Below are 72,089 nucleotides of genomic sequence, written 5' to 3' on the forward strand. Positions count from 1 at the left end.
GAACAAATACTGCACGATTCCTCTTATATGAGGCATCTAAAATAGTCAATAGTATAGAAGTAGACAATAAGATGGTGATTATCAAGTGGTGTGAGTAGGAGGATGTGGGATGTTTGTTCAGTGGCTGTAAAGTTACAGTTATACAAGATGAGTAAGTTCCAGAGATCTGCTGCATAACATAATGCCTATAGTTAACAATAAAGTATTATGTACTTAAAAAATTATTAAGAAAGCAGATCTCATGTTAAGTGTTCTTCCCACAAGACAAATAACAAAGAGACACAAGGAAACTTTTGGAGGTGATGGATATGTTTATTACCTGGATTGTGGTGATGGTAACAGGAGTGTATATATATATATGTCCAAGCTCACTGGTTGTATACATTAATTATAGGCAGATTTTGTATCCCAATTATATCTCAATAAAGCTGGAAAAAAATAAATTACTTATTCTTAGACTCTGAAAACCCACTGCATGCTTATCATGAAATATTGGATCAGAGGCTCTCAGATTTGTTATTTTACCCGATTTCTCAGAAATATGTTAATGTAGCTTATAATTAAGGTTTTTATAAGCAAAACAAGTCAATGGCAATCACCTGTTTAACCAGCATTTATTATTTTCTTTTCTTTTTTTTTTAAAGATTTTATTTATTTATTTGAGAGAGAGAGAATGAGAGAGAGAGAGCACGAGAGGGAAGAGGGTCAGAGGGAGAAGCAGACTCCCTGCCGAGCAGGGAGCCCGATGCGGGACTCGATCCCGGGACTCCAGGATCATGACCTGAGCCGAAGGCAGTCGCCCAACCAACTGAGCCACCCAGGTGCCCAGCATTTATTATTTTCTATGGGCTGAGGTGTAGGCATGGATCTGATGCCCTGCAATATTATGCATTTTTTTTTAAAAAGGCAATTATCAGAGTAGTGGATTACTTCTCTGATGCTTCTTGAATTAACCTTTGATGAAATAATGTCTCTACCTGGTTTTGGACCACCTGAATTAATTCAAGCAAATTAATCTCTCATAGTAGAATGATACTTCTGTTATGTATGATTCTTCCTTGTGCATGACCCAATTTTGTCCTATGATTCTTATACTTTGACTTATGAGTATACTATAGCAAAGCTTAGGATTCCTTTGATGAGGTCTGATCTGAATGGTAAGTCCCATCATAACTTCTTCCCCATCATTTCCTTACCCCACCAGGACAGTGGAATTATCCTGGACTAAGACTCTGCTCCTATGCATAATGATCATTTTATATTCCTTTTCATAATGAGAAATAGCAAGATCTTAAGGTCAACAATAAGGCACGCACTATAATATTGACTGGCATAAGTGCCAGCAGCTAGTTCAGAGGGAGGCTTAGGGACAAGAAGTGGAAGTACACTTTATCTGATCTGAGTAAGCGTTCTTGGGGAGCACATCTATTTCATAGTCTAAGAAGTTGGTAGAAGTGTTTTTACCGAAAGGTAGGAAAAGAATAAATGATATTGATAGAACTCTTTGTTGAATTAGTAAAAACTATTCTTTTTTTTTACTATCCCTTTTGCTTACTTAATAAGCTTTTCAATCACTCAGGTTTCAGTAGACTGGCAATTTTCTGTCATTTTCATAACTATTACATTACTCTTTTTTTTTTAAAGCAAAAGTTAGCTGTTGGATAATAGTTTGAGAAGGAAAATCTGGACCCTAACCTTACCTCTACCACCCACATAAATGGAAAACATTTGGATATTTTCTCTATTTTATTTTTCCTTCAGTGCTTCTAATGTGGTTTCTTCATCTTTCACCTAAATTTTAAGTAATTTTTTAAAACAAAGTTACATTATGAGTACTGATTTTGGAAAAAGGAAAAGCCCAGTTGTTTCAGTAGCTATGGACTTCCAGATATTCTTTTATATGTAAAATCCTGAAATGTAGTGTCCTAGATACATACAAGAAACATTAACAATTACTCATTTAAAAATATTCAGCCAATATTTACAGAATATTTTTTATATGCCAAATGGGCAAAACCTAGGCTTTGTGGAACCTGAAGTACATGCTATTTGGGTTGCCTCTATAAGATAAAGGGTGCAAAAATATGACTGCAAAGTTAAATACAGAAGTGAATGTTTTATATAGAATAATGAATCATTGAACACTACATCAAAAACTAATGATGTACTATATAGTGGCTAACTGAACATAATAAAAAATACATTAAAAAAAGAATAAAATTATGTTAAAATAAATCCAAAAGCTTACAAATGCCATAAACACTCCAAAAATCCAGAAAAATAACATTTTTCATAATTAATTGAATAACTCTTCTATAATATTTTTCTTATACTTTTGACTGTATACACTTTGATAGCCTCTTTATATAACAATTATAATATTCTGAGTAGAGGAAAAAAATAATATAATTGTGTTTTTCCTCTAGCCTAGTGGATCAATTTTTAAAATATTACTATTGATAATTTCAAAAAGTTTATTTGGGCCTCATCATTTTTAATAATTTCATAGAAAATTTTATAATTGTTGTCAACTTTGGGAAATCTCAATCAAGTTTCTTTCATATATGTGCCACTAAATCCAGACTAAATACCTTTCCAACTCAAAGTCCTCTTAGAGGAGAATTTTAAAAATACTCAAGAGTTACTTCCTTGCCATATGGACCTTGTTGTGTGGTGGCTTATTTTATCAAAGCCAGCAAGGGGGAGAGTCAGTAGAGAGAGTTTTCTAGTGAAATGGAAGTTACAATTTTACATAATATAATCAGGGAAGTGACATCCTGTCACCTTTGTTATATCCTTTTGTTTAGAAGCAAGTCATGGTTCCTTCTCAACCTTAAGGGGAGGGAATGATACAGGGATATTAAAACCAGGAATGGGGATAATTGATTGGAACCATTTGGACTATTAGTAACCACTCTTGAAGATAAGGGGGATTATAGTCTAAAACTGCTGAAGCTTGAGTTGATTATCCTACCTTTGGGTTCACAGGGGCAGCATATGTTACCAAAGAAGTAAAAAAATTTTTCTGTGGAGAAAAAATGGTAGTTCCATCCCTAGAACTCTGTAACTCCAAAATTAGGTCTTATCTATTTTTTTCAAAACTAATTTTATTTATATCAATTTTCAAAAAAACATTTTAAATTCACAAAAGAACTTAATTATTTAAAGAACTTTGTCCTGACTCCAATTTATGAGTTTTTACAGTTGGAAAGGCATACCATTCATCTGTCCTGAAATGTTTGAATTGATCAAAATATGTTAGTTCTGACTATATAATTTGTATTAATTATAGAGAATGGCTGTCTCTAGACCAAGAGTTTGCAAAATGGATGGTCTTGACAATTACATCATCATAAAATAAATCTTTGTTTCTACTTAAACATGTTTTAATAACATTTGAGGATCTGTTATATTCTGTGATTTTGTGGTAGAGGCTTTCCTGTATAATATCTCTTTATTTCTTAAAATAATCCTAGTAAATAAATGGAATGGTTGCCATTTTATAAAGTACCATGAATCTATATTGGCCAGCAAAGATGACTTAGGAACTGTCAGAAATATAAGGAAGAAACCAAAATAGCATGATGTCCCAGAAGAAGTGACCAACTCTACAATATATAGTTTAAGAACTCTCATAATATGCAGACAAAAATGTAATAACAGCAATAGGCAGGTCACTGGTGACTTTAGCGACATGAAGTCAGGGAGTGATAGAGATAGAATTCAATAATGAATGTATTGAACTTGTTATGAGGAGCACTGGCTGTTGTATATAAGTGATGAACCACTGGATTCTACTCTTGAAACTAATATTGCACTGTATGTTAACTAGAATTTAAATAAAAATTTTGGGGAAAAAATGAGTGTATTGAGAAGTAAGTATGTGGTGAAGACTGGGTAGTGTGCATAGTTATTTCAGGAAGTTTGGCTGTAAAGGGAAAGAAGCATACAAGGGATAATAACTGGAGAAGGAGAATTTTGTTTTTTTCTCATTTTTTTTTTTTTTGATAAGTGTGTTTATTTTTTAGGTTCTAGAAGGTTGATCCACGTAAGTGCTGCTTGGAAGAATTAAGTAAGCAATGAGAGATAAAGATACAGGAAAGGAATTATCTCCAGTTCTGATAAGAGATTGGGATGTAATGCAGGGTACAAATGGAACAATTGGTCAGAAATAAAATTCTTAAGTTTCCAGGACAAGATATGCTCCAGGTTTTAATCAGAAAAGGGATAAATTCAGTTTGATAGAGTGATGCACATTTCCACTTTTCCCTTACTTTCCATAGATATGGCCATAATTTTTTTTTTTTCTGAGCTAGTTCACCTATTATTCCTCAGAGACTCTTGTAAATGAACCAAAAAGTGAAATGGAATGTGGATAAATAGAGGAAAAAAATGTGTGTTTGGTGAGTTAACAGTTCTGCTCAAGTAGAGACTTGATATTAAGGGAAGAGAAAGAAGTGATAATTACTTGAACAGTTCCAAGTCAGTCCTACTTATAACGTCCTTATTTTAGGCAAAAAATAATATAAACAGCAAGAAGTGGGAGACTAGTTAGAAGATCATAACAAGATTACCCTTAAAGCTTGGATTATTTAAACCAGTTCTGAATATCACTAAATTTCTCTATCAAAACATTGAATAGATGGTATTAGAAAGTGTTAACAAAAGAAGAGCTTCCATTTTTAGGGATGGTTTAATCAGTTATTCCCTCACAGGTATATATAGAACAGAAAAGTTCCCTGTTCTCTATTAGTACTTCACTGTTGTTTATATTGTTATTAAAGGACATAAATGACATTCTAACCACAATCAAACCACTTTTAGTACTGATATTTTTAAAGATGTATTTATTTATTTTGAAAGAGAGAGAGAGCCGGGGAGGGGGCGGGGCAGTCAGGGGCAGAGGGAGATGGAGAGAGAATCTTAAGCAGACTCCAAGATGAGCATGGAGACTGATGCGGGGCTTGATCCCATGACTCTGAGATCAGGACCTGAGCCGAAACCAAGAGTTGGACGCTCAACCAACCGCTACTCAGTTGTCCCTAGTATTGATTTGTGATACATATAACTAATTTTGTGATCTCAACAAGCCACACAATTGCTCTGAACTTGGGATTCTTCTCTATTAATATAAGAAATGTATGCAGTGATCTTAAAGGTTCCTTTGGCATTATAAAATTGCATATTTCTAAGTTAATAATGAAATCTTTCCATAGGAAAAATGACATATCTGTAAGACTCAATGAAGAAATCCTCCTCCCTAGGAAGGGTTTCTTATTGATAGTCAGGGGGCAATGGATGAGGAGATTGGACATTAGCTACACCAAAACCAACAGAAGGAATTTAATTCCCAGACAGACACTCCATGAATACCTTCAGAGTTCAGAAATGAACTAAGCCAAAGAGGGAGGATTAACAAACTGCCAAATTAGCCACCAAAAGCAGATTCAGAAAGCAAAGGCAGAAAAGGGTTCAAAGCAATATACAAGGACAGTGAGAGGTGAATAGACTCTGGGCAATTATCTGGAACAAAATTTTTGCTTTTGCCTATATTTTTTGTGTTTATTGAGGCATTGTGTTTGGAGGGATTCCAATGTTTAAAAGGTAGACCTTTGCAAAGTTCAGGTTCTAAAATACATATACCCTTATGGACTGTTCAAGAGTGTGATATTTAATAACTAAAAGGAAATGAAATGCTATCTGTATCAGTGCAGAATCTCTTTTAGAGGTAAATGGCAGAAAAAACAATTCAAACTGACTTTAAAAGTGAAATTATTGGTTTAATTAACTGAAAGCTCGGGATTAAGACTAGTTTTTGGTAAGTCATAAATTAGAGGCTTAAATAAATGTCATTGTGGATCTTTTGTAACACGAAGTCTCTTTATTAAAGTAAGAATTCAGACAGTTTGTTAAAGAAAACCTCTAAAAATTAAAATGTATTATATAGAAATACAGAATATAAAATAAGATTTTCTACGATGTTGAACTGAAGCATTGGTAATGGAAATCTCTGTCTCCTGATCATGAGGAGAGTTTTCAGTTGTCACCATTTAGTATTATGTTTTTTGAAGGTTTTTTTTGTTGTTGTTGTAGATACTTTTTATTTATAAAATATGCTTTATCATATTAATGATAAATTTTTGTAAGTGTTTCCTTTTTTGAACCTTGAACAGACGTTGACTTTTATCCAATGTAGGATGATTTTAGTTGTTGTTTTCCTTTTGTTAATCATTTAGGGTCTTTTTAGCTCTTATCACTTTCTCTAATCTGACAGTTGAGCAGGGAATGAGTAATCCCCCAAAGCAAATCAGTTTCCTGTCAATGAAAGAGGGGTGATGGAGGCCCAAGGGCAAAACAACCAATATTTTTTACGTGATGACAGGTGTCTGTGTCCACTCCCCTCCCATACCAGCTCAGGGTGCCTTAGCATGTCTCAGATCAGCCTCAATGCACAAAGAATTGCCTTCCTTCTTACTTCAGCTGATGTCCCATGGTTCCCTCTTGGCCCAGGAATAGAAAAGGAAATACATCCACAGAATGGCCAGATAGTTAAGAGGGCAGAGACTTGAAGCACTGGTAAAATGAGGCTTCTACACTCAGGATTTCAGGGCAATTGCTGGCCTACGCCATAAAGCATATGTAAGAGAGTATTTATTCTTGCCCAGGGGGCAGCCTGTCCAGGTGAATTACCTTACAGTCCCTAGAGTTGGAGTCCATTTTCTCTTCACTGCTCTCAAGGTGCTCATCTCTGTGGTTCTTTCTTCTGACCTTCTGGTTCCTGGACCTGGAACTTTTAGACCTAGGGTGTCATTTGTGGCAGTTCTCAAGGGTGGGCTCCACATTTCTGAACTTCAAAATTTATCATTCATCTCCATGCCTTTCTCTGAGTCTATCTCCATGGAAGCCTTCCTTTTTCAAACAGAAACTTCAAACCACAACTACTCTTATGCCACCAGAAAACCAAGAAAGAACTGATCTTGAAATCCTTTCCACCCAATGCTTTTTTTCAAAGGGAAGCTACCTTATTCTATCCAAATTAATGGATTCAAAACTAAATATAAATTTAATCTCAAGTAGGAATGCTGTTGCCTATGCCCAAATGAGAAGAATAAAATAAGTAAATTCTAGACTAATGATTTTTGGGGCCGACATGATGTTATGTAACATATGTATTCTCATTTTTAGCTAGCAGTGTCAACTCACTAGGGAAATGTCAGAGTAAAAACTTTGGCAATTAAGGCAGTTGACTTGGATGATAGGCATGAATTTGGAGATAATGGTGCCTCATAGAGTTGTTTTGTGTTTTTATTTACAAAGTGCTGGTTCTGTTTTGGGGACAAAGTAAATTGTTAAGTTATTATAACAATGATACATGTGATGTTGGTGAGGAAGTATTGCCAAAATAGACTAAGTTCCTTGACTAACCCATAAAAACAGTTGATCCATTAAGGAACTGATGGTACTATTGCAAAAGTACAAAGCAGAATTTAGGCCATCTCTGCTTCTCTTCCTTTGGAATTTTTAAAAATAAATTTCTCTACTGGAAACCTTTTTGCCTTATGGTGTAAATAGCTGATTTGGTAATTTCATGTTATCATGAAAGCACAAATGCCTAAAACACAGGGAAAGTAAGGCAGTGGAAGTGATTTCATTTGCTAAGTGGGAGACTTTAATTGTGGGTTCTTCTTCTGACCTTCTGATTCCTGGACCTGGAATTTTCAGACCTCCCTCTTTCCTTCTAAGTCTTCCTTTATTGAAATACACTTGCCCTGTACTCTTAAGTTTACAGTCTCCTAATTCCTTAGGGCTATAGGAAAGATCAGCTGGGAATAAAGAATTTGAGATATAGAAAAGGGAGAAATACTGTATCTAGAGAGGCTACATGTGACTTTCAGATTTGGGCAAGAGGAATGCGAAATTGTGTATGCCACTCCAAGGTCCAACACATCTGCCATCCTGAAAATAATCTTTTTCTAAGAATAAAGTATGAGGCTGAGGGAAATAATATTTTTTAAGTACTTACTATTTGTTAGGCACCAACCAGGATAATTTACATGCATTGTTTCATTTAATCCTCAGGTTAAATACTGTAACTTTATATCACCATTTAATTTTATAACAGCTTGCAGAGTGCTCCTGAAACATATTTTCACAGCAAGCTTATGAGGAAGGCACTATTCATACCCTTATTTTAATGATAAACTTAGGGTCAGTTTATTAAGTAGGTTAATTTAAGGATGACTGAGGATGACTATGCTAATCTAGTCTCAACTTCTTCATTTTACAGGGGGACCAACCTTTACAGGAACAATGAGTAACTTAAAGGGTGCAGGTGAAGCATTTATTGGCACAGTGGCTGCAATTAGTATGCACTCAAGAAAAGTGTACTGTGATTTTTCATTGAGGGTAATTTGTTTGCTCAATACCACAAAGCCAGAATGTGGTGGGATTTAAACTTAAAGCAATTCTTCCAATTCCAAACACTTTTTACTACATCCTGCCTCTTGAATGAAAAGATAAGCATCAATAAGAATTCCATCGCCCTACTCTTCCTGAGTATGCACACAGATGTATACCTGCCACTTCTCTCACGTGCCTTCATGCTTTCTTTCCTATTATTTTTATGCAATCATTTAGACACCTTTTGCAGTAGACAGTATAATAGCCTCCTAAAGACCTCTACATCCTAATCCTTGAAACTTATTGATATGTTACTTTACATGGTAAAAGGGACTTTGCAGATATGATTAGGATCTTTGAGATGGGAAGATTATCTTGTATTATCCAGGGGGTGCCCAGTGTCCTTAGAAGAGAGGGGCGGCACTATCAGACTCGGAGAAGCCGAGGTTGTAGTGATGGGACCAGGAGCTGTGGAGTGCAGGTAACCTCTAGACACTGGTAAAAGGCAAAGAAGAAGATTCTCCCCTAGAGTTTCCAGGAGGAACACAGCTTTGCTGACACCTTGAGTTTAATCCTGTAAAACTGATTTTGGACTTCTGATCTCCAGACCTGTAAAATAAGAAATTAAGTTTGTGGTAATTTGTTACAGCAGCAATAGGAAACTAATATATCTTCCTTCTTTTTATTCTTTTTTACCATACTCCTCTCTACTAATCCACTCAAATACTTTGGCATTAAGGACCAGGTAATTATTAATGTTTGAAGTAACAGCAAACATTTGCTTTTCATTTTTTTGCTTGTGTCACCCCATTGAATGTTTATGTGGCAGTGGCATAGATGTCGGCAGCCTGGGTGTCTCTAAAGTCTCTGACCTTCTGGAATTACCCTTTCTTTTAATATTTGAAATAAATTGGCTATGGAATACAATCCTGGTAATTTGAAAAATACAGACTTCTCTTCAATATTCTTGTGGGTTATCAGGGAATTTCATTTATTTAATTGTCTTTTGCATTAATGCTTGTTTGTTGCTGAATTATTTATTTCCTCTCTAAAATCTTGCTCCCTGAGTAGAATGGTGGTTGCCAGAGGTTAGGGGATGGGGGACATGGGAGATGTTGGTCAAAGGGTACAAACATTGTACTTCTAAGATGAATAAGTTCTGAGGATCTAATGTACAGCATGGTGACCGTAGTTAACAAAACTGTATTAGATACTTGAATTGCTGTAAGAGTAGATGTACAATGTTCTCACCACACACAAAAATGGTAAGTATGTGAGCGGATGGAGGTATTAACTAACCTTATTGTGGTAATCACTTTACAACATATACATGTATCAAATCATCTGGCTGTATATGTTAAACTTAAATAATTATATCTCAGTAACACTGGAGAAAATTTCACTCCCAGGGGCTACAATTCTTTTCTCTCTGGGCTATGTCAAAATAAATGTGAGACAAAGAACCCCCCACCTTGTCCCTAGTCACTATCTATTTAGTTTATCTGGAAAGTAACTTAGCAATAACGTGAAGTACTGTGCATGACAGAACTTTTCCAAAGGTTGGAGTAAACAGAGTGGTATGTATAAAATATTTAATATTAGTTTGCTGACTGGAAAATGTCTTTGCTTGTTTCCAACTTTGGGAATTTCTTAGTGGGTCTCTACTTGCACCCCTCATGTTAATGGACTCTGTGTTTCTTCCTAGATTCCCTTCTCTTTCATCTACTCTGCCACTGTCCATTAAACAATTATTTTTTTCTCATCTAGAATTTGTCAAAGCTCTCTTACAACCAGCTCCAAGGAAAGTAGTTTGCTTCTAAACTCCCAGAGCAAAGAGAGGATCCGTTTGAAGGACTATCTCAAAGGGTTTTTATAGGGCTTTGAGGGTTGAGGTATTAGTTACTGGATGGCATTAGGGCAGAAGTTAGGAAGAAAGATCTTATAAATGAGGGATTTTCTGGAATGGCCAGTGGTCTTATTTTTGGAACATGTGCATCCTTATAAGGTTACTCTTAAATCAGTTTGATTTTGGTTGTTCTTATACTGGAACATGGAGGTTTGAAGTAGCTGGTCTTAAATTTAAGCTTTTAACTCTCTACTGAAAACTATTTCATGGTCTATTTTGTACATCCAAAAAACTCTTTTGGGGACTTTCTAAAACAAAAAGCACTTCTTTGTTTTTCCACACTTTGTTGGCATAAAGCATTCCCAGAAGCATTAAAATTAAAGCTTTTTCTAAAATAAGTAAATTCTTAGAAACGGTGTCATTCTCTCAGGCACAAAAAATATGCCAGCCAATTGGAAGGCAGAATCAAGAGTAAGTTTCTTTTGTTTAAAAATCATGTATTTTCCTCCCTGTGATAGCATAAAGTGGGTTTTCTTGTCTTTTTTAGTCTTAGTTTTAAGGTAAGGAAACTGGTGTTTATAGATTTTAAGTAATTTGCTTAAGGTGTGATATAGAGATGTGATATCTCTATGCTATCAGAGCTATGATGTGTTGGGAACTTCCTATGAGAAAGCACACAACTTGTGAGACTCTTGCACACTGTTATTCCCTCACATTCTGGGCTTTAGAACTTTTTTTAGTAGACAAAATACTATGGATTTATGGATTTAGTTCATGTCTTTGTCAGAGCAAAAGAGCAGTTAATAATAATTCTGAAGTATAAAAGTTTTCAGTATAAAATGCTTCCTAGAATGAATTCTCCTTTTACTTTGGAGGAAAGCAGAAGTTACCTGTTTGCCAGATTTATAAGGGGCTCATGAGAAATCTTGAGAACTTTTCTCTATTTATCCATTCTCCTCATCCTCTGTCTCACTCAGGATCTGTCTGTGCTGCACCCCAGTGCTTGAGAAAGAAACATGTTTGGGAGCAATACTTTCTCTCTCTTTCTGCCAGACCAGCCCCTGTGTCTATAAAGTCAGCTGCAACATGACCAACTCCTTTATTGAATGTTTATATTATGATTGGCACTGTGCTGGAATGTGGTTTCTTAACATGTGTCCTTGCCCCATCTGAATGGGTGTGCAAGTAAATATAACACATTATCAAACAGAACACAACCATCTAGCTTATCAGGAATGCAAAGAATGTCTTAGAATTTTGTTATTCTTCCAATACGATTTCCTTCAGACCTACTTGGTGCTAAGACAAGTATCTAGATATCCATTGTGATGGAGGCGGGAGACTGACTTCCATATCTGATATAGGGAAATAATCTTACTTCTTTCTATTACAGGAGGAAAATGGGAGTCTTCTGTGTGGAGGGCCTCTTTCTTGCTAATATTGATCACCTCTCATACATCACAGCCAGATAGAAGTGAAGGGTACATAGCACAGGGATCCTGTTCTGCTATACTAATACAATCACATCTACTATTTATAAAACTCTACGAGATAGATATTTTTAAAAATCATCTTATAAATGAGGACCCTGTTCCAATTTGACAATTAATTTGTCAGAGGTAGTAGAACTTGAAATTAAATTTGGAGTTGTATCCAGTTAGGTTAAGTAAACTGTCCAAAGTTGGTATGCTTGGGTTGACTTTGGAATCAACTCAGTTCAGTGTAAATCCAAACACTAAGCTTATGTCCATTATACTCTGCTGCCCCTTCTATGTATTTTACGAGAAGTTACCACATGGTTGGTTTCTTTAATATTTACCACTGTGCTTATTGGAATCCAAGGGTTTTAGGGTTTCTCTTTTCTATAATGTTTAGTAATGACTTATATTAACCTAGTAACTATGTGAGAGTATGAGCATCAGAAGACCAAAATTAATGGAAATAAAATTTTTTCAGATAAATTCATATTTGTCTACTAATTTTTTTTTAGATCAAACTACTTTCTTACATGCTAATTTTCCTGGGTTGCAATGCCCTGTATTATCTGTTATCATACTTCCAATTTCTCTTGAAATTCACACATCCCCCTTTTTTTGGGGGGAATGTAATGAGAGTCATACAGTGGTCAGATTTATACACCACAGAGAAAGGGAAAAAGTGCTCTGGTTTCACTGATGACATGAATCAGTTCCTGGTCATAGCAGATAATCAAAGGCTTATTGAAACTTAAAATGAATCATTATTCAAATCAACATGTAAAATGAATCATTATTTTTTAAAAATCTGTTAATTTTCAAGATTGAAAGACTTTACTGTCTTTAGTCATGTTTAAAGGTGGCTTTTCTTGTTTGAAAACTCAGGAAGGTAATATTGTTTCTGAAGTTAAAATTTAGTTACTCATGAAGTGGAATTTACCATGTAAATTATGTAGGTCATGTAAACATTGTTTCTGGCTTTCAGAAAATATTGAGGACTTCACCATTTCCAATTGGAAAATAAAGCCAAGTAAATGGCAGTCAGGAGAGAGGATTATAAAAAACACAGTGTTCCCTTCAGCTGGCTTCTCTCTGTGTCTACTCATTATAGCCATTATATTTACAGAACAATTAAAGCAAGGAAAATTGTCATCAGGAAACCTCCTAGACATTCTCATAACTGCTCATTGAATCCAGGAGATGTGATTATTAACTTCATTACCTAAGAGACAAGACAACCTGAAGTTTACATATGTTTACAAAAAGATGGTTTACTTTATTTAATAAATAAGGAATTAATATTTTCTAGTAGTAAATACATACGGGTCACTAGCAAGTTAACTAGTGTTTTCCGCCTGCCTGCATTAAAACAATCCGTGCAATAGCCCATACCCCGGTTTCCTCAGTCCCATGTTTCTTCATTCTAGTGGAGTAATGTATTAAAGCAGAGAGGATAGGACCCTCTCCCTGGAGAATCTGATTCAGTAAATCTGAGTTTATATACTTTTCTACATGATATTTTATTTTATAAAAATAAAAAACCAAAAGCTCACCTAGAGGGTAATCAGATACAAGAGAATTTAGTATACTCTTCACTAAGCCAGTGGTTGGCCACCTTTTAAGAGAGGTGTGTTATGGTTTTAGCCTGAGGATGGTTTATTTGTGTATTCACCGACTTGAGGAAGAAGAGGCAACCTTTACTTTCTTGACAGAAAGTAAAGAATATGTGACCATCAGTACTCCTAATGACAGGAGCTGTCACAAGAAATATAAAGGGAACTGTGTAGGTGGTACCATATATTACCCCCTCCACCATCACTATGCTGTCTTTGGCATGTACATCATAGGGCCTTGATTACTGCATTGAAACCTAAAATATAAGTGGAACTGTGGGAGATTGTATGTTGAAAAGTTTACAGGGCACCATGGTTTCAATTTAATGTCTTTTTTTAAAAAGAAAATGACATGCTACATAACCGTGATGAAAAGTTTAATGGGGTATGGGATTAGTTTTGAAAACCTAGCTCTTGATAACTTTTACTTGGAATGCCCTTCCAGGCCTGTCGAGGTATAGTAACACTGGCACAAAAGTTGGATAGTTTATTTTCATTTAAATTCAAAGAAGGTCATTGTCATGACATGCATGTCCTAATGATATTTGAATCTTTCCACAAAGTGTATTCACAGTAACCTGTCATTTGATAAATTAATAAATGTAAGAATGAATGAATAAATTAAATGTACTGTATTTCTTTCTTTCTCTTTGATTTGCTTTCTCTATAATTTTCTCTATATTATTCCTATAGTGTGCATATGGCTAAATCAAGCACTGATTTAAAAACAGACCATGTCATTTTGAGCAACACTTCCTGCAAAATAATAACTGAGATTTTAGTTTTAATATAAATAAATAAACCATCCTCAGGTTACACCCATGACACACCTCTCTTAAAAGGTTGCCAACCACTGGTTAGTGAATAGTGTTCTAAATTCTCTCGTTCTGATTACCCTCTAGGTGAGCTTTTTTTATTTCTTGTTATGAAGTAAAATACACATGTGGAAAAGTGTACATGTTAGGAATGTACAGCTCAATGAATTCAGTAAGCAGTTTTAAGACCTATATGAATTCTATTGTAGCTACTAAATTTATACTTACCTTCTTGAAAGATCTGCAGATTGCCATGTTCTTTTGCATATATTACAATAAACCATTAACATATATTATTGTTATTACATAATAATATTATTATATTTCTATAGATGAGGAAACAAAATCAGAGAGTTAAATTATATGTCCAAATTCCCACAGCTAGCAGGTGGAGGAAATGGTACTCAAATCCAAGTTTTCTGGTTCAAAGTCACATGGCTATTTTTCCTTAATGCTATCTTCGTGAGGTGGATGACATAGTGCACTGCTCAGATCCGTCTCTTCCCCCTCTTAGAATGAAACCACTCATTTCCCCAGCTGCTGGGAGGATTGGTGGGTGACAGCTCTCAAATGAGTCAGCAAGTTATCTTTGGGAATTGCTCTAACCCAAGAAGAGCACTGCCTAGCCCATGACCACACTCTTTGGGAAGATGTCAATTCACATCCAATTACTAGTTGATGCAAGGGTATAAAAAGTCTGTCACTCTTCATAGTTCTGAACAACTCATAAAAACCATTCTAGTTCGAGAGCTTTTCTGGTATGATTCCTGATGCCTTTGTTGGAAATGCATCACACAAAGAAGGTTGGATAGTTTATTTTCATTTAAATTCAAAGAACCTTCCTTCACTGCCCAGTCCAGGTGTTGATCCCGAAAACACCAGCCCATGAACTAACCATGTGCAAATCGCTGTCTTAGAGTCTGCCTCCCCAGAAACACAAGTGAACTTCCTTTGTAGTGTGGTTTTCTTTTTTTTTTCCACTTTATAGAATTTTTTAATCCTTTGCTTTTTTAACCTTAAAAAATTGTGAAATATAACACACATGCAGAAAAGATCTTTTTAAAGGTACTTTATGCCTCCTTAGAACTGTATGCATTCATTCAGTCAGCAAAGACTGAGTGCCCATTTATCAGTCAGAAATGGATTGTGAAAAACAGAAACCACTTTATTTTCAGCAAAAATGGATTTTATATAAGGAATTGGGTTTTTCCAAACCATTCAAATGGCTGGGACTCCATAACTGACTGGTATATCTGCCACAATCAGAAAGATGGTAATCAAGTCATCATGTTGTACACCTTAAGTATATACAATTTTTATTTTTTTAAAAAAAGTTTTCCAAGAGAGGAGATGGAGAATCAGAAAGATTTGTTTAGTTGGTGAGTGTAGATCTTAGCACTTTAGCTGCCATTCCAAGATCAGAGAGCAGCTTCTAGAACCCTAGTTTCCAAAGCCTCATCAGACCTGATAGATTTGCACTGGCAAAATGGATACCTTGTATAAGCTCTGCTTCTTCCCACGTTTAACATAATTCCACATGTGAATAGATGCGTGTATATGATTCAAGAATACAAGTCACTTCTGGAAACTTACCTGGAATCTGTTCAGGAAAAGGTTATTTTTTAGCTTTCTGGCCTTTGCAGTACAGGAAGTCTCCCCAGAAGAAAGTTGGGACAGATGAAGCATGAGCCAGTCCTTGCCTTCACCAGGCTTACATTTTAGAGAAAACATAAGACAAAAAATAAACAAATGGCAGACAGTAACACTCCTAAATGCTGTTATTAGAAGATCAACAAACTTTAATAATGAAAAATGCTTAGGTTTGGAAACAGTCAACACAATTTGTTCCCTACAGGAATTTTTTTCTGAGAAAAAGGATGTTTTATTATCTTGACTTGACTATAAATTATAATTATTATTTATAAAAGTTATATAAGTGATCATCTTTAAAGTATCAAAAAGCCAAATACAAATAAAGCACAGAAAATTATTGAATCAAAAAAGTTCTGACGTAATTCTTCCACGTTATAGGTAATCATAGGAAGAATCATTGCAATAATTACCCAAAGTAATATTAAAGTTAACAAAAAGATGTTTGATCTTAAATGTAAATTCAGATGTATAGTATATCTACAATAATAGATCAGTGTGAAAGTATATCTACATTTTCTAACAGTAAAAGTAGGTAAGTTGGCAAATGCTGTATTCCTCAATGAAATAAGAAAGCAGATCAAGGATAATATATTGAATAGTCTTATCAACCAGACCACCTTTCAGGATAAAATTTCAGGGTAGTGTTCTACACATGTAGCTGAATTTATTATTCTAGAGCCAGTATTTTTATTTACTGAGTTTGCAAATAAAAATGTAACAAATAATTATATGTCAGGACTGGTAGGAATACCAAGTGTTATTTCACAACTGCCACTATGTATTTCTTCTTTTCTGACACCATCTACACAGATCCAGGCTTTCTGTGTTTGAGATGATTCACTTCCTTTCATTGAAAAGTTTCTTTCATGATATGCTGTTCCTGGATCTGGCTGTAGATAGATTTTGATAGATATTGATGACAAGCAATGCATTTTATATGAGGATGATGTTGAAATTTCTCCTTCAATTTCTGGTTATAATCTTTGGCTGCTTTTTCTCGTGATGTAAGTATACCCAATTTTTCGGAAGCATTAGCTCTCCATGACCCAATGTTCATTTCATCAGATCCACACATAATATATTTGCTGTTAGAAGTCCATTTTTCCCAGATAACATGTTGCATTCTTTTTGTGTGATAGACTTCCCTGCTTCTATTTTTGTCCACAGGAAAAATTCAAATAGCTTTATAAAAACTAAGAGACACAAACTCTTTCCTAGTGGGAAAGTGATCCACATCAAGCACCACAGATCACATGTACAGTTACAAGAGTGTGCAGTGCATGTGTATCAAAAGTATGTAAGTTGTAACTTCATTTGCTGCAGTAAAAATGAAAGCTTCTATAAAGTTCCAACAAATTGTATTTGTTCTCATCTCTAAGATGACCTTTTTTAGAGGAGTAGCTTGCCTCATATCATGAAGCACTATATTCCTGTCAGAAGCACAACTTCCCAAGAAAAATGTCTCAATTGGGTTAAATTTAACACTATTTATACTGTTGAATCCCCAGGTCATACAACATATAGGATTGGTTCTTTGTTCATCCCAAATGTCTACTTGATGTTCACATGTGGCAAAAACAGCTTCTTTCCAGTGATGATCAATTCCTGTATATACTCCCTTTCCTAATATTGTATGCGATGGTTGGTTCCTCCTCTTCTCCATCCATTTTCCACTACTTCACAGTTTTGTCATCACCAATGGTAAAAAAAAAAAAAAAAATGTCCCACATGAATGAGTACATATTCTTTGTATAAAACCCTCATGTGTTTGTACTGTACAGATAATTTTCATTTGTCAAGTTCCAAATTCTAACCTCTCCATCATATGCTCCAGAAAGGACCATAACCAGGCTCTTTGGATGCATTGCCAAGCATTGACATCATCTCGGTGACCATCCAGGGAAGCAAGGAATGGTTTTGCAAATACCCGTTCCAGTTTGGTAGCATTTAAAGCTCTTATAGATTTCATGGGACCTTAAAAGAATGTAAGGTAGGATCATAGTTTCTTGGAACTGGTGATGTAGATCCAAATCTTTCTTTCCTGAAAGTTCTGAATCCTCAAGCTGCCTTTTCTGGTTCCTGTATTTTTCCATTAGTCTTTACTGTTGGCATGGAAGTACTAAAAAGAACCTCAGAAAATCTCCTGGGTTCCAAACATAGTCCTCCTTGCTTGTACCATACCAGCAACCAATTTCCCTTGGTAATTGGGATCCCTCAGTCTGTTCCTTACAGGAATTTATATAATAGTGCCAATGTGATATAGTTATTGAAATACACCATTTGGCAGTCATTGCGTGAATTGATTTGGGATCCTGAAAGACAGTGTGCGAGTTTGGCTGTGTGCTACCACTTTTGAAGGAATTCTATTGGACTCAGTAAAACTGATCCGTTAAGTTTGGAATATTCATGTTATGAAAATCAAACTTGATTAGGGCTTGACCTAACTCACACTCTCCAGATTTTAGATGCGACTAGGTTTACACTGAAGGGTACAAAATATGGATTATTCTATTAAGAGATTCAAAGGAAAGCAGTTCTTTTGGTTGAGTGACCCTGAACAAATAATACAAAATTGAGTATAGAACACTGATGCTTAAACTGTTCTTAGTGATAGACCCTTTGAGAATCTAGTAAAAGCTATAAACACATATTCCAGACATGCTGAAATATACACATATATGCATATACAAATACTTTACAAATATCAGCTGGTTCGTAGACCCTTTCAACTTCTGAGATCTCTTAAAGTCTTTGAGTCTTGGCTTAAGAAGTTATAGTCTACAATCACATGCTTTCTTAAATTTCTGAGGATTTTGAGTTTTCAGTTCTCAAAAAGTGGTAATATATGTACATGCATGATACACATATAGCATATATATACATATATTATGTGTGTGCATATATAATACATAATACATGTATATACATATATAATACATATATAAATGAAATATATCCTACTAAATATCATGCTAGCAAAGGAGTGTAGCCTACCTAAGTCAGTTGTCTCAAAAATTGTTACTATGCACCCCCATCAGTAACACATTTTTGAGAATATTCTACTACCCAGTTTTCCAGAGGCTAGAAAATTACTCCATTTCTTTCTCTATTTACCTCTGTCACACAGTAATGAAATATAAGCAGATTACTTAATACCAAATGAGTAGTGGTGTGATCTTGAGCAAGTCATGGATCTTTCCTAGTCATGTTTTCATCTATAAATTTGTTTTATAATTTGATTAATCTTGTTCAGTGCTAAGATTTTGTAATTCTTTCAGTTGATGCTAGAATATGGGATTGTATTTATTGAATTATTTTTGACAAAGACAATATATGTCTTATATGAGCAGGTCCTGTTATATACATTATGCCTCAACAATATGAAATAGTAAACTGAAATAAAAGGGAAATTTCTTATGCCCTAACTCCAGTATGAATGAATGAATACGCTTCTCTTTAGGAACACATATTACCTCTTTAACCCATGATAATGAAGCTGTCATGGGGTGTGTGTATGACCTGAGTCTCAGGGTGCTCAGAGCAGCATGAGTAGTGATAATGCCCCTAGGACCTGGTCTGTTTGTCTTTCATCCTAAATTTGCTAAAGGAATGGGGTGGGTAAGGGACTGAAATAGAATGGCTGTGGCTCAATGTGCAGGGGCCTCAAAGACACTGATTAGCCAGGAAAGTATTAATAATCAGAGTAACCATAATAAAGTTATCTCGACATGAGTAATAGTATGCAAAGCTGAAGAGTGTCTGTGCCTGCATCTAGGGAGTAGATTTAGGAAACCTGGTTTGTTTTATTATTATTATGGATAGAGTGTTTAAAACTAAAATGCTAGGTCGCCAATCCAAGGGGAGGATGCTGGAATGAGGACCAGTATGACATTTGATAACAGGGCAGGGTGTTTAAGTGGGAGGCAGCACTGGTGGCTTTATAATTTGCTGTTTCATTTCTGTTTGGCTTCTGCTGCAACCAGCTGGCATGAAGGATCTCTCTGGTGTTTTGAATCAAGAAGGGAATAAAACATACTCAGGCTTCACTACAGATAACCTGAACATTTTGAATTTGGTTCATGGCAAGAGAAATGTGTACTTTGGATTTATATTTTAGTAGTGGTGGTATGTTGGCTGAACTGATCTCCTTTATGACTTGAGAATTTATTTGTGCAGTAGTGCCTGGATTTAAGAAAGGCAATATACACCTACGGAAGGAAATATTTATCTCATCTGAAAACAATTGACATCTATGAACAATGGCTGCTTAATGAGAAAATATCTGTTGGCAAATAATAGAAATTGTTGAATTTTGGTTGCGGGATTAAGCAGTGGTTTTTCCTCTTAGCCTTATCTTGATCTATTTAGCTTGGATTTGTTACTTGCATTTAGTCATTGTTATACAATTATGAAAAAAAAGAAAAAATTTTATACCCTTTGTCTTTGAAGTGATCTCTGCTTTTTATTTAATTTTCTAAGAATGTATAATGCATAACAAATATAGATATATGATCTTAAGAGTATATTTCAATTATTTTTATCTATTAATCACACCTTTGTAATTACCTCCCAGATCAAGATATACAATATTATTAGAAGCTTCCCTTATACTCTCCTAGCCACCACCACCATTCCATTCTTAGATCTGGCCGAACATCACCAATATTATTCTGCTTGGCCAACTCACATTGACTTGGCTCCTCCCACATCCCCAAAGAGAACTCTGTTATGACTTCTATCACACAGATTGGTTTTGCCTATTGGGGACATTTATATAAATGTAATCGTATAGTATTTTTGTGTATATGTCTGTTTTCTTTTACTCAGTGCTATGTCTGTGAGACTATTCATGTTGTTGCTTATAGAAATAGATTGCTCATTCTCATTGTCATGCAGTATTCCATTTAGAATATCAATATTCTAAAATTATGTACGTTCTTCTATTCATGGATATTTAGGTTGCTTCCAGAATTTCACTATGTCAAATAATGAAATTGTTAATTTTTTGACTTGTCTTTAAGTGAACATATATGTTCACATTTGCAATATCCAATAGTGTATTTGTTGTGTCATAAGATATTGATATGTTTTGCTTTAGGAGATATACTGCTAGACAGCTTTCCAGAAACATTGTACTTACTCATATTCTCACTGGCAGTACTTGCCCCCCAGCATTTCTGGCAGATGTATAGTGGTGTCATTGTGTGTGTGTGTGTGTGTGTGTGTGTGTGTGTGTGTGTGTGTGTTTTATGTAATTTTTTTTAAAGACTTTAATTTGTTTAGAGCAGTTTTAGGTTCATAATAAACCAAGAGGAAGGTACAGAGATTTCCCATTTGTCCCCTCCCCCCATCCATGCATCCTCCCCCATTATCAACATTCCACACCAGTGGTACCTTTATTAGTATCGAAGACCTGCATTGATACATCATAATCACCCAAAGACCATAGTTTACATTAAGATTCAGTCTTCCTGTTGTATGTTCTGTGGGTTTGGACAAATGTGTAATGACATGTATCCATCATTATAATATGATACAGGGAATTTTCACTGCCCTAAAAATCCTCTGTGCTCCATTTATCCCATCCCCTGCCCACAATGATCCAATTATCTTTTTCCTGTTTCCACAATTTTTTCTTTCCAGAATGTTAAATAGTTGGAATTATAGAGTGTGTAGCCTTTTCACACTGGCTTCTTTGACTTAACAGTATTCATTTAAGGTTCGTCCATGTCTGTTCATGGCTTGATAGCTCATTTCTTGTTAGAACTGAATAATATTCTATTGTTTGGAATCTAGAATTCTATAATTTTCTATTGTATTCCAGTTTATTAATTCATTCACCCCCTGAGGGAAATATTGGTTGCTTTCAAATTTTGGCAATTCTGGATAAAGCTTCTGTAAACATCTGTGTGCAGGTTTTTTGTGTGGACATGTTCTCAACTCCTTTAGGTAATTACTGAGGAGAGTTACTGCTGGATCAATGGTAAGAATATGTTAGTTTTGTATGAAGTCACCAAACTGTGTTCTAAAGTGTCTGTTCCATTTTGCATTTTCACTAGCAATGTATAAAAGTTCCCATTGTTCCACATTCTTGCCAACATTTGGTGTTGTCAGTGTTCCAAATTTTGTCCGTTCTAATACCTATGTAGTAACATCTCACTGTTACTTTAATTTGTATTTTTTTGGTGACATATGATGTAGAACATCTTTTCATATGCTTACTTACTCTCTGCATATTTTTTTGGAGAAATGTCTGTTTAGATCTTTGGCCCATTTTATTTTATTTTATTATGTTAATCACCATACATTACATCATTAGTTTTTGATGTAGTGTTCCATGATTCATTGTTTGTGTATAACACCCAGTGCTCCATTCAATATGTGCCCTCTTTAATACCCATCACCAGGCTAACCCATCCCCCCCACCCCCCTCCTCTCTAGAACCCTCAGTTTGTTTCTCAGAGTCCATAGTCTCTCATGGTTCGTCTCCCCCTCTGATTTCCCCCCCTTCATTTTTCCCTTCCTGCTATCTTCTTTTTTTTTTAAACATATAATGTATTATTTGTTTCAGAGGTACAGGTCTGTGATTCAACAGTCTTACACAATTCACAGCACTCACCATAGCACATACGCTCCCCAGTGTCTATCACCTTAAAATTTTGGGAGGCACTTTCTTCTAATAGACCAAAATAAGCCCAAAATCTAGTGTGTGACACTGATCTGTGCACCAGCCTGATCATATTTGATCATATTCTATTTTTTTAAATCTTTTTCTTTTCTTTTTTTTTTTCTTTCTTTTTCTTTCTTTTACCCCGGTTTCAGGTCTCTTCTGATTTGTTTAGTGTATATTTTTCTGGGGTCGTTGTTACCCTGTTAGCATTTTGTTCTCTCATTCATCTATTCTCCTCTGGACAAAATGACAAAATGGAAAAAATCACCTCAAAAAAAAAAAGAACAAGAGGCAGTACTGACTGCCAGGGACCTAATCAATACAGACATTATTAGTAAGATGTCAAAACTAGAGTTCAGAATGATGGTTTTAAAGATACTAGCTGGGCTTGAAAAAAGCATGGAAGATATTAGAGAAACCCTTTCTGGAGAAATAAAAGAACTAAAATCTAACCAAGTCGAAATCAAAAAGGCTATTAATGAGGTGCAATCAAAAATGGAAACTCTAACTGCAAAGATAAATGAGTCAGAAGAGAGAATTAGTGATATAGAAGACCAAATGATGGAAAATAAAGAAGCTGAGAAAAAGAGAGAGAAACAGCTACTGGATCATGAGGGCAGAATTCAAGAGATAAGTGATACCATAAGACAAAACAATATTAGAATAATTGGGATCCCAGAAGAAGAAGAAAGAGAGAGGGGGGCCGAAGGTATATTGGAGCAAATTATAGCAGAGAACTTCCCTAATTTGGGGAAGGAAACAGGCATCAAAATCCAGGAGGAACAGAGAACCCCTCTCAAAATCAATAAAAATAGGTCAACACCCTGACATCTAATAGTAAAACTTACGAGTCTCAGAGACAAAGAGAAAATACTGAAAGTAGCTCGGGAGAAGAGTTTTGTAACCTGCAATGGTAGAAACATTAGATTGGCAACAGACCTATCCACAGAGACCTGGCAGGCCAGAAAGGACTGGCATGATATCTTCAGAGCACTAAATGAGAAAAATATGCAGCCAAGAATACTGTATCCAGCGAGGCTGTCATTGAAAATAGAAGGAGCGATAAAAAGCTTCCAGGACAAACAAAAACTAAAGGAATTTGCAAACACGAAACCAGCTCTCCAAGAAATATTGAAAGGGGTCCTCTAAGCAAAGAGAGAGCCTAAAAGCAACATAGACCAGAAAGGAACAGAGACAATATACAGTAACAGTCACCTTACAGGCAATACAATGGCACTAAATACATATCTTTCAGTAGTTACCCTGAATGTAAATGGGCTAAATGCCCCAATCAAAAGACACAGGGTATCAGATTGGATTAAAAAACAAGACCCATTGATATGCTGTCTGCAAGAGACTCATCTTAGACCCAAAGACACCCCCAGATTGAAAGTGAGGGGGTGGAAAACCATTTACCATGCTAATGGACACCAAAAGAAAGCTGAGGTGGCAATCCTTATATCAGACAAATTAGATTTTAAACCAAAGACTGTAATAAGAGATGAGGAAGGACACTATATCCTACTTAAAGGGTCTATCCAACAAGAAGATCTAACAATTGTAAATATCTATGTCCCTAACATGGGAGCAGCCAATTATATAAGCCAATTAATAAGAAATGCAATCATATGGCCCATTTTAAAATCAGTAGTTCATTTTCTTATTGTTGGGTTTTAAGAGTTCTTTGTATATTTTAGGGGTGCCTGGGTGGCTCAGTTGGTTAAGTGTCGACTCTTGATTTCAGCTCAGGTCATGATCTTGGGGTCCTGGGATCAAGACCTGCTCTGTGCTCAGTGGGGAGTCTGGTTGAGGATTCTTTCTCCCTCTGCCCCTCCCCCCACTCATGTGCGGGCACTCTCTCTTTCTGTCTCAAATAAATAAATAAATCTTAAAAAAAAAAAAAAAAACTTCTTTGTATAGTTTGGATAACAGGCCTTTATCAGATGTATTTTTGCAAATATTTTCTCCCAGTCTGTGGGCTTGTATTCTTATTCTCTTGACATGGCCTTTCACAGAAGTTTTAATTTTAATGAAGTCCAGCTTATCAATTATTTCTTTTATGGATTGTGCCTTTGGTGTTATATCTAAAAAGTCATCATCATATCTAAGGTCATCTAGCTTTTCTCCTATGTTATCCTCTAGGAGTTTTATTTTGAATTTTATGATCCAGTTTGAGTTAATTTTTGTGAAGGGCACAAAGTCTGTCTAGATTATCTAGATCCTTTTTTTTTTTGATGAATCTAGATTCATTATTCATCAACATGTGTATGTCCAGTTGTTCCATAACATTTATTGAAAAGACTATCTGTGATCTATTTTATTGCCTTTGCTCCTTTGCCAAAAATCAATTGACTGTGTTTGCATGGGTCTATTTCTGGTTTTGCTATTTGGTTCCATTGATGTACTTCTCTATTCTTTCACTAATATCACGTTGTCTTGATTACTGTAGTTTTACAGTAAGTCTCAAATTCAGGTCCTGTGAATCCCCTGGCGTTGTTCTTCAATATTACACTAACTCTTCTGGTTCTTTTGCTTATCCATCTAAACTTTAGAATCAGTTTGTCAACATCCACAAAATACCTTGCTGAGATTTTGATTGGGATTGTACTGAATCTGTAGATCAAGAACCACTGATACGTTGACAATACTGAGTCTTCCTTCCTATTCATGGTCATGGAATACCTTTCCATTTATTTAGTTCTTATTTGATTTCATTCATCAGAAATTAATAGTTTTCCTCTTGTAGATCTTAGACATATTTGTCACATTGTGGTTTTAATTTGTATGCACTTGATGGCTAATGGTGTTGATAACTTTTACATGTGTTTATTAGCCATTGGATAGCCTCTTTGTGAAATGCCTGTCCAGATGTTTTGCCTACTATTTTCTGTGGGGTCATCTATCTATGTTTCTTGAGTTGTAGAAGTTTTTTATGTAGTTTGTTTATTTTTCCTGAACATTGTATATAATTATGTATGTATGTGTCTCTGTGTGTGTATATGTGTGTATCATATATATACATATATATATATGTTTTTTTCTCATTCTGCCTTTTAAACTGTCTTCATGGAGTATTTTGATAAATAGGCACAAATTATTAGTGTTATCTTTAGCAATGCCTTTTGTTTCCTCATTAAGAAAGCTGTTATTTTGGTCATGAAAACATTCACATATATTATCTCCTACAACCTTTATTGTTTTGTACTTTACATTTAGATCTACACTTCATCTGGAATCAATTTTGGTGTATTTAGGACATAAAGATTAAGATTTATTAACCTAATTTTCCCCCACTGCAAAGCAATGTCACCTCTATCATAAGTCTGTGGCTGTTTATATGATTCTGTTTTCTGGATGCTTTATTATATGCCATGGGCCAGATTTTCTATTCTTGTGTCAATATCATAAAATCTTCCTTATTATGATCTCTTGGTAAGTCTTGGTGTATGGTAATGTAAATACTCTTTGTTTTCTTTTTTTTTACTGTTAAATTTTATTTTATTATGTTATGTTAATCACCGTACAGTACATCATTAGTTTTTGATATAGTGTTCCATGATTCATTGTTTGCATATAACACCCAGTGCTCCATTCAATATGTGCCCTCTTTAATACCCATCACCAGGCTAACCTATCCCCCCAACCCCATCTCCTCTAGAACCCTGTTTGTTTCTCAGAGTCCATAGTCTCTCATGGTCCCTCTGACTATTTTCATTTAAGATCGCCTTGCCTCATCTTGACCTTTTTGCATTTTGATTTGAATTTTAAAATAAACTTATTAATGTCTATAAAATAAAATTTTGACTTTAATTGGGATTGAATTGAACCTATTTAATTAATCTGTGTAATTTGGGAAAGAATATATTTACAATCTTTAATAAATTCTTTCATTTATTTACCTCTCCTTTAATTTTTCTAAGTAATATTTTATAATTTTATGTGCAAAGATTTTGCACAATTTTTATTAAATATATAAGAATTTTATGTGATTGATGCTAAAATTAATATCTTCTTTTAAAATTTTTATCTTCTAAAAAAATTTTTATTTTCATGTTAAATTTACTTATTGATTCTAACAGTTTATGAATGCTTCTGGATATTTTGTGTACATGATAATATCACTTGCAAACAGTGTCCATTTATTTATTCTTTTCCAAACTTTATAATTTTTATTTCTTTTGATAATATTATTGCACAGGCTAGGGCATCCAGTGCAAAGTTAAATGAAAGAGATGTTATCAGACTTTCTTGTTCCCAGTCTTGATGGGAAATTTTTGATATGTCTTAATTAAATATAATGTATTATGTAGATATTTGTAGATATCCCTTACCAGATTAAGAAGATTCTCCTCTATTTTTAGTTTGCTAAAAGTTTTTATCATGGGAGAATATTGACTTTTATCAAAAGCTTTTCCTGTATCTATTGCTATAATTACGCCATTTACCCCTTTATTCTGTCAGTGTGATGAATTAGATGGATTGCTTTCTGAATGATGTTAAACTTCTCTTTAGATCTAAAATAAACCTTACTTAATGTTGTAATATTGTCTGTTTTATGGTTTTATTTGCTCATATTTCATTTAGAAATTTTCAACTATGTTTTCCAAAGAAATTTGTCTGTAATTTTCCTTCCTCGTTATGCCCTTTTAAAATTTTAGAGTAAAGACTGTGCTGATCCCATAAGGTGAGCTGGAGACTGTTCCTTGTTTTTCTCTTCGGTGAAAGTGTTGTGTAGAATTATTATTTCTTCCTAAATGTGTGGAAGAATTCAATAGTGAAGTCATCTGGGCTAGATTTTGAAATGTGATTTTTTAGTATGAAAACCAATAATATATTCAGTTGCTTTAGTAAATAATGGGATAATCTGAAGTTCTATTTTGTTTTATCCTGTCAGCTTAAACATATTTTATTATTTCCCCCCATCCTGGGAAATGTTTTTCTCATTTCATTTAAATTAAAGAAAAAATAACTTAGGACTGTATTTCATTATACAAAGCAAAACATTTTATAAATTTCATCAGTTACATCAAATATATTAAATACTATATAATATTAGTAGGATATTTTACCAATAGGTAAACCTTTATATGCCTCTTTGATCAATTGTATTTATTTCCTAGTGAGATATTAGATTAATTAAAATAAGAATATGTTTTTGATAAACATTATTGATAACCCATGTCCTCTACATTTCAAAAACCGTAAAAGCTGTGTAGTTCCAATAAAGCCCCAGTATTTTTGTTTGCTATTAGTTGGTTTTAAGAGTTCTTTTCTATTTTCCTTGATCATACTTCTTTTTAAGGTTAAAGTGCTTGCTAATGTGAAAAACTTAACAATAGTAAGTTAATTATTTAGAAAATTCATGTCTTCACTGTCTATTTTTCATTGTCAGTATTTCATAAAATATACTGTATCTCTTGCTTCTACCCCAGCCACTCTCTAGAATTTCAGTTAGTTTTTATTATATGTGCATTTATTTTTCTCAAACATTTAGATAAAAAAACCCACAAAGATTATAAATTTGGTCTCATTTTTTAAGAGAATTAATACAGATTGCAGTTCCTCCAGAAATATCACCTAGGTTGTAAAATGCCCTCAGCACTATTTACTTTTCTCTCCTTAGAAATGGGTTCAGAGTAGAGCAAACCACAGGTAAACTCATAGGGTTTCAGTAGTGATGGTGACATGAGGTGAGGGAATAGTAAGGGCAACATTCAGGATCTAGGTCAAGAATATTAGTGAGGGCCCCACCAATTCAAATTTAGGGTAACTTGTATGAAGTCCCAAGGCAAGGACTACACAGGCTGTCTTTATTAGGAGTTTGGTTACACAAGCTCTGGGTCAGCTCCCATTCTTTGTGGCTCTCCAGGCAGGCCATCTCACCTAGTTAGTGTGGCCAGGTAGACCAAGGAAAGCACCAACAACTGGGTGCTTTTCATTGCTAATCCTGGCCTTGACTCACTCTGTGACCTTTCTTGGTGTGTTTTTTCAGCTGGAAAGTGAAGATAATAATAATGAGCTATTTAACAAGGGGTGTTGTGTGGGTTAACAGTTAATAACATGTTTCATAAGACAAGGCAGCATTGAACTTGTAAATACTAATAAAGTTTCTCCACACTACAAAGTAAATTAGTGCTTCTCTTGAAGAAAACCCAATATGCCAGAACATGAACATGCAAAGCAGTTGAAATAAGGTGAATTTTTACTTGATAGAAGTAACTTCATTTTCTAAAAGAATACTCCAGTTTTCCTTTTGATATTTGGTTCATCCCTTGCACATTTAAAAACTTTATTATAAAGTTTATCCATATCTTCTATTACTTTAGTGTTTTGTTCTTAAAATACATATTTTGATGTGATTGGATACAATTTTTTTTCTCAAAAATTGAACTAAGAATAAATATATAGCTTACTACCTGTATATATATGTAAGTCAACTTCATTTATATAAGGTTTTTTGTTAATTCTGTTGCTTCATCATGAAAGATTCTTTTATTACTTGGGGAAATTGTGTTAAACTTAATGAATTTAAACTTATACATAGCTTTCTAGGACTCTAACATATCACAGCCGGTAACCTATCTCCAATAGCGTAGCCCTGAGCCAGCTGTTTATAGGCAAAATTGTACATGCCCACTAAATTAATTCTCCATACAATTTACTTCATTTACTTTCTGTTTACTTGCTTTGTTATTCACAAAGATGAGGAAAAATCACAGATATATATATAAAAGTACTATGAGCTTGCTAAAAGATCATCAAAAGATGATGATAATTTCTAACCACTAAAAAGTACTTATTGAATTCAGGAATTATTATTGATATTACCAAGACAAAGTCAAATGCAAAAAGCCAAAAAAATTATACTGGTAGAGGAAAACTTCAAATAGAAAAATTGGACCCCATGTTTAGTAAGTATTGTTAAAATAATTTGGAAAATGCTCTTCCTTTCTTTATATAGATCTGAATGTCGTTTTTTATTTTATTTATTTTTTAAATTTTATTTTATTATGTTAATCATCGTACATTACCTCATTAGTTTTTGATGTAGTGTTCCATGATTCATTATTTGCATATAAAATAAAATAATAATAATTTGGAAAATGAAAAGGAGTGACTAGGCACTTAGTTGAAATTTTGCCCAGGCTATGACTTAATGTTTTACAATGCTATTAACAATTGTTATCATTTTAGAAATTTTTGAAAATTTTAATGGGAAATCAGGGTATTTATAATACACATCTTATTTGATCTTTACAAATAATGTACCTCTGACCTCATTAGTTCACTTAATATTTGTAAGTTTCTTGAGTGATATGAAGAGTATATATAATTCTTTTCTTTCTACAAAAGGAAAATGAGACTCTGTTCAGTTATTCTTTTTATTTTTTCAAAAAATATTTATGAAGCTTTACCCAGTCATACAACTAGTTAGAAATTATACTAAAATTATCTTTGAAATGTCTGTCAAGTCCCCCTCACTATGTCATATTGCTTCCATTTTTTTTACCTTCTAGATTATCTTCGCTCATTTTTCAGTCTACTTCTAACTTCTTTCTACCACCTAACTATATACATATACATACATGTATAAAGGGAGAGAGACAGAGAGACAGAGAGAGACAGAGAAGAGGAGAGAGAATGGCCTTATATGGAGGTGGTATGGAACTACTTGTTTATTTTTTGTCTGTTCATTAAAATGTCCCACCTAAAATTAGGTGTCAATTTTCTATAAATGACATAAATGAAGATAAACCATAAAATTATGGGAAATCTATACTGCTTTCATCATTTACATGATTAGCCTTTGCAAATAGAAAAGTCTTGGGGGGCACCTGTGTGGCTCAGTCATTGGGCGTCTGCCTTCGGCTCGAGTCATGATCCCGGGGTCCTGGGATCGAGCCCCGCATCAGGCTCCCTGCTCAGTGGGAAGCCTGCTTCTCCATCACCCACTCCCCCTGCTTGTGCTCTCTCTCTCTCACTGTGTCTCTCTCTTTCAAATAAATAAATAAAATCTTAAAAAAAAAGAAAAGTCTTGGGATCAGGCCTTGCAGAAAAGATCCTACCAGAGCCTATATCTATCAGGATATAATTTTGAAATTAATTTCTGCTGTGAGGTAATTCTTAAACTTTGATTAAAAGTAATATTTCACTTTATTAGACATTAAGCACAACAGAATAGAGACCCGGTCTTATTCACAACTGTTCTGCTCTACTACCTATACAAGTCTAATTATTTTCAACATTCTTTTGGAAGGAGTATATATATAAAATTAAGAAGGTGGGAACTATTAGCAGAGGGCCTTCCTCAAGAATCACCACACAAATTTCATGATTCTGATACCGGGCATAGATGGTTGGGAACCATATTCTCTTTATAATTTGAAGGACAGCTCCTGACGTAAAAGAATATTTGGCCCAAAATGTTGATAATGCCAAAATTAATAATTGATAAACTATGATAAGAGTGAAAGAGATACCAATACTTCTTGTATAATTTAATGACATTTAAAAAAATAATAAATGTTTTTTTCATGAGCAAAACTTATTTCTAGATAATCTGATTATCTGATTTTTCTATTAGTTTCTCTTACAACTACAGTTGTGGCATAGATATTTGAGGTGATTTCAGTTATAAGGTCATAAGTAGACCAATGACATATTTTATTGGCTTTAATCAGTGGTCATTTTTGTGCTTTGGTTTGATAATTGGCATCATTGAAGTACTATGGAATTCGAGGGCATGTAATCTAGCACAGGGTCAGCTCATGAAGATCAGACACACTTACCATACAGTCTTCTACACTTACCAGCAAGGCAATGTTGCAAACATTACTCTTTGAGATTTAATTACATCTGTAAAATGGTTATAATACCTCACTCATAGAATTCCTTAGTATTAGAGATAATAAAGGTAAAGAACAAAGCACATTAACATATAGGAATCTCCTAAAATATAATTGTATTATTACTCACTATGTAAGTTCCCTTGACCTGTTATTAGGATTTTACCTGCAGTTTACTCAGATTTCACCAGATGTTGATGCTGTTTTATGATGACATGCAAAATCTTAGGAAAAACTGATAGAATATACTGCTGACATTGGGGAAAAACTGAGAGCTTTCCCCCTAAGGTCAGGAACACGGCAGGGATGTCCGCTATCACCACTGCTATTCAACATAGTATTAGAAGTCCTAGCCACAGCAATCACACAACAAAAAGAAATCAAATGCATCTAAATCAGCAAAGGAGAAGTCAAACTCTCACTCTTTGCAGATGATATGATACTGTATGTGGAAAACCCAAAAGACTCCACCCCAAAACTGCTAGAACTCATACAGGAATTCAGTAAAGTGGCAGGATATAAAATCAATGCACAGAAATCAGTGGCATTCCTATACACCAACAACAAGACAGAAGAAAGAGAAATTAAAGAGTCGATCCCATTTACAATTGCACCCAAAAGCATAAGATACCTAGGAATAAATCTAACCAAAGAGGCAAAGAATCTGTACTCAGAAAACTATAAAATACTCATGAAAGAAATTGAAGAAGACACAAAGAAGTGGAAGAACATTCCATGCTCATGGATTGGAAGAACAAATATTGTGAAGATGTTGATGCTACCTAGAGCAATCTACACATTTAATGCAATCCCTATCAAAATACCATCCACTTTTTTCAAAGAAATGGAACAAAAACAAATTTTTTTTGGTTTGTTTATTGTCCATAAAATTTGTATGGAACCAGAAAAGACCCCGAATAGCCAAAGGACTGTTGAAAAAGAAAAGCAAAGCTGGAGGCATCATAATTCCGGACTTCAAGCTCTATTACAAAGCTGTCATCATCAAGACAGTATGGTACTGGCACAAAAACAGACACATAGATCAATGGAACAGAATAGAGAGCCCAGAAATGGACCCTCAACTCTATGGTCAACTCATCTTTGACAAAGCAGGAAAGAATGTCCAATGGAAATAAAACAGTATCTTCAAGAAATGGTTTTGGGAAAATTGGACACCACATGCAGAAGAATGAAACTGGACCATTTCCTTACACCACACACAAAAATAGACTCCAAATGGTTGAAAGACCTAAATGTGAGACAGGAGTCCATCAAAATCCTAAAGGAGAACACAGGCAGTAACCTCTTCGACCTCAGCCGCAGCAACTTCTTCCTAGAAACATCATAAAAGGCAAGGGAAGCAAGGGCAAAAATGAACTATTGGGACTTCATCAAGATAAGCTTTTGCACAACAAAAGAAACAGTCAACAAAACCAAGGACAACGACAGAATGGGAGAAGATATTTGCAAATGACATACCAGATAAAGGGCTAGTATCCAAAATCTATAAAGAACTTATCAAACTCAACACCCAAAGAACAAATGATCCAATCAAGAAATGGGCAGAAGGCACGAACATTTTTCCAAAGAAGACATCCAAATGACCAACAGACACATGAAAAAGTGCTCAACATCGCTCGGCATCAGGGAAATCCAAATCAAAACCTCAATGAGATACCACCTCACACCAGTCAGAATGGCTAAAATTAACAAGTCAGGAAACGACAGATGTTGGTGGGGGTGTGGAGAAAGGGGAACCCTCCTACACTGTTGGTGGGAATGCAAGCTGGTGCAGCCACTCTGGAAAACAGTATGGAGGTTCCTCAAAAAGTTTAAAATAGAGCTACCATACAACCTGGCAATTGCACTACTGGGTATTTACCCAAAAGATACAAATGTAGGGATCCTAAGGGGTACGTGCACCCTGATGTTTATAGCAGCAATGTCCACAATAGCCAAACTATGGAAAGAGCCAAGATGTCCATTGACAGATGAATGGATAAAGAAGAAGTGGTATATATACACAATGGAATATTATGCAGCCATCAAAAGGAATGAAATCTTGCCATTTGCAACGACGGGGTTGGAACTGGAGGGTATTTTGCTGAGCGAAATAAGTCAGTCAGAGAAAGACATGTATCATATGACCTCACTGATATGACTAATTCTTAATCTCAGAAAACAAACTGAGGGTTGCTGGAGTGGTGGGGGGTGGGAGGGATTGGGTGGCTGGGTGTTAGACATTGGGGAGGGTATGTGCTATGGTGAGTGCTGTGAATTGTGTAAGACTGTTGAATCACAGACCTGTACCTCTGAAACAAATAATACATTATATGTTAAAAAAAAAGAAGAGGATAGCAGGAAGGGAAAAATGAAAGGGGGAGGGAAATTGGAGAGGGAGACGAACCATGAGAGACTGTGGACTCTGAGAAACAAACTGAGGGTTCTAGAGAGGAGGGGGTAGGGGGATGGGTTAGCCTGGTGATGGGTATTAAAGAGGGTATGTTCTGCGTAGAGCACTGGGTGTTATGCAGAAACAATGAATCATGGAACACTACATCAAAAACTAATGATGTAATGTATGGTGATTAACATAACAATAAAAATGGTAGTTTTACATCACTGAAAAAAAAATCTAATATTTTAAAAACCTAAAATGTGGCATCAAAATAAACATCAGATTATGCTCCATAAGAAAATCGTATAAAATGAGAAATTGTAATATTTCCTGTTACTTTGTATACTTTGTATGAGTAGTATATGCCTATTCCATTATATACTGGGTTCCTAAGGGCCATGTGTCTACAGTTCATGAAACTTGGGCACTAGATGGCACTCTAGTATCCTTGATTAAATGAACACAATTACACTTTTCATTGTTTTCAAACAAATTAGGGCCATTGTTCAAACCTTTAATCAATTGGATTTCATAGAAATATCTGACACTCTAGAGCATTGTTTCTGTGATATTCTTATGTTAGTGGAATATGCATATTAAGGACTCAGGACACACACACACACACTCTGGAGCTACTATGAAATTCACCAATAAAGTTTCTCAATCATGTTGAAAGGCTGGCATCAATTAGTTATAATTTGTCTATATCTCTAAAACCTTAGCTAGTATACCTATCTGGAAAGGCCTCCTTTCTTTAAATAAGTTTCAAGAAGAATTACGTCTGTTGTGATTATTTTTCTTTGATAGCCTAGTAGCTTAAGATTTTCATATTCTAAGGCAAAATGTAAACATACACACACATATACATGCAAAGGAAGGAAAAACCACCTACATTAACTAATAAAATAAATGCACTTATTAAGACTATTTCTGAGGACCATGTAAACTGTTTTTAAATATAGGCGTGCCTGGGTGAGTCAGTCAGTTAAACGTCTGACTTCAGCTCAGGTCATGATCCCGGGGTCCTGGGATTGAACCCTGTGTCACGCTCCCACTCAGTGGGGTCTGCTTGTCCCTCTCCATTTGCCCCTCCCCCTGCTCATGCTCTCTCTGATTCTCTCAAATAAATGAATAAAATCTTTTAAAAAATTAAAAATAAATAATATACACACCCATTTTAAATGCTCATAGCTCCCATTTTACAGTTGAAAAAACAGGCTCAGAGAGACTAATTTATCCAATATCATACAGCTTGTAATGCAGCCCCTGATCTGAGCCCAAACTGTGACTATAGAGCTAAGAGACTTAATTACTACAGGAAACAGTCTTCCATTGTGTTTATCTTGCAGTGTGGTACAGACGTAACTTTTCTATCTAAGTAGCAATATTAACCATTAAAATATTGACTTTGGCATATGCAGAGCTTATTTGGGTACTGATATGATCATGCCAGCTATAAAGTAACATTTTTGAGACAACTAAAAATGAGATTAAGAAATTACTGTCAGTTGTTGGAGGTGATGTTGGCATTGTGGTTATGTTATATATATTTATTATGTAGGACTATATTCTGAAGTATTTATAATAGGTGAAATTATGAGTTATTTGGGATATGCCTTAAAATGCTCCAGAAAAATGGGATGGGATGATAGATTAAATACAATTAACAAAATATTAATAATGGCTACATGGGAGTCCAATGTGTTATTTTTCTAATTTTGTGAATATTTGAAAAGTTTCATGGTAAAAGTTTAAAAAGGGATACTTATCAGTTAAAGGTACAAAAATCATCTCAGGAAATCAGTGTTAAAAAGCAGATGCGATCAACTTTAGAGTTTGTGGCATAGAGCTCCGCTCTTTATAATGAACTCATCTCATAGAAACAGTGCTTTGGGTTTATTAGATTAAAAAGTTCTTACCTTAGGAATTAGAGAGGAGTATATTATTGCTTGCAGAACCAGTAAATTTTGATGAGAGCCAGGGGATGTAAAGAAGGAGGAAGTTGATCAGGGTATCTGTCAAGAGAAGACATCTGAGTATAACAGCAGGCAAAGGCACCATGAGAGTGTCAATCTCTGGGGAGAGCTGAATGGTCAAAAAGAAGGATTGGGAATGGAAAATGTAGCAGTAAATGCTTACTATAATTTTGTTCATGGTATATGCCTGGTGATCTGAAGTATAGTAAAGACAGACAACTACGTCTTTATGATTATTAACTCAATCAAAGACTGTTATAAGAACAGCTCCAAAACATGTTATAGTTAATGAACTACTAAGCAGATAGATACATTTAAAGAAATTCATAATAGGAGCATTCTAAGAGAATGGAGAAGAATGAGAGACCTATAGATAATACCAATATGGGGAGAACGAGACACTCAATAGTGAATTTTGTTAGTATCATAATAATCGTATTTCTCCTTTTAAGAATGTTTGCTTTGACTCATTTGAACCTTAAAATATCCACAAAATCTATTACGCAGTGCTAATCAATGCCCTGCACATTTTCAGGCATGATGGAAGCTGAGTAAGTATGTTTTGAATGAAAAAATAAATAAATGAATACATGAATTAGAATTTAAATGATATATATATACATATGTGCCACAAATGCTAACTAGTCATTCCAGAGACCAAAAGAATAATTTGGATTTTATATTTAGTAAAATATTATTAATTTTAAATGACTCATGAGAGAGACAGTTCATGGAATTTTTAAAGCTAACTCTGAAAAGAGGATAAGTGAAAACTACTCCTTTCCATGGATATGTGGTTCTCTTACAGATAAATCCGTTTTTGTATTCTCTTGACTATATTTTAAACTGTAGAGATTCTTTCCTATTTTAGAAGAAAAATTTGCTGTGGCAAGAACAAATTCAGGCTATTTTCTTTTCTCATTTCAAAACCTTTTCTTGACAGTCCAAACAGAAGAAAATCAACTAACAAATTCTTATTTCAGTCACAATACATAAATGTTTTAGGTTTTTTGGAGAAATTAAACATTAGAGTCTCTGTTAATTATGAACATCTATTTCTCTAGTAATAAGTGATACTTTTATTTTTATGTATTTATTTTTTATTTTTATTTTTCAGCCTCCATACCCAGCATGGAGCCCACCAGGGCTTGATCTCACAACCCTAAGATCATGACCTGAACTGAAATCAAGTCAGATGCTTAACTGACTAAGCTAACCCAGGCACCCCAATAAGCAATATTTTTAAAGTAATAGAAGTGCTTTTAGTAGAATTAATATTGTATAGTAAAAATAAATATGTTTATGTTGAATTTGTTTCAGGGTCTCAAAAAATAGGGCTTGATCAAGAAAGACTTGTTGGATTCTAACAAGATTCTATATTCCATACATAGCAGTTGTAATAATATGAAGTGAAGCAAACCTCCAAATTGTGTCTGTTCAAAAAGATTATAATGAAGTATAAACAAAGAGACAACATAATTTAATAAATCTAATATCCAGTAGCATAACAACAAATGTAGAGAATTTTATATTATTTAACTAGAGATTCTGCTGTTGCCCACTTTGTCTTTTGCTCTGAGAGATCTGATAACCTATGTTGTCCTTAGAAGCTCCTGGCATTTTATTCCCATCACTCTCTATCTGTAAGCACTGAGAACTACTGCCTCTGATAGATATCATAGTACTTCAGATCAAGCTTCAAATTTTCTAGATTTATATACCAGATAAGTACAACAGATATTCTCTATATTTTTTCTTTAATATGTATTTACAAAGGGCTATAACTGTGTCCAAGGCATAGAGCCAGTATAACAGAAATATTCTAACTGGGGGGACCAAATGTCCTCATCTCCCTAAGATGAGTGAGGTTTTAGAGCAGAGTAGTGTTTCTATCTTTACCATGTCCAACATGTATACCATCACTTAAAACTTTTTTAACACAATCTTTAGCTGTTTGTAGAATTTCTAATGTGACATTATAAAAATATGTCATATCTATGACTCAATATTCCTTTTAGATAACTCCAAGAAAAGAATTTTTTATTTTGGAAAAATTTTAGGCATGTTGGAGTAGTCATAATAATTTTAAAGGGTTATGTCTAAATATTTGCATTGTAATGTAATCTGCATTTAGGATGTCCACTGGATCTTTCTTGGAAAATAACCTTTAGAATTGGAAGGGATCATTTAGTGATTTCCTTTAGACAATGTTTTCCTGGGTCCACTTCTAAGAAGGTCCTTCAGGATCTCCCATAAATTATGGGAACAAATTGTATTATTTTTATACTTTTTAAGTTATTTTAAATTGGTAAAGAAACTATAGTAAAGTACCCATTCTAAATTATATTTCATAAAAATATCCAAAGGCCAAATAAAATACCATAAAATTTTTTACTTGAATGATCATGTTGACTCATTTTTATGTAGTCCTTAAATAATTGTATTTAATTTTAAAAATATATTTGGATTTCTTGATTAAAAACAAAAAGTAGCATCATTTAACTTTGTAGCAATACACTGATTCTAGCCTTTCATTTCAGGCCTACCTATATTTGTGAGTCCATTACTATATCACAGACATGTGCACTGCCCTTTGTGAATTGCCAGGCAGGGTTTGGATGTATCCACTCTGAGCAGATGCTTAATTTGCAGTGATGAGGAGTTCAATGACAAGTAAAATGCAAATATATGTTCTGATGATAATGTTTTGCCAAAGTGAGATATTGGTACAAATACTGCAACTGAGACAATAAATAACTATATGTATTTTGAGAAATAGACTCTATTTGCTGCGTATCTGTCAAATAAATACAATACTTTGAGGATTTCTTTTCTGATTTAACAACTGAACAACTTTAATTTGCCTCTCCAAAATCTGTAACAACGTTACCATGTCACAGGAGATAAGTGTCTTCATTTTCAGTAAGTTGGAAAAACTCTCTTAGAACTAAATATTTGACAAAGATGTCCCTCTTTCCTGAAAAATAACTGAGATAGTTGTAAATCATACCTCTAACCATTGCAATGGAAATTCCATCAGAAACGCAAATTTAAACTGGATGTCAATATGTTCCATGATTGTCTCCATATCTGACAAATTAAAGAATGATAACAGTTGTTAGATGTTATTGGTGACTCATATTTGATGGCATTTCCTCTTTTCTCAGTTTCTAATCCCACATAGTCTTCTCTTGAGTGGGTCCGTGTGAAGAATAGGTCATATGGAGTGTGGTTTAAGAACTTGGACCCTGCCCTTTACTAGCTATGTCACCTTGGATAAACGACTTAACCTCAACCTAATTTCCTCATCTGTGAAGCAGAGATAATACATCATAAGGGTCTTATGGCAAATAATGAATTAATTATTAATAAAATGTATGGAACAGTGTTCAGGAGGAAAAACTCGCTTCTCCTGTATGTTTTTTCTTTACTACTCAGATATATAACACTTAACTTTTGACATTTCTGGTCACCAAATGTGTGTGCTGGGGAAATACACAAGCAGGTCCCTGTGACACCAGCAGGGCATCCTAGAATTCAATTCAATTCTGACACTAGCTGAAGTTAGTATCAGATCCTACAAATTAGGGCCTCAGTCCCACAAGACTGTCCTTCCCCATTTGAAATGTCAGTCGCAAGTTCCAGGTTGTCACCTGTACTTCTGACCCACTGGCTATAAATTGGGGTTCCCATGACTCCCTTCTTGGGTTCAGTAATTTGCTAGAATGGCTCACAGAACTCAGAAACGTTTTGTTTACTAGGTTACTGTTTTATTATGAAAGGATGTAATTCAGGAAAAGGGAGATGGAAGAGATGCATAGGGCAAAGGAAAAGGAAAGGACGTGGAGCTTCCATGCTCTCTAGGCATTCTACTCTCCATGTTGCTGAAGACATCCCCCCATCTCCATGTGTTCAGCAACATGGAAGCTCTCCAAAACTGTGCTTTTGGGATGGAGGCTTCATAATGTAGGCATGATAGATCATTAACCCCACTTCCAGCTCCTCTCCCCTCTCTGGAGAATGTGGTGTGGGGCTGAATATCCAAGCTTCTTAAATATGGCTTGTTCTCTCTGATGACCAGCTTCCATCTAGGAGCCCATATAGAATAGCCTCATTAGAATAAGAGACACTGCTATCACTGAGGATATTCCAAAGGACTTAGGAGTTTGGTGTCAGGAACCAGGATCAAAAACCAAATATTAGAACAAAAGATGCTTGTAGCTCTTATCAATTACAAGGGGTAATTACAAGGTAATTATGAGGGGTTTGGAGCTCTATGCCAGGAACTGGGGGCAAGGACCAATATATATATTTCCTATCATCTCTCAAAGGTCTAACCGCAGTAAGTGCTACAGAAGTGTTTGTTATTTAAGCAAAAATTAAATATAGAATCTTGAGTGGGTATTGAAATTGCATGGTAAATTTAAACATTTTCTATTTGTAATTTATTTTTACAAATTAGTGTTTTCTCACATATTTCTGACAATAAAATCATTTTGAATATTTGGATTTTTTCAAATGATAGCAATGTAAAATAGGGTCCAGTGCAAGGACAAAAATGCAGTTATTTTACATTTGAACAAAGTGAATATACCACTTATTCATATGAATATAGCATTAAAATCAAGTTGTCCAAAAAAGATAATGCTTCATAAATTTTCTCTTTTTATATTGGTAAACATCAAATAACACATTCTTTTTAATTTGTCATTCATCAGGTTGTAGAAATTCTCAAATGTTAACTGTTCTGTACTGAAATATACATAAACTGAAGAACAATACAGATAATCCTGGCACTCAGAACTTTCTCTTGTCAAAGGTTTCTGACCTTGGACTATACAACACACAGGTTTGAAATTTTTCAAGTATGAAATATAACTTTTGATAGTATAGAACTCTAACTTTAGTGTTTAAAAATCCTATCTGATTATCTTGGTTTGAGTTGTATTTTTAAGTTTAGTTTTGTGATTCTTTCACTTTTTCTTTAAACTTTAAAATAACAGCATGTGCTTGAATATTCAGAAGTACATTATTATCTGTGTTGGAGTTGGAGTGATTTTTTTTCCCCTCAGAATCTGACCTGTCAATCACTCAACAGACCTTTTTTTTCCGCTGTTCTTCATGCCAAAATCCACTTCTTCTGGGTTGTTTGGCTCTCTGTTAGCCCTCACAAGCTGAAATCCTGCACTGAATAAACCGTCAAAATTTTTTATACAGTCTCCTACTTTTATATCAGAAAGGTGGATCATGTGGTAGAGGAGTGAAATCTTAAGAGCACTAATTAAAATATCAATAACCTAAACCTACATTGATGCATTTTTCTAAATGGCACACTCATATTGGCCTTGAACTCCTTGAAGTTTCCAGATTCAATACTTCTGAACCTCTTTGTCTGCTCAAATAACCAAGAAGTGCTGATCTATGACAGACTCATCAACAACACTTTAGCTACCATGTGAGTTCTGAATGGTCTGTACAAGAAAACATCAACCACAGCCCTGTATCTCATTCAGCCCAGAAGTTCATGCAGCTCTCTGGAGCAGGTTTCCATATAAAGCCAAAGTATGCAAATAAGCCCACTTTAATGGGCTTCAGTAGTTGATTTGGGGTTAGTTTCCCTTACTTCATCATTTCTAAAAGGTACATGTTGAAACACCATGAAATTGAATGAATGTTAAGCTCAATTTTGTCTGAAAAAAGGTGGTTTACTTAAGGTAAGTGGGCCCCAGCTAGATCGCAGTTAGAAGGGTGTAAAGTATATTAACAACAGACTTGCCCTGGAGGTGAAAGCTTAGTTTTTCAGTAAGTGTGTGTGTGTGTGTGTGTATGTGTGTGTGTGTATGTGTGTGTGTGTTTGTGTATAAGTGTCTAAATCTTTGTTTCTGATTTTGCCAGGTTAAAGATGACTGTTAATTTGCTACTGCCTGAAATCATAATTTGGTTAAGGTGTTTACATTTAACCCTTAGACAAATTGTTACTTTGAATTATGTACCTTATAATATGTTTTTGTAGTGATGAGGATTTTAAGCATAGTGAGTTTCATGAAGCATTTGTATCCGTAAATTGAACTAATAAACGTGTTTGTTCTTTTTTTAAATTTTTTATTGTTATGTTAATCACCATACATTACATCATTAGATTTTGATATAGTGTTCCATGATTTATTGTTTGTGCATAACACCCAGTGCTCCACGCAGAATGTGCCCTCTTTAATACCCATCACCAGGCTAACACAACCCCCACCCCCCTCCCCTCTAGAACCCTCAGTTTGTTTTTCAGAGTCCATTGTCTCTCATGGTTCATCTTCCCCTCTGACTTACTCCCCTTCATTCTTCCCCTCCTGCTAGCTTCTTCTTTTTCTTTTTTCTTAACATGTGTTGCATTATTTGTTTCAGAAGTACAGATCTGTGATTCAACAGTCTTGCACAATTCACAGCGCTCACCATAGCACATACCCTCCCCAATGTCTGTCACCCAGCCACCCCATCCCTCCCACCCGCCACCACTCCAGCAACACTCAGTTTGTTTCCTGAGATTAAGAATTCCTCATATCAGTGAGGTCATATGATACATGTCTTTCTCTGATTGACTTATTTCACTCAGCATAACACCCTCCAGTTCCATCTATGTCGTTGCAAATGGCAAGATCTCATTCCTGTTGATGGCTGCATAATATTCCATTGTGTATATATACCACTTCTTCTTTATCCATTCATCTGTCGATGGACATCTTGGCTCTTTCCACGGTTTGGCTATTGTGGATATTGCTACTATAAACCTTGGGGTGCACATACCCCTTCGGATCCCTAACTTTGTATCTTTCTGGTAAATACCCAGTAGGGCAATTGCTGGCTCGTAGGGTAGCTCTATTTTCAACTTTTTGAGGAACCTCCATACTGTTTTCCAGAGGGGTTGCACCAGCTTGCATTCCCACCAGCAGTGTAGGAGGGTTCCCCTTTCTCCATATCCCCACCAACATCTGTCGTTTCCTGACTTGTTGATTTTAGCCATTCTGACTGGTGTGAGGTGGTATCTCATTGAGGTTTTGATTTGGATTTCCCTGATGCCGAGTGATGTTGAGCACTTTTTCATGTGTCTTTTGTCCATTTGGATGTCTTCTTTGGAAAAATGTCTGTTCATGTCTTCTGCCCATTTCTTGATTGGATTATTTGTTCTTTGGGTGTTGAGTTTGATAAGTTCTTTATAGATTTTGGATACTAGCCCTTTATCTGATATGTCATTTGCAAATATTTTCTCCCATTCTGTCGGTTGTCTTTTGGTTTTGTGGACTGTTTCTTTTGTTGTGCAAAAGCTTTTTATCTTGATGAAATCACAATAGTTCATTTTTGCCCTTGCATCCCTTGCCTTTGGCGATGTATCTAGGAAGAAGTTGCTGCAGCTGAGGTCGAAGAGGTTGCTACCTGTGTTCTCCTTTAGGATTTTGATGGACTCCTGTCTTACGTTTAGGTCTTTCAACCATTTGGAGTCTATTTTTGTGTATGGTCTAAGGAAGTGGTGCAGTTTCATTCTTCTGCATGTGGCTGTCCAATTTTCCCAACACCATTTGTTGAAGAGACTGTCTTTTTTCCATTGGACATTCTTTCCTGCTTTGTCAAAGATGAGTTGACCATAGAGTTGAGGGTCCATTTCTGGGCTCTCTATTCTGTTTCATTGATCTATGTGTCTGTTTTTGTGCTCGTACCATACTGTCTTGATGATGACAGCTTTGTAATAGAAGTGGAAGTCCGGAATTGTGATGCCGCCAGCTTTGCTTTTTTTTTTTCAAGATTCCTCTGGCTATTCTGGGTCTCTTCTGGTTCCATACAAATTTTAGGATTATTTGTTCCATTTCATTGAAAAAAGTGGATGGTATTTTGATGGGGATTGCATTGAATGTGTAGATTGCTCTAGGTAGCATCAACATCTTCACAATGTTTGTTCTTTCAATCCATGAGCATGGAACGTTTTTCCATTTCTTTGTGTCTTCTTCAGTTTCTTTCATGAGTATTTTATACTTTTCTGAGTACAGATCCTTTGTCCCTTTAGTTAGATTTATTCCTAGGTATCTTATGGTTTTGGGTGCAATTGTAAATGGGATCGACTCCTTGATTTGTCTCTCTTCTGTCTTGTTGTTGGTGTATAGGAATGCCACTGATTTCTGTGCATTGATTTCATATCCTGCTACTCTACTGAATTCCTGTATGAGTTCTAGGAGTTTTGGGGTGGAGTCTTTTGGGTTTTCCACATACAGTATCATATCATCTGCAAAGAGTGAGAGTTTGACTTCCTCTTTACCGATTTGGATGCCTTTTATTTCTTTTTGTTATCTGATTGCTGTGGCTAGGACTCTTAATACTATATTGAATAGCAGTGGTGATAGTGGACCTCGCTGCCGCGTTCCTGACCTTAGGGGAAAAGCTTACAGCTTTTCCCCATTGAGAATGATATTCGCTGTAGGTTTTTCATAGATGGCTTTTATGATATTGAGGTGGGTACCCTCTATCCCTATACTCTGAAGAGTTTTGATCAAGAAAGGATGCTGTACTTTGTCAAATGCTTTTTCTGCATCTATTGAGAGGATCATATGATTCTTGTTCTTTCTTTTGTTAATGTATTGTATCACGTTGATTGATTTGCGGATGTTGAACCAACCTTGCAGCCCAGGGATAAATCCCACTTGGTCGTGGTGAATAATCCTTTTCATGTACTGTTGGATCCTATTGGCTAGTATTTTGGTGAGAATTTTTGCATCCATGTTCATCAAGGATATTGGTCTGTAATTCTCCTTTTGGATGGGGTCTTTGTCTGGTTTTGGGATCAAGGTAATGGTGGCCTCATAAAATGAGTTTGGAAGTTTTCCTTCCATTTCTATTTTTTGGAACAGTTTCAGGAGAATAGGTATTAATTCTTCTTTAAATGTTTGGTAGAATTCCCCTGGGAAGCCATCTGGCCATGGGCTTTTGTTTGTTGGGAGATTTTTGATGACTGCCTCAATTTCCTTACTGGTTATAGGTCTGTTCAGGTTTTCTGTTTCTTCCTGGTTCAGTTTTGGTAGTGGATACATCTCTAGGAATGCATCCATTTCTTCCAGGTTATCTAATTTGCTGGCATAGAGTTGCTCCTAATATGTTCTTATAATTGTTTGTATTTCTTTGGTGTTGGTTGTGATCTCTCCTCTTTCATTCATGATTTTGTTCATTTGGGTCATTTTTCTTTTTGATAAGTCTGGCCCGGGGTTTATCAATCTTGTTAATTCTTTCAAAGAACCAGCTTCTAGTTTCGTTGATCTGTTCTACTGTTCTTTTGGTTTCTAGTTCATTGAATTCTGCTCTGATCTTTATTATTTCTCTTCTCCTGCTGGGTTTAGGCTTTATTTGCTGTTCTTTTCTCTAGCTCCTTTAGGTGTAGGGTTAGGTTGTGTATTTGAGACCTTTCTTGTTTCTTGAGAAAGGCTTGTATTGCTATATACTTTCCTCTCAGGACTGCCTTTGCTGTATCCCAAAGATTGTGAACAGTTGTGTTTTCATTTTCATTGGTTTCCATGAATTTTCTTAATTCTTCTTTCATTTCCTGGTTGACCCATTCATTCTTTAGTAGGATGCTCTTTAGCCTCCATGTATTTGAGTTCTTTCCGACTTTCCTCTTGTGATTGAGTTCTAGTTTCAAAGCATTGTGGTCTGAAAATATGCAGGGCATAATCCCAATCTTTTGGTACCGTTGAGACTTGATTTGTGACCTAGGATGTGATCAATTCTGGAGAATGTTCCATGGGCACTAGAGAAGAATGTGTATTCCATTGCCTTTGGATGGAATGTTCTGAATATGTCTGTGAAGTCCATTTGGTCCAGTGTTTCATTTAAAGTCTTTATTTCCTTGTTGATCTTTTGCTTAGATGATCTGTCCATTTCAGTCAGGGGGGTGTTAAAGTCCCCCACTATTATTGTATTGTTGTCAATGTGTTTCTTTGCTTTTGTTATTAATCGCCTTATATAATTGGCTGCTCCCATGTTTGGGGCATAGATATTTACAATTGTTAGATCTTCTTGTTGGATAGACCCTTTAAGTAGGATATAGTGTCCTTCTTCATGTCTTATTACAGTCTTTGTTTTAAAATCTAATTTGTCTGATATATGGGTTATCACCCCAGCTTTCTTTTGGTGTCCATTAGCATGGTAAATGGTTTTCCACCCCCTCACTTTCAATCTGGGGGTGTCTTTGGGTCTAAAATGAGTCTCTTGCAGACAGCATATCGATGGGTCTTATTTTTTAATCCAGTCTGATAGCCTGTGTCTTTTGATTGGGGCATTTAGCCCATTTACATTTAGGGTAACTATTAAAAGGTATGAATTTAGTGCCATTGTATTGCCTGTAAGGTGACTGTTACTGTATATTGTCTCTGTTCCTTTCTGGTCTATGTTGCTTTTAGGCTCTCTCTTTGCTTAGAGGACCCCTTTCAATATTTCTCGTAGGGCTGGTTTCGTGTTTGTAAATTCCTTTAGTTTTTTTTGTCCTGGAAGCTTTTTATCGCTTCTTCAATTTTCAATGACAGCCTCGCTGGATATAGTATTCTTGGCTGCATATTTTTCTCGTGTAGTGCTCTGAAGATATCATGCCAGTCCTTTCTGGCCTGCCAGGTCTCTGTGGATAGGTCTGTTGCCAGTCTAATGTTTCTACCATTGTAGTTTACATATCTCTTCTCCCGAGCTGCTTTCAGGATTTTCTCTTTGTCTCTGAGACTCGTAAGTTTTACTGTTAGGTGTCGGGGTGTTGACCTATTTTTATTGATTTTGAGAGGGGTTCTCTGTGCCTCCTGGATTTTGATGCATGTTTCCTTCCCCAAATTAGGGAAGGTCTCTGCTATAATTTGCTCCAATATACCTTCTGCCCCTCTCTCTTTCTTCTTCTTTTGGGAACCCAATTATTCTAATGTTGTTTTGTCTTATCCTATCGCTTATCTCTCGAATTCTGCCCTCGTGATCCTGTAGTTGTTTATCTCTCTTTTTCTCAGCCTCTTTATTTTCCATCATTTGGTCTTCTATATCACTGATTCTCTCTTCTGCCTCATTTATCCTAGCAGTTAGTGCCCCCATTTTTGACTGCACCTCATTAATAGCCTTTTTGATTTCGACTTCATTAGATTTTAGTTCTTTTATTTCTCCAGAAAGGGTGTCTCTAATAACTTCCACGCTTTTTTCAAGCCCAGCTGGTATCTTTAAAATCATGGTTCTGAACTCTAGGTCCGACATCGTACTAATGTCCGTATTGAGTAGGTCCCTGGCAGACGGTACTACCTCTTGTTCTTTTTGCTGAGGTGACTTTTTTCGTCTTGTCATTTTGTCCAGAGGAGAATAGATGAATGAGAGAACAAAATGCTAACAGGTTAACAACCTCCCCAGGAAATATACTCTATACAAATCAGAAAAGACCTGAAACCAGGGGAAAAGAAAGGGAAAGAAAGAAAAAAGAAAGAGAGAAAAAAAAGATAAAAACAAACAAAAACAGAACAAAACAAAAAAAAACAGAATATGATCAAATATGATCAGGCTAGTGCATAGATCGGTACCATACACTAGATTTTGGGCGTATTTTGGTCTGTTAGAAGAAAGTGCCTCCTAAAATTTTAAAGGAAGAAAGACATATATGTACAAAATAAGGGTTGATACAATGAAGGGATGGAAGATGACTGTAAAGATGAAACTTATAAAAGATTTTATAAAAGGAATTGATAAGATAAGTTGTTTGAAAAAAGAAAGAAGATTTAAAAAAAAAGAAAAGAAAAAAAGGGAGAGAATGTGATTAGGCAGGAGACTAGAACAAAGCCATATACTAGTGATTTAGGGTATATTTTGATCTGTTAGAAAAAACTGTATCTCAAAATTTTAAAGAGAGAACAACTTATATATATATATGCCAAAAATAAGGATAACTACTATGAAGGGATAAATTTTCCAGAAATGAAAAATAAAAAATGTTTTTTTAAAAAAGGGATTGATAAGATGGTTGAAAAACGGAAAAAGAAAAATTCAAAAAAAGAAAAAAGTTAAAAAAATTAACTTTGAAAAACTAATGAATCATGGTAAAAAAAGCCATGAATTCTATGTGCACTATTACCCTAGCGCAGGAGTTCTCCCGTTCTCCTTGATCGGTAAACTTGGTTTTCGCTTGCTGGCTGTTCTGCTGATCTTCTGGGGGAGGGGCTTGTTGCCGTGGTTCCCAAATGTCTTTGCTGGAGGCGAAATTGCCCCGCCCTTGCCGGTCAGGGCTAAGCAATCTGCTCGGGTTTGCTCTCGGGAGCTTTTGTTCCCTGCAAGCTCTTGGTACAGATTTGGAGGACCATAGTGAAAATGGTGGCCTCCTAATCTCCACCCGGAGGAGCTGAGAACTCGGGGCCCTGCTCCTCAGTGCACCCCCAGAGAAAAGCAGTCACTCCCGTCTCCCCGGTCTCCGCTGCACTCCGTGCTCACCCGGCCTGTGACCGAGCGTTTCTATCTCTGGCACCTGACCCCGTGTGGAGTCTCCAAACCCAGCAGATCCCTGCGGTGCGCTCCCGCCCCGCTCCTCCCGGGGAAGGAAGAGGAGTCTCCCCGGCTCTGCCGCTTGTTGGGTCCCTGCTGGAGGAGCAGTGGCCCGACTGGGTCGCAGATCACAGTTTATGGCAACCCCGAGCTGAGAGCCCGCGCCTCGGCTCCCTCTCTGCAGCCGGCTTCCCCGCTCCAATACCTGGGAGCTCTGCTGCACTCAGGCATCCCCCTGTCTTTCTGTGACCCCGAGGGTCCTCAGACCACACTGTCCCGCAAGGGTTCCACCTCCCGCTTAGCCACTGGAGCGACGTCCCTCAGCGGATCCGACTTCTAAAAGGTCCGATTTTGTGCTCCGCGGCTCTATCACTTGCCAGAAGCGGCCACGGAGGCCCCCTCCCCCATTGTCTATCCTCCCGAATATTGCCTCGGATTCTCTTCTCCGCACGTCCTACCTTCCAGTAAGTGGTCGCTTTTCTGTTCAGAGAATTGTTGCTATTCTTATCTTCGATCTCCTGTTGAGTTCGTATGTGTTCAGAATGGTTTGATCCCTATTCAGCTGAATTCCTGAGACCAGACGAAATCCAGGTCTCCTACTCCTCCACCATCTTGCTCCGCCCTAAACATGTTTGTTCTTATCAGTTGGATAGATAACTGAGTTTGGAGATACATACTCTGGTTATTTGTTTAATTTTTAAAATGCCAACATAAAAATCACATTTTCCCATTGTATTTTTTTTAAAGATTTTATTTATTTATTTGAGAGACAGTGAGAGAGAGAGAGCGAGCACATGAGAGGGGGGAGGGTCAGAGGGAGAAGCAGACTCCCTGCCGAGCAGGGAGCCTGATGCGGGACTCGATCCTGGGACTCCAGGATCATGACCTGAGCCGAAGGCAGTCGATTAACCAACTGAGCCACCCAGGCGCCCTTCCCATTGTATTTTATTTATACTATTATCTATTCCTTAAAAAACCTCTTGTTCCCATTTTATATTTTCTATATATTCTCTATATATACAATATATGGTATATTATATTTTAAAATATAAATATATATTGTTACTTATAAGAGATAGATAACTTGCCTAAAATTGTGTGAATGACAATAACTTTCTCTCATTCTGCTGAAAAAGTAGAATGATCACTCAGAAGTGGAGAAATTTGGTTTTTAATCTCAATACTGCTGCAAAGCATTTCTTTGACCTAGAGCAAGTTCATATATCGGGATGACCATCACCATTATACCTTTGTTCAGGTTTGCTCTCTGTCTGACCTGCCCTTCACATATGTCATCACACATAAAAATTCTACCCAACTTTCATGTTTCAGAAGCTGTTCCTCCTTTAATGCTTTTTCCAGCTACTGAACCAAACTGATGTATCCCTTTTTCAAATTGATAGAATCATAACACATTAATATTAGAAATGTCTTGTAAAATTACAAAAGTCAGTTGTCCAGTTAAAGCAGTCATACATCCAACAGTCACAACAGATAATCAGATTGTGCTTGTATACTAGCATTGACAAGAAGTAGTAAATCAGGAGAAATCCCATTTTTATCTCCAGAAAACTCAACTCTCAGGAACTTCACACTCACATTGCCCAAATTCTCTGCAGAGCGGAAAGGAAGGTCAATACATTGCCTAAGTGGAAGCATGCAAAATTCAAGCAAATTTATTTTTCTTTACAGTAACAAAACCACTTCACTCTCCCCAGAGATTGTCTACCTCTAGACCTCAAATATTCCCTTTGTCTGAGAGTGCAGAATATATTTGGCTGGTAACCAGATAGCATCTTTGCACTGTAAGGGGGCATTTCCTTTCTCTCAGACGGGGAGCAGTGAGAGAAGCAGGGCACCTACCTTAACACACACACACACACACACACAAACACACTCTTAAACCTGCTTCCCTACTTTAATTTTACAAAGTCGGCCCAAGTTGTTAGGAGGCATGTGGGAATTAACTTATCCCCTCTGCTTTTATAAACTGCATATTTAGAAAATAATTTCTTGAGGAACAGGAAAGATGGAAAATAAATCCTAATTGATGGCAGAGACCCAATAGTAAAGAATGCCCCCAGCATCTTTTACTAGATTAATCAAACTCACCATGACAAGTCACCCATGTTTTAGAATAGCTTGTTTTATTTTCAGAATCCAGTAGAAACAGTGGTAAATCCAGGTTGCTACTCTTCCTCAGTTCTTGATCAAACAGATGGAAACAGCAGGACAAAATAGAAAGTCTTTACTTGAATAGATGAAAAGGACATTCATAAGTATATATCTATGTAACAGCCATTGTGAAACATTCTCTTTAAAATCTAATGATTTGTTGTATAATGAAACTATCCTATTAAAATCTTCAAAACTCAGTAAGTTTTTTTTTTTTAAACTCTTGGCTAAGGGATATTTGTCTAATTTTAGTAATTTTAATTAGGTTTTGTTTTCCCCAAACTTTATAGAAATACTCCTGGCTCTGCCAATTTGTGCTGGTAAATTTGGAGATACTTTTTCCAAAAGAAAGTCTGTCTTTAATTTTCATGAGTAAGCATTTTCCCAGGACTTTGAAAAGGGACTCCAGTCATACAACAAAATTATTTTGCAAAGAAAAATGAACACATTGGCAAATTAAATCATTAATCTCATTAATGCTGAGAAAAGTCATTTTATGTTTTTACCCCATTTTGTCTTATTAGAAAGATTTACCTCTGTGATGTAAAAGCAAAAAGAGGAAGAAGTGTGTCTAGAAATTTTAGGGATTGGTAAAAAAAAAAATACAGGTTGTCTTTTTTTAATTTTTTAAAAAATAATAAAGGATGAAAAGTTTTTCAGTCATCCAGCACAATGAAAATTGTCCCATGCCTTTGTAGCCCAGAATTTCCATTTATAGAAAAACTGCACAAAAAGATATGTACAAAAATGTTCATTGCAGCATTACTGGTAAAAACAAAAAGAGAATGGTTACAAACAAAATGTCCATCAGTAGGGATAGATAAAACAAATTTATAAGATGGGATACAGCATATCAGTTAAAGTAAATGAATTAAAATTAATGTATCAAAAAATAAATCTCAAAACATAATGATAAAAGAATTATGAAATAAGATTATATAAAAATATATGATACACTTATAAAAAACAAAATACTATATGCTCTTCAATAATACATACATATGTATACGTAAATGTGTTTAAAAGATTGCAAGCATATATACTAAGTTCATGATAATATTTATCTCAAGTGAAGGGAAAGTGACTAGACATAGGGGAAAGGACTTCAAATTTAGCTGTAATACATGTTAGTGATTATATAAAAACAGATAAAACAGGTATGACCAAATTATAACACTTTTAAATTCTGGTTGGTGGATAATTGGTTATGCATTATATTTTCTTGGACTGTTTATTCATTTTAGAATTTCTCAACAATGACAAGATAACCCAGGAAATTAATTTAGTAAAATGTTCATTATTTAAGTAAAGATACACATTCCTTTTTTTAATTATTATTAATCAGGCTTTACATAGCAAAATTTGAAGCTGTTCTTTAGCCTGTATGTGTTTGGGATGACAGGACCTTCAAGTCACTTTATCCATGACTTCTAGAGCTGAATTCAAATATGAAAGTACTGAGTTTCATGATCAAGCCAGATATAGATTCCAGGATTCTTTGAAACTTTGGCTCAAATAAGACAGTATCCTGAGCCTTTTCCTTCTATGAATATACTATTCTGCATCTAGATTCTACTTACTACTTGAGGAAAAATTCCTGTTATTTTTCAGAAATTACCAAAGGGGTGACTGCTATTTTTAAATGCCTAATAACCCTTAACCCCCACTTTTTTTTTAGTCTGTAAATTAAGATTTGGAGTTTCCCCCAAATTTTGGTTTGAAATTGATTGATTTTAACACACATAAAGGATTTTCCTTCCATGTTCCCTAGGCCCGCATGAGAACTTATTAGGCAATGTGACAAATGTAGTGATTCTCCATCCCCCAGCTCATAAAGTGCTTTTCTTGTATGGAATGAAGAGGCTATAACTTTAGTTAGGTTGACAAATACTTGTCTGCATTTCCACCAATAAGACACTTGCTATGGACTTTGGATATTGAACATGTGGTTCCAAGTAGGGTCAAATAGAGGGGGTAAGATCATTGCAGGTTTGGTGGTATCACGGACACTTTTGGTAGCAGCAAGAGTCTCAATAGTGCTAGCAGCTGCAGTAAATTGGCTGCATAGTGCGAGGAACAGCAACCCCTTGAGTTGTCCTATATATGAGCCAAGTTTTTCAGCCTCAGTTCTGTGACCTAACCAAATAACTTTTCTGTTGAAATTACTCAGAGTTCCTATGTTGCTTGCAACCAAAAAGTCTGATCTCGATTTACTAAACAATCGAAGTGAATGAAATACGCCCCAAAAGCCAAAAAAGCCTATTAATGCATGTTTTAGAGCAAAAATGTAGAGAAAAGTGAAAATTTCACTTTGAAATAGAATCTTGAATACATATTATGTTTATTTTTATTTATTTATTTTTTTTAGAGAAAGCACTTTTTTTAAGATTTTTATTTATTTATTTGTCAGAGAGAGAGAGAGAGAGCACAAGCAGGGGGAGCAGTAGAGGGAGAGGGAGAAGCAGGCTCCTCACTGAGCAAGGAGCCTGATGTGGGACTTGATCCCAGGACCCTGGGATCATGACCTGAGCCGAAGGCAGATGCTTAACGACTGAGCCACCCAGGCGTCCCTTATGTTTATGTTTAAACAAACGGGTATTATAATGGTGTCAAAAGTATTTTTTTTTAATTCCATGCATGAAGATGAGTTCACTTATCAACCAAGAATGCAAGTACATTTTTAAGAATTTCCCATTTCCCCTCATGCTGAATAGCCTTCGCGTTTTCCATTTTAGATTTATGTTGTAAGAGAGATGTGAAGGGAAAACCATCGTGTCAATCGTGGTGTCACTTGACTGCTATTGCTGGAGTTGGAAAACCACTAAATTAAGGTGACTAACACTGTCTTAAAAAAGAAAAATTAGAAAAACATTAATTTCTCAATATCAGAGGAATTGATAATTACTATTTAATGACTAAAAATATAGTTCGTGGAAGAACTAAACATATTTTTGCCCTCAGATTTCACACATAACATGTAAATAACATGATAGATTTTTCAATCTTATTATCAGTTGGATTAAATTATCTTTTAATCTCAGAGAAAGTACAAATTTTAGTTAGGTTGATATTCTATTTTTAGTGGTATTGCTAATTGATATGGGTTGAATTGTGTCTTCCCAGAATTCTTATGTTGAAACTCTAGCCCCAGTATTTCAGAATGTAACTAACTGTATTTGGAGATTGGGCCTTTGAAGAGGTAATTATGTTAAAATGAGGTCATTAGGGTGGACTTAAATTCAAACTGGCATGTGTCCTTTTCGAAGAGGAATTTGGACACAAAGAGAAGCCAGGGATGCATTCATACAAAAGAAAGACCATGTGAGGACACAGTGACAAGGTGATCATCTACAAACCAAATAGAGAAGCCTCAGGAGAAGCCAACCCTGATGACACTGTGATCAGACTTCTAACCTCCACAACTGTGAGAAAATACCTTTCTGTTGTTTAAGCCATCCAGTCTGTGGTATTTTGTTATGGCAGCCCAGGCAAATTAGTACATCAGTATGACTGGGTTTTCAACGACTAATAAAATCCTGGAAAAATTGGGATTCAAGTTTGTGTCTGTTGTAGAATAGAGATCATCAAACTCACAAACATATCAAGAAAGCAATTAAATATGTAATATAAAATAAAATGTTAGGTTATGGTTTTATTGAGCATATGCGTGTACTTAGGTACATGTATCATGATTTTTTTCCCTCACTTTTTGATTCTTGGATATGTCAATGTATGAAAGCATATTGCCCATTTAGGGAAATGGCAGGCTTCTGTTCAGGGAATTAAACCTGTAATTCTACTTTTTTGATATTAAAATATCTTTTTGTTGTTGCTGTTATGTGATGCTGATTGTAGATGGTATACCTTTTGTTTTTTCATTGATGTTATTTTCTTTTACTTAATAAAATAACAAGTTTGTAACCCTCTGTCAGGACTGGTAAGAGAAATTTAACTACCTAGGAAGCAAGGACAAAATTAATTCTCTACAGAGGTTGGCTGTAAGAAACAAACAATAAAAAAACTTAGTGGATTCACTTTGGAAATAAAAAGAAACATTGCTCCCTACTCCTTACCCCACTTACCAGGGACACAAATGAGAAAAAACATGTTGGCAGTACCATGATAGTCAGAATGTTCAGGAAGGAAGAAAATGGTACAAGGTAGAACTTGGCAGAACATTCTTAATTCCTAGTTCATGAAATCATTGTACATTGACTTAGAATTACTTAAATTCCAATTAAATTTTAAAAAATGATATGGAATACGTCAACTTGTTCAGTGTTCTGTGTATAATAGCTAATAAATGTTAGAGTAATTTCGTCCTTCTTTTATGTAAACATTCAGGAAACATAAAAGTTGAAGAAATACTTTAGTGAAAAGAAAAGAAACGTATAAAAACCATGTTTAGATAATGTTAACATGAACATGGTTATTTTGTATACTAAGCAACAAAGATCAGTATGCAGGAGAGGATAGATGAGAGATCTCATGGATATGTATGTGCAGATAAAGGCTGTTTGAAAATGTATATGAATAATTTGAATTTCATATGCAAAGAAATACTGTCTTTGAAGGATTTGCAGAAGGAAGTGATTTGGGCAAAGCAGTGCATTTGAGAAATGATTTTGGCAGAAGTGTCTGGCCGCATGTTATGGAAACACAAAAATGTGGAGGAGAGGTGAGACTACATATGTGGAAGCTGGGATATGAAATCTACCAGATGTGCAGGATGCCACTGTAGAAACAGAGACGAGGATATTATGAAGGAAGAAACATTGTCAGAATATTTTCAGTTTGGGTCCAAAGTAATACTAAGTGGTGGATTTTAGGATGTAGAACCTACATCCTGGTTGTTTCTAAAAACAACCAACAACATAGGGATGGATGGTAGAATAAAGAACCATAGGGCAGAAAGATACAAATACCAACATTTGGTACTATGAAGGAAATATTTTGAATAAAGTAAGTAATTTATTTACATTATAGAAAATTTTCAAATTAAACATGAGAAACAAATGTTACTTCTAATTTCTCCAACCGATTGTTAGTTTTTTGACGTATGTATGCAGACATACACACTATCTCATATAGTTTTATATGTAATCTGTATATATTTTATGACATACATTTAAATTAGTTATATATTTTGAATATTTGCCACAACATTAAATATTCTTCAACAGTATTTATCATACAGTATTCTGTTAACCATTGTTCTATGTGATCTTAACAAATTATCTACAAAAATAGGGTTCCAGGATTGAATTAAATTTAGACACATTACATAAATATCTCTTACATCCTTCTATGTGGAGAAACACAATGGATGTTAAAACATTAACATATTTGAGAATTAATGACCCCTAACTTTATATAATTTTACAGATTCCAAATATTTTTCTATACAATACATTCCAAGTACTAGTGTTTCTTAATACAAGTTTGGTAAATATTGTTCTATTTTAATATCTATATTTTATTCCATTCTATAGATATGGCATATTTGATCAATCCACTAGACTTCAACATTGTTTCAGGTTTTTTGTATTTCCATAATATAGGATAACTTTCGATTTATAAATTTTAGCACTTATTTGATTATTTTCTTATGGGGATTTTTCTATTTTTCTAAATTTTAATCACTCAGTGGTCATCACAAGTGCACTCCTTAATCCCGGTCACCTATTTCACCCATCCCCCCCCCCACCTTCCTTCTGGTAACCATCTGTTTGTTTTCTGTAAATAAGAGTCTGTTTCTTGGTTTGTTTCCCTCTCTTTTTTTTTCTTTTTCTCATTTGTTCTGTTTCTTAAATTCCACATATAAGTGAAATCATATGGTATTTGTCTTACTCTCACTGACTTACTTTACTTAGCATTATACTTTGTAGCTCCATCCATGTCATTGTAAATTGCAAAATTTCATTCTTTTTATGGCTGAATAATATTCCTTGTGTGTGTGTGTGTGTGTGTGTGTGTGTGTGTGTGTACGCGCGCGTGCGTGTGCGTGCACTAGCTACATCTTCTTTATCCATTCATCATCAATTGATGGACACATGGGCTGTTCATAATTTGGCTTTTGTAAATAATGCTCTATAAACATAGGGGTCATGGATCCCTTTGAATTAGTGCTTTTGTATTCTTTGGGTAAATACCCAGTAGTGCAATTGCTGGATTGTAGGGTAGTTCTATTTTTAAATTTTTTTTTTTTAAAGATTTTATTTATTTATTTGAGAGAGAGAGAATGAGAGATAGAGAGCACGAGAGGGAAGAGGGTCAGAGGGAGAAGCAGACTCCCCGCCGAGCAGGGAGCCCGATGTGGGACTCGATCCCGGGACTCCAGGATCATGACCTGAGCCGAAGGCAGTCGCTTAACCAACTGAGCCACCCAGGCGCCCCTCTTTTTAAATTTTTTGAGGAGCCTCTATATTGTTTTCCCAAGTGGCTGCACCAGCTTGCTTTCCCACCAACAGTGCATGAGGGTTCCTTTTTCTTCACATCTTCGCCAACACTTACTGTTTCTTGTGTTGCTGATTTTAGCCATTCTGACTGGTGTGAGGTGATTTCTCATTGTAGTTTTGATTTGCATTTCCCTGATGATAAATGCTGATAAGCATCTTTTCATGTGTCTCTTGGCCATCTATATGCCTGTTGATGTTTTCTGCCCATTTATTCATTTTTTGTATGTCGAACTTTATAAGATCTTTATATATTTTGGATCCTAAGCCTTTATCCAATAACTCATTTGCAGATATCTTCTCCCATTCCATACATTGCCTTTTAGTTTTGTCGATTGTTTCCTTCTCTGTGCAGAAGTTTTTTATTTTGATGAAGTCCCAATAGTTTATTCTTCTTTTTGTTTCCCTTGCCTCAGGGTACCTATCTAGAAAGAAAGTTGCTACCGCTGATGTAAGAGAAATTACTACCTGTGTTCTCTTCTAGGATTTTTATGGTTTCAGGTATCACATTTAGGTCTCCAATCCAATTCAAATTTATTTTTGTGTATGGTGTAAGAAAGTGGTCCAGTTTCATTCTTCTGCGTGTTGCTATCCAGTTTTCCCAGCACTATTTGTTGATGGGACTGTCTTTTTCCCATTAGATATTCTTTCCTGCTGTGTTCAAGATTAATTAACCATATAATTGTGGGTTTATTTCTGGGTTTTCTATTCTGTTCTATGGGATCTGTGTGTCTATTTTTTTACCAGTATCATACTGTTTTGATCACTATAGCTTTGTAATATAACTTGAAGTCCAGAGTTGTGATGTCTCCAGCTTTGATTTTCTTTTTCAAGATTGCTCTGGCTGTTTGGGGCCTCTGTGGTACCATACACATTTTAGGATTGTTGTTTCTAGTTCTGTGAAAAATGCTGTTGGCGTTTTGTTAGGCATTGCACTAAATGTGTAGATTGCTTTGGGTAGTATAGACATTTTAACATTTGTTCTTCCAATCCATGAGTATGGAATATCTTTCCATTTCTTTGTGTTGTATTCAATTTCTTTCATCAGTGTTTTATAGTTCTCAGAGTAGTACAGGACTTTCACCTCTTTGGCTATGATTATTCCTAGATATCTTATGGTTTTTGGTGCAGTTGTAAATGGGATTGATTCCTTAATCTTTCTATGTGGTGCTTCATAATTGGTATATAGAAGTGCAACAGATTTCTGTACATTGACTTTTTTCAAATTTTTATTTAAATTCCAGTTAGTTAACATATAGTATAATATTGGTTTCAGAAGTAGAATTTAGTGATTCATCACTTACATATAACACCCAGTGCTCAACAGAACAATTGCCCTCCTTAATACCCATCATTCATTTAACCCATCTCCTACCCACCTCCCCTTCATGAATCCTGGTTGTTTTCTACAGTTATGAGTCTTTTATGGTTTGCTTCTCTCTCTTTTTTCCCCTTCCCCTATATTTATCTGTTTTCTTTCTTAAATTCCACATATGAATGAACTCATATGGTATTTGTCTTCTCTGACTGAATTATTTCTCTCAGAATAATATACTCTAGCTCCATCCATGTCATTGCAAATGGCAATATTTCATTCCTTTTGATGGCTGTGTAATATTCTATTGTATAAATATAGTACATCTTTATTCATTCATCAATCAATGGACATTTGGGCTCTTTCCATAATTTGGCTAGTGTTGATAATGCTGCTATACATCAGGGTGCATATGCCTCTTCAAATCAGTATTTTTTTTATCCTTTGGGTGAATGTCTAGTAGTGCAATTGCTGGGTCATGGAGTAGTTCCAGTTTTAACTTTTTGAGGAACCTCCATACTGGTTTCCAGAGTGGCTGCACCAGTTTGCATTCACACCAACAGTTTAAGAGGGTTCCTCTTTCTCCACATCTTTACCAATAATCTATTTTCTGTATTGTTAATTTTAAACATTCTCCCAGGTGTGAGTTGATATCTCATCGTGGTTTTATTTTGCATTTTCCTGATGATGAGTGATGTTGAGCATCTTTTCATGTGTCTGTTGGGCATCTGTATGTCATCTTTGGAAGAATGCCTATTCATGTCTTCTGCCCATTTCTTAACTGGATTATTTGTTTTCTGGGCGTTGAGTTTGATATGTTGTTTATTGATTTTTGACACTAACCCTTTATCAAATATGTCATTTGCAAATATCTTCTTCCATTCTGTAAGCTGCCTTTTAGTTCTGTTAATTGTTTCCTTTGCTGTGCAGAAGCTTTTTATCTTGATGAAGTCCCAATAGTTCATATTTGCTTTTGTTTCTCTTGCTTCAGGAGACATATCTAGTAAGAAGTTGCTACAGCCAATGTCAAAGAGGTTGCTGCCTGTGTTCTCCTCTGGGATATTGATGGTTTCTTGTCTCACATTTAGGTCTTTCATCCACTTTGAATTTATTTTTGTGTATGGCATAAGAAAGTGGTCCAATTTCATTCTTCTGCATGTTGCTGTCCAGTTTTCCCAACACCCTTTGTTGAAGAGACAGTCTTTTTTTCATTGGATATACTTTCCTGCTTTGTCAGAGTTTAGTTGACCATACAGTTATGGGTCCATTCTGGGTATTCTGTTCTGTTTTACCGATCTATGCATCTGTTTTTGTGCCAGTACCATACTGTCTTGATGACTACAGCATTTAAGTATATTTGAAGTCCAGAACTGTGATGCCGCCAGCTTTGATTTTCCTTTTCAAGATTGCTTTGGGTATTCATGGTCTTTTGTGGTTCCACACACATTTTAGGATTGTTTGTTCTAGTTCTGTGAAAAATGCTGTTGGCATTTTGATAGGAATTGCATTAAATGTGTAGATTGCTTTGGGGAGTATAGGCATTTTAGGAATATTTGGAATTCCTATCCATGAGCATGGAATGTTTTTCCATTTCTTTGTGTCTTTAGTCTTTAATTTCTTTCATCAGTATTCTATAATATTCAGAGTACAGAGCTTTTATCTTTTTGGTTATATTTATTCCTAGGTTCTTATGAGTTTTGGTGCAATTGTAAATGGAATTAATTCCTTAATTTCTCTGCTGCTTCAATATTGGTGTATAGAAATGCAACAGATTTCTCTACCTTGATTTTGTATCCTGTGAATTTACTGAGTACTACATCAGTTCTAGCAGTTTTGTGGTGGAATCATTCAGGTTTTCTATATGTAGTATCATGTCATCTGCAAAAATTGAAACTCTTACTTCTTCCTTGCTGATTTGGATGCCTTTTATTTCTTTGTGTTGTCTGATTGCTGTGGCTAGGACTCCCAGCACTATTTTATTTTATATTTTTTAAATATGTATTTATTTATTTTAGATGAGGACGGGTAGGGGCAGGGGGAGAGAGAGTCCCAAGCAGACTCCGCACTGAGTGTGGAGCCTGCCACGGGGCTCAATCCCATGACCCTAAGATCACGACCCAAGCCAAAACCAAGAGTTGGAATCTCAACTGACTGCAACACCCAGATATCCTATTCCAGTACTATTTTATTCATTTATTTTTTTCAAGTGTACTAGAATTTTATTTTGAAACATTACATTACTTTTCACAACTAAGAAAAAATAGTTTCTTTAAAAATTTCAGGTCATACATAACTATGATTTCTGATCACCCCTGGCCAAACTTATCAAAAAGAAAAGAGAAATGACCTACATAAATAAAATCATGAATGAAAGAGGAGAGATCACAACCAACACCAAAGAAATACAAACAATTATAAGAACATATTATGAGCAACTATATGCCAGCAAAGTAGATAATCTGGAAGAAATGGATGCATTCCTAGAGATGTGTCAACTACCAAAACTGAACCAGGAAGAAACAGAAAACCTGAACAGACCTATAACCACTAAGGAAATTGAAGCAGTCATCAAAAATCTCCCAACAAACAAAAGCCCGGGACCAGATGGCTTCCCAGGGGAATTCTACCAAACATTTAAAGAAGAATTAATACCTATTCTCCTGAAACTGTTCCAAAAAATAGAAATGGAAGGAAAACTTCCAAACTCGTTTTATGAGGCCACCATTACCTTGATCCCAAAAGCAGACAAAGACCCTATCAAAAAGTAGAATTATAGACCAATATCTTTGATGAACATGGATGTGAAAATTCTCACCAAAATACTAGCCAATAGGATCCAACAGTACATGAAAAGGATTATTCACCACGACCAAGTGGGATTTATCCCTGGGCTGCAAGGTTGGTTCAACATCTGCAAATCAGTCAACGTGATACAATACATTAATAAAAGAAAGAACAATATGATCTTCTCAATAGATGCAGAAAAAGCATTTGACAAAGTACAGCATCCTTTCTTGATCAAAACTCTTCAGAGTATAGGGATAGAGGGCACATACCTCAATATCATAAAAGCCATCTATGAAAAACCCACAGCAAATATCATTCTCAGTGGGGAAAAACTGAGAGCTTTGCCCGTAAGGTCAGGAACATGGCAGGGATGTCCACTATCACCACTGCTATTCAACATAGTATTAAAAGTCCTAGCCACAGCAATCAGACAACAAAAAGAAATAAAACGCCTCTGAATCGGAAAAGAAGAAGTCAAACTCTCACTCTTTGCAGATGATATAATACTTTATGTGAACACCCAAAAGACTCCACCCCAAAACTGCTAGAACTCATACAGGAATTCAGTAAAGTGGCAGGATATAAAATCAATGCACAGAAATCAGTGGCATTCCTCTACACCAACAAGACAGAAGAAAGAGAAATTAAGGAGTCAATCCCATTTACAGTTGCACCTAAAAGCATAAGATACCTAGGAATAAATCTAACCAAAGAGGCAAAGAATCCGTACTCAAAGAACTATAAAATACTCCTGAAAGAAATTAAAGAAGACACAAAGAAATGGAAAAACGTTCTATGCTCATGGATTGCAAGAACAAATATTGTGAAGATGTCAATGCTACGTAGAGCAATCTACACATTTAATGCAATTCCCTATCAAAATATCATCCAATTTTTTCAAAGAAATAGAACAAAAACAAACGTTTTTGTTTTTGTTTATTGTCCATAAAATTTGTATGGAACCAGAAAAGACCCTGATGAATAGCCAGAGGAATGTTGAAAAAGAAAAACAAAGCTGGTGGCATCACAATTCCAGACTTCAAGCTCTATTACAAAGCTGTAATCAACAAGACTGTATGGTACTCGCACAGAAACATACACAGAGATCAATGGAACAGAACAGAGAGCCCAGAAATGGACCCTGAACTCTATGGTCAATTAATCTTCGACAAAGCAGGAAAGAATGTCCAATGGAAAACAGACAGTCTCTTCAGTACTATTTTGCATTTAGGATGATACTAGCTGTAGGTTTTTCATATATGGCTTTATTATGTTGAGGTATGTTCCCTCTAACCTACTTTGCTTTTTGACTTTCTCTTTTGATGATCTGTCCATTGACGTAAGTGTTGTTAAAGTCACCTACTATTAGTTGTATTATTATCAATTAATTCCTTTATGTTTGTTATTAACTGTTTAATGTATTTGGGTGCTTCCGTATTGGGTGCATAAATGTTTAGAATTTGTATATCTTCTGTTGGATTGCCCCTTTTGTTATTATATAGTGTCTTTCTTTGTCTCTTGTTATAGTCTTTGTTTTAAAGTGTGTTTTGTCTGATATAAATATTGTTACTCTGGCCTTCCTTTAACCTCCATTTGCATGATAAATATTTCTCCATCCCCTCACTTTCAATGTGAAGGTTTCTTTAGGTCTTAAATGAGTCTCTTATAGACAGCATATAGTTGGGTCTTTTTTTTTTTTTTAATGCATTCTATCACCCTATGTCTTTTGGTTGCAGCATTTAGTCCATTTACATTCAAAGTAATTACTGATGTGTATTTATTGCCATTTTATTACCTGTTTTGTGTTTGTTTCTCTGATGATGTCTTTCTCTCTTTCATGATTTACTGGTTTTCTTTAGTGATATATTTGGATTTCTGTCATTTTTTAATATATTTATTGGTTTTTGATTTGTGGTTACCATTAAGTTTATATAACATCGTCTGCATGTAGCAGTATATAATAAGTTGGTCTTTTTTTTTTTTTTTAAAGATTTTATTTGACAGAGAGAGAGAGATAGCGAGAGCAGGAACACAAGCAGGGGGAGTGGGAGACGGAGAAGCAGGCTTCCCGCAGAGCAGGGAGCCCGATGTGGGACTCGATCCCAGGACCCTGGGATCATGACCTGAGCTGAAGGCAGACGCTTAACGACTGAGCCACCCAGGCGCCCAAGTTGTTGGTCTTTTAAGTTTGAACCCATTCTTTACTTCTTTCCTCCCAAATTTTAGGAATATAGTGTCATATTTTCCATCCTTTTACTTTCTGAATTTCTTGACTGATTTTTTTACAGAAATATTCATTTTACTGCTTTTGTGTTTCCTACCTTCATACTGTCATTTTTGGTCTTTCCTTTCCACTCAAACAGTCCCCTTTAATATTTCTTGCAGGGCTGGTAGTGGTCACAGCTCCTTTTGTTTATCTCTCCTTCTATTCTGAATGATAGCCTTGCTGGATAGAGTATTCTTGGTTTCAGGCTTTTCTCATTCAGTACTTTAAATATATCATGTCACTCCTTTCTGACTTGGAAAGTGTCTCCTGAAAAAATCTGCTGATAGCTTTTGGGGTTTCCTTTGTATGTAACTGTTTTCTTTTGTCTTTCTGCTTTTAATATTTTTTCTTCATCAGTATATTTTCCATTTTATTTTATTTTTTAAAGATTTTTATTTATTTATTTGTCAGAGAGAAAGAGAGCACAAGCAGGGGGAGCGGCAGGCAAAGGGAGAAACAGGCTCCCTGCTGAGCAAGGACCCCCCCCCCCCTGAGGCGGGATTTGAGCCCAGGACCCTGGGATCATGACCTGAGCTGAAGGCAGATGCTTAACTGACTGCGCCACCCAGGTGTTCCTATTTTGCCATTTTAATAACAAAATGTCTTGGTGTGGATCTGCTTTTGTTGATTTTGTTGGGGATCCTTTGTGCCTTCTGGATCTGGTTATCTGTTTCCTTCCCCAGATTAGGGAAGTTTTCAGCTATTATTTCTTCAAATAAATTCTGTGCCCCCTTTTCTCTCTCTTCTTCTGGGATCCCTGTAATATAAATGTTATTACATTTAATGGAGTCACTGAGTTCCCTGAGTTTATTCTTGTTTTGCATAATCCTTTTTCCTCTCTTTTGTTCAGCCTGATTACTTTCCATTACTTTGTTTTCTAGGTCAGTAATTCATTCCTCTGCTTCTTCCAGCCTGCTCTACATTTATTCCATCAGGTGTTTTTCTTATTTTGTTTATTGAGCCCTTTGTCTCTGCTATGTTATTCCTTATCTTTATCTTAACGGTCTCACTGATGTTCTCTACTCTTTTCTCAAGTCCAGTGAGTATCCTTATGATCATTGCTTTAAATCCTCCATCAGGCATGTTACTTATATCTGTTTCACTTAGATCTCCAGGCATGGCCTTGTCCTTGTCTTTCATTTGGGACAAATTCTTCTGTCTTCTCATTTTGCCCAAGAGTCTTTGCCTGTTTCTCTGTGTTAGGAAAGTCATTTATATCTCCTGTTCTTGAGGGTAATGGCTTTATGAAGAAAAGATCACATAGTACCCTGCAGTGTAGTATTCCATGTTCCCTAGGGCCCGGGCTTCCATGAGTGTCTCCAGTGTGTGCTACATTTGCTCTATTGTGTCCTGGCCACTTTATGCTTCAGGCCAGTCGTCTGCAGAGGTTCTCTTTGACTGTTGTGTGCAGTGTTTGTTCCTGGCCTGAATCTTGCACATTTTATCAAGGTGTATCCTGGTCTGCTTGTGAATTGAGACCTGTCTCCACCACCACCTGAACCAAGGCCTTACAAAACTCCTGGGTAGGGAGATGCAGCGTTAGCAGTGGTTTGGGCCAGTCTTCTGGGGAAGGTGGCCTTCTACACTGGGACTGAGGTAAGTATGGCTGAGAGGGGTGGTTCCACTGGAGCACAGTGGTGCAGGGTTTAGTGTAAGCAAGTTAGGTAGTGAGTATAAGCACTGTGCTGGTTCCTGCAGGTGGCTCCGTGTTTATGCTGAGGGACCGGGCAGGGAAATGGTACCTGCCAGTTTATTTGTTCCTGGAGTGTCTTTCTGTGAATGTTACCTCTCTGGGACATGGTCCAAGATGAGCAGCTAACCTCCTGACTGTGTGCCCCAGGCGCTCTTTAGATGGCTGTTTTCATGCAGTATGTCTGCGGGTCGTTTGCCCTGTGTTTTCTGCAAGAGTAGCTCCAATGCCCTGCAAGCTCTCCCAGAACCAAGCATGCTGACCTTTAAAATTCCAGGCTTTAAACACCACTGGTTGCAAGAACTCACAAAATTCGTGCCCTCTGGCTCCCAAGCCAGTTGCTATGGGGATTCGTTTTCCCCACATGCTCCTCTGTGTTCTCGTCTATCTCTTGCCCTTTTCTGCAACTGAGACTCCCTTCCCACTACCGGAGCCATGATCCACTTCTTTTCCAAGCCCCATCTCTGCATTTCCTACTTTGTTTGATGTAGGCTCATCTCTATTTTTAATTGTTTAATTTGTTCTGCCAGTCTCCAGGTCAATTTGTGCAGTATTTAGGATGATTTTGTAGTTATCTAGTTGTATTCATGGGCCCAGGCAAACCTAGGGCCCTCCTACACTGTTTACAAATAACTATAGCTTTAAAGGTGTATTATTATATCATCCTTCAAAAAGTATATTCTAGTTTATTTTCCTATCAGCATTCTTTGCTCATCTGCAAATTCAACATTCAATTATGAATTGATTTTGAAAAATTCAGTACTTAACTGTATTTGTGGGATATGGATGTTTTTATTTTAAAATTTATTTTTTAATGTTAAGCTTTTAATTAATTTTTTATTTTAATAAATTAAAGTTGGGGAAATATCTTTACACTTGGAATTAGAACTGGAAGAGATTTCCCCAAAGTTATAGTTAGTAAGCAACAGAGTTGATTTTAGTATACAAGTCTCATTAGTGTCTGTTCTGGTCTCAGAGACCACTGAACTATACTTCCTCAAGAAAGAATTTCCCTGTCATGGACTCAGACCCAGCCAATAATAGGGAAAGTGCCAAATCCTAACCACCACAGCAGTACAGTCAAGAAATCTGAGTTTTATTTCCAACTCTGCCATTTCCCAATTCTATGAACTTGGACACTCAGCTTGTCAATAATTTAGTTTCCTTTTGTGTAAAATGCCATGGATCTCTTATAGTACAAACATTTTATAATAGTGAATGTAAGTAAAAATACTACTTTAGATATAAATATATTTAATTATGAGTATATTACTCCTGTTTCTTTTGAATAGCCTTGACTTCTTTTTTTAAAATTTGTCTTAAATACTTTCTTATTCTATTTATCATAATGTTTACCATTTTATTGCAGACTATTAGTAGCTGGCATCTTCTACTCAACAAAATCCAAAATGGAAGAAAAAAATACAGAGACAGATTTTAAAGAAATGTGGATAATTATTAGTGGAAAAGAAACTAGTGTAGTTCTGAGAAAACTATTTATGATTAACTTAAGCCCATTATTATTTAAATGTTTTTTTCAAAATAATTTCTGACTTAACAGAAAAATTGCAAGAGTAGTACATAGAATTCTTGGACACCTTTTGCCAAGAGTCCTCAAATGCTAACATCTTATCAGATTTTCTTTATCACTTTTTCTAGATAAATAGGTAGATAGGTAGAAATTTTTTCTCTAAGCCATTAAAGAATAAGTTATAGACATGATGTTGTTACCATAAACATTTAAATATTTATTTCCCAAGAACATAACCATAGTATAGTTTTCAAAGAAGGAAATTAATGTTGATGCAAGATTTATTGTTATTTCACCAATATCTATATTAATGATGGTTGAAGCAAAATAAATCCAAAATCATGTGTTATATTCAGTTGTCATATCACTTTAGTTTACTTTAATTTATTTTTTTCTTTGCATTTTATGTTGTTGATAGTTTTAAAGAATAGAAGATAGTTACTTTTTACAATATCCCTCAATTTGAGTTTGTCTGGTGTTTTCTTATGATTATATTGAGAGTATGCACTTTGGGTAGAAATGCCATAGAACTGAAGCTGAGTTCTTAGTATATTATAGCTGTTAGCACTTGCTGTTGATTTGTCTCATTACTGGCAATGTTAATTAGATCATTTGGTTGAGGTGGTTTCTGTCAAATTTCTGCCCTGTAATGTTACTATTTTATATATTGTGATTATTAAGTACCTTGTGATGAGATATGCAAAGATATAAATATCTTCTTACTCTTGTTGGACTAATTGTTAGCATCTATTGATGATTCTTGACTGAATCAATTATTATAATAAAAAAAGGAAAAGATATTATAATGGTGGTTGGCAAATGGTGATTTCAAATGCCATTATTCTTATACATTTATTAGTTAGCATGTTACTGAAAAGAAGTAATTTGTTCTCTTTCCAGTTATATATTTACTTATTTATATCAGTATGAATTGTAGATTCCTATTCTGCTGAATATAATTTTTACTTTATTTTGATATTCAAGTTATAATTTTATTTCCTTTAAGTTGACTCCAGGCCCCTTTGACATTCCTCCATCATTCTTTGTGCATTTGCTTACATTCTGGTTCAGAATTATTCCAGGATTATCTTGATGTTTCCCTACCCCAGTTCTGGAATCAGCCATTTTCCCAAGAATTCCTGGCTTTTTTAAGAAGAAAGTGGTATTGGGACTCCTGGGTGGCAGTTGGTTAAGCGGCTGCCTTCGGCTCAGGTCATGATCTCAGGGTCCTGGAATCAAGTGCCGCATTGGGCTCCCTGCTCAGTGGGGAGCCTGCTTCTCCCTCTCCCTCTGCTTGTGCTCTCTCTGTCAAATAAATAAAATCTTAAAAAAAAAGAAAGTGGTATTTAGAAATAAAAATCCTATTATTAAGTTTATTCATTGCTACTGGGGAGCCATTGCTTCTTTATGTTTTTAGAGTACAAAAAACAGATAGGTATCACACTGATGTTGCCAAGTCCAATCCAAATCCATGAGCCTTATTCTATCTTTTTAATTTCCATATTTGTTTCTTTCTTCTCTGGTTGAGAAACCTGTCTCCCATTTCTACAAAGTTTTTATATATGTGTTTAGTTCTAGAAAGCATAGAGAGTGATTTTTGAACTACTTATTCATGCTTTTATCATAAAGAAACCACTTACTTGGATTTCAATTTATTATGAGTGTTTTTAGAAAGTGCTTTTTTCTTTTGTGTTTCGCTTGGGGGTGTATAGTCTAACCACGATGTTAAAAGTGACTCCATTTTGGCGTCAACCCTCCCCTCTTCAAGTTTTAATGTTGTTCATTTGAACACATTTAAGTTAATATATTTTTGTTTGTATTCAGTTTTAGATTTCTGTGGATTTTATTTAGATTTTTATATATATGAAATATTAACATGACTATGAATTTCAGATGTGTAGAAAAAAGAATACAGGTATCCTCTGCTTTCCAAAAGTTCATGTTAAGTCACTTTATTTTATTTTGTTTTGCAGGCAAGAAAACTTTTTATTTTAAACCACAAATATCAGGTGGCTACAATTATCCATGTTTCTTTAAAATCACATAAAACTTAGGTACAAAAGCACCACTGATTATTGGTTGTAGAAAAACTGTGTGAAAAATTTAAATATTCACAGTAAAAGCACCATGATATGCACAGGACTGAATTTTTAAAGCCAGTGCATGGAATGCTGAATCAATCTTACACATAGCTTCCAATATTAAACTGATATTTATTTTGCTTGAGGATGATGGAAATTTCCAAAATGCATGACTATGAGAAGGCAGAATGTCCATCCTTATATATTTTTGTATGCCAACAGGTAGAATCCTAAAAAATTAGCATTTACAAAATACTTGTTAAAAATAACTTAAAAGTTGTCCCATGAGGTACATTAAATCAATCCAAAAATTTTATAAAAGGTAAATTTTTAAATTTTTTTTCAATTTGGTAGGTAAACATAGTATCTCAGTGATGTATTAAATTGCTTTCCTCTAATTATGTGTGATGTTGAACATGCTTTTATATGTTTAAAGATAATATTTAATCTTTTGTTCAAGTTATCCATCACTGATTTTTATCTATTATGCTTCCAGACTTTTGTAATTTTTCTGTCAATTTTTAAGAGTTCTTTATATATATATTGGAATTATTAGCCCTATTCTGTGATATGTGCTGCAAATATTATCTCCCAGTTTGTCAGTTACATTTTTATTTCATTCATAATGTTTTTGTCATGGCTATGACAAAAGATATAGCCAAGTAGTCATTCTGGATTTCTGGATTTTTAGTCATAATTAGAAAGCCTTCCCTATACCTGAGTTAGAGAATATTTTCTTTTGTAAATTTTTTTTATAAAATAAGTTTTTGTACCTGTTAAATCGTGACTTTATATTAATCAATGTCACCTTCACTAATTTTTTTTCTCATTTTAGCTAATAACTATTAGATATTTAAATACACCTTCAATATTTTTCAGCTTTTAGTACAGTTGATATCAGTTGATTTGCTGTTAGGCAATAGTGTGTGATCTTTTTTGAGAGATAAGTGCCTATCATTAAAATTACTAATTCTTCATTATAGAATGTAACAACTTAAAAAAAATAAGAACAGTTTATGGAGCTAAATAGCTCTATGTTAATAAATTCATGATGACTTAAATGATGTAAGTTTGCTTAATTAAAAATGATAATAAATGAAGCTAGAGAAATATCAGGCACTAAATCATTTAAGACTTTGTAAGATATCTTAACTTAATTTGGATGTATTTCTAAGAGAACAAAGGAGTGTTTATAGACTTAATTACTAAATGGACAAGATGATTGTTTTAAGATACTGTGGCTCTAATATGAATAATGGATTAGAGAATGTATAAAACTTGGAAAAAGGAATTAAATTAAGATACTAAAATATGATGCTGGTTTGTTCAAAGCAATATTTCTAAAAGAAATGGATAGATTTAAGACATATTTTGAAGATAAAATCAATATATTTAACACTGGATGAAATTGGGTATGAGTGAGATGCAGTAGTCCAAGATAAAGTTCAAAGTTTTTGTTTAGGTCAACTGCATGCATAGTTATAACAACAATCATTTTGGTATCAAAAAACAATAGAAGAAGGTAAGGGAGGGACTGAGAAAGCTGGGAAGAGATAGCAAGTTGAATTTTTGAAATGTTGAGTTTTAGATGACTATGGAATCTACAAGTGGAGATTCAGTAAATAGTTGGATATATGGATCTAGTTCCCAAGAGACTTTTCTTGGCTAAAGTTAGTGATTTAAAACGTCTTAACAGAAGAGAATGAGTTTTCTTCAGTAAATTGTGGAAGTACTGCAATCATAGACTAAAGGTGACATTGTAGGAGGGAAAATGAACAAATATCAAAAGAAAAGTTTCTTTCTTAATATTATATATACAGATGCATTTCAATGAATCTATTCATTTCAACAGAAACTCTGGGGATGTTGGGCTTGGAAAGAAAGCTTCAAACAGTTTGTGGGTAGGTGTAGCTCGAGGCCAGATTTTCTGGTCAACCAAGTAGCACAATTATAGATGCAAAGTCTCCTTTACTGCTGATTTTTTTTTTTTTTTAAAGCAAGGCCAATAGACCACAGGATTTTTACTAAACAGAAACAATTCTTAACATGCCTTCCCCTGAAATCTTACAAAGCAACAATGAGTGGTAGGAAAGGGAAGGGAGCAAACGTTAACTAAACTCACACAGGATGACTATTGTTGCTTAATACCAGGGTCTAACAACACAAATCTTCTGATCTATATACTATACAGTGTTTTTAAGTCCCATATCTACAGCACCTTTGTGAACTTTGAAAGCATAATGCAGTAATGTATTTGAAAGGGTTAATGAGAGAAGTCAAGAGCAATAAAAGATCACAAGACAAGAAGATCAGTCTAGCCAAAGAAAATGGTGATAAATTGTAACCAGGTGTCTTTATTTCCTGATTCCTCAAGTACTGCTCACTCAGCTTTCTCTGCTAGAAAGGGAAGCTTCTGAAATTCCATACAGCATTTGTCAGCTTCAATAATTCCTTGCAAGATCTTAGAATTATTTGCTTTGCTCTTAACTACCTCAGAGGCAAATGAGATAAACTATTTGGAAATTATATATGTAGTAAAAGAAAATCTGATGTTCATTGTGATTTAGGAAATTCACAGAAATACCTTGTTGGTGTCCTGTTGTTTGTCTGCTTTAATCTTTCAGGACAAAGAAGGTCTAATTGTGCATTGCTCATGTACCCAGGTCAAAAGTGAAGTTGTGAAGCATTCCAAAATTATATGCTGACTTTTGCAACACGAATACTAAAATTCCTGTGAATATATTTCACACATTATTTATGTTCTCTCTGAGTTTCTTCACAGGGCCAACCTCTCTTTAATTGCACACTGCACTATTTGTAGTATCTTATGTTTTCGTATTGGTATTTCTTTTAGGTCATGTTATTTCACTAGATTTTACGGACAGAAAAACAAAGAAATCTCCATTGTGAAGGAAGAGGATGAGACAAAGCCTGAGGTACAAAACAGAGAAACCATCTGAGAAGAGACAAAGTATGAGGACATTTACTAGTGTTTGATCTAGAAAATAGACTGACCAGAGTGAGGCAAGAAACAAGCCTTGTCACCCAAAGGATACAAGACAGGGTTCCTCTTCTTATTCCAGTTTGAGAAAAGGGATAAAATGATAGAAAAATCCCCTGTATCTAAAATATCAGTGTAGAAAAAGATAGAACATTCTTTTGCACTGCAAGTAAATGCACCTTTCTATGTGAGCATTTTCATGGAGCTGTTCATCAAAATATCAACTTCCAAAGTTACTCTCCTCCAGGTGTTTCAGTCTTCAGCCTCAGGGAATAGTCTATCTATATTAACCAGTAGATAATTAACCTATGATATATTGAAAGATGCAGATCTTTTGGGAAGGGGTATGTAGCCTTCTGGTGTCTTGACAGTTCAGTGCTACTAGATTATTTGAGCCAGCAGTAGATAAGAGATTAATTTAAAAAAAATAGTTAAATACAATTTCTTTGAATAAAAATCAGGTAGGTGCGCCTGTGTGGCTCAGTCAGTTAAGCATATGACTCTTGATTTTGGTTCAGGTCATGATCTAGGGGTCCTGAGATCAAGCCCCATATTGGGCTCCATGCTCAGCCAGGAGTCT

At 35.3% G+C, this 72,089-nt stretch overlaps 1 pseudogene; it reads right to left on the bottom strand.

The window, feature by feature from the left end:
- Positions 1–16,559: 16,559 nt before the first annotated feature.
- Positions 16,560–29,103, bottom strand: LOC113925759 (annotated as a pseudogene).
- Positions 29,104–72,089: the final 42,986 nt, after the last annotated feature.

This window comes from Zalophus californianus, chromosome 4 (genome assembly GCF_009762305.2).
Source record: "Zalophus californianus isolate mZalCal1 chromosome 4, mZalCal1.pri.v2, whole genome shotgun sequence".
NCBI classification, from domain to species: Eukaryota; Metazoa; Chordata; class Mammalia; order Carnivora; family Otariidae; genus Zalophus; species Zalophus californianus.